Here is a 65,705-nt window from a genome sequence, read left to right as displayed (position 1 = left end):
GCACTTAATAAATGCCTGCCTCCTTTCTTCTTTCCTTGTTTATGGAGGAAATGGGAGGGAACAGAAGGCTCCACTCTTGCTGCCCTTGAGGGGCCCAGTTCTCCTGGGTGTCCTGAGACCTCCCTGGGAGGGCATCACTAGCAATCAATCTGCCACTCGCAAGGCACTTAGTAAGCATCTACAGCATGCCAAGTTCTGTTCTGGGGAGGGAGATTTCCAGTCGAAAGGACCACGGTCCCTGACCTCAAGGACCTTGCATCCTATTGGAGGAGACAGCCTGGCCACAGATGAGCAGAGAAGAACCAGATAAAAGGGGTTTTTGGTGGGGTTCAGGAGTGGCTTCCAGTGGGAGCTGGCACTTGGCATGATCTCTGAAGGATCAGCTGAAGGAAGGGAAGAGTGCCATGAGGAGGTGAGGAAAGAGTGCATTCCAGGCATGGGGCATGGCCAGGGTGAAAGCCTGGAAAGGGGAAACAGAGAGCCATCTTTGAGAAGTAGGAAGGATTGACTGGCTTGTGGAGTGAGTGAAGGTGAGCAGGCTGCTACTCTAGACTGTAGGGTAGGTCGGGGGCAGGTGGTGAAGGGTGTGTTTCATCCTGAAGGTAATAGGGGGCCATGGGAGCTGGTTGTGGAGCTGGTTTACCTGTGCCTTGAGAAAATCTCTCTGGCAGCTGAGTGGAGGAGGAATCATATTGGGGAGGTACTGGAGATATGGTGGGGAGGATGGGAAGCCCTTCCCCCACCCACTTTCAGTTCTCACATCTCCCTCAGTGCCCAATGAGGTCAGAGACCTCAGGATGGATGCCCGGAGCAATGGCTCAGTCACCCTGAAGTGGCTGGCCCCTGATGGCCCCCAGCCTGCCGATTATACCTACTGGATCAGCTGGGGCAGAGAGGATGACCTTCTTGGTGAAGACCACACAACAGAGATGGAGCATATGGTGGACAACCTGGCCCCTGCCACAGTGTACAATTTCACAGTGAGGGCTGAGAAGAATGGTGTCAACAGCTCTGGCCAGAGTGTCCAGGAGGCCACAGGTGAGATGGGGGCTGTGCTTTGGGGCTGGTTCTGTGGGAGGTGGGCCAGGGCCCAGGGTCTTCTGGGTCCACTCTAAGAGGACCTAGATCTCAGCTTTGAGCCCAGAATGAGAGAATCTCAGAGCAGGAAGGGCCCTCAGAGGCCATCTCTTCCAAGCCTTCCCTACAAGAGTCCCCTCTGCAGAGACTGGTGGTCTTTGGGCAACAGGGAAGGGGGAAGAAGGGACCTCTGGCTTGCAGTCTTGATGTTTTGGGCCCAGGCATCATTAGGCTTTACTAGACTCCTCTGCCTTACTGTACCTTTCCATGCCTCTCTGGGCCTTGCTCAGGGCTACTGAGGCTCATTTTCCTGGGCATGTTTACTGGACACCATCCTTCCTCACCAATCCTACAGGCAAGGATTTAGCCTGGCATCCCTGGCCTCCATTATGTTCTTCTCTGACTTGCTCTTCTCACTCCTCAGTGCCCAATGAGGTCAGAGACCTCAGGATGGATGCCCGGAGCAATGGCTCAGTCACCCTGAAGTGGCTGGCCCCTGATGGCCCCCAGCCTGCCGATTACACCTACTGGGTCAGCTGGAACTGGGAGGGTGTCCCCAGAGGGGCAGACAAGGCCACAGCTGAGCAGTATACTGCAGAGCACCTGGAGCCTGGAAGCCCATATGTATTCACAATATGTAGCATGAGCAACGAAGTCAATAGTTCTGCCCAGATGCTGAGGGTGTTCACAGGTGAGGGAGGCTCCCAGCCTGGGAGGGTGGGATCTGGAGAAACAGTACTTTTGGTCCCAGGAATACGGCAGCTTGGAAGCAGTGACCTTTAACTCACTCTGTGGGGCTCCTGATGATTAGGATGGAGGTGGATGGGGACGTGTGGGCAGAGTGCTGTGGCTCTTACCCAGGCGGGCCCTTGTCTACACTTCTCTTGTTGGCCTGCCAGAACCCAATGAGGTCAGAAACCTGGAGGTGGCGAATCAGACCAACAACTCCATTGCATTCAGTTGGATGGTGCCTGAGGGGCCCACTGAGCCCACCTACAAAGTGTCCTGGTTCGAATCTGAAACACACCAGAGGCAGATCTTCACTAGCGGGACTGTCTTCACTAACGGGACCAACTTCACTGCTTACGGCCTCACTCCAGGGACTTGGTACCAGCTCTCGGTGAGGTCTGTGACAGAGGATGGAGCCCAGAGTCCAGAAAGGACAGTCAATGCCTCCACAGGTGAGGCTCAGGGCATTGATCATTCAGCAGCAGACCTGCCCCCTCCTCCTGGGGGAGCAAACTGGAGGACCTGGAAGCCAGGGCCCCTGGGGGTGATGGGGGGGAGGAGGGGGAGGGGATGGCTGGACCTCGGGGCCAACAAGGAGTTCATCATGGACGGTCCTCTCAGCTCCAGACCCCGTCACCATCACCTCCTGCACCAGTGCTGCTGCAGGCTATGGGGTCGTCCTGACCTTGGCCTGCCCTGCGGGGAACCAGGAGAGCTTGGAATATCAGCTGGGTGATCATCAAGGCACACGGCCAGGGCCTTGCAACAGCTCCATGTCCATTGGGGGACTCCAGCCAGGCCAGTCCTACACGGCCATCGTGTGGACTCTCTGGGCAGGGATGTGTGCCGCCTCGGCTCCAGTGACCTGCTATACGGAGAGTAGAGGTAAGTCCAGGAGGGGAGAAGCTGGCACCCAGGGGGGCTTGGAAGGGAGCCTGGGCAGTGGGTGAGGTTGGTGTGGGGGCTGGGGTGGGCTAGTCCTTCTCAGGTCCCTCCATGTTTCCCCCAGCCTCCAACCCAGGGGTCATTGCAGGAGTCATCATTGGAGTCCTTCTCTTTATCCTCCTCGCGGGCCTGCTCATCTTCTTTCATCAACGGCATCGGAGGTGAGGCAAGGCCTGGAACTCTGAGGGCCAGATAGGCTTAACGGTGCATGGGCTGGCCAGCAGGGGCTCTGAGGGCCAGGTGGGCTTCAGGAACTCTCACTTCCTCTTTCTTCCCCACCCTTCCCACAGGAAGCCCATACAGGAGAAGCCTCAAGCCCCAGGTGTGGCCTTCAGGTGAGCCCCTGGTTTGGGGCAGGCCCTCGTGGGATCCCGCTCAGTCACTGACTGTTGGGGTGACTTTGGGCAAGCCCCTCCTTGCGTCTGGACCTCACTGTTCCCTGAAATGGGTGGGGGGAGGTTGAGCAAGGCTGGGCTGCATGGCAGTCCCAGGCAGCAGCCCTTCTCATTCCCTGCCAGCTTCCTGGGAGACATCCCTGCAGAGAATTTGGCAGCCTACGTCTTGGAGAATCAGAAAGACAGTAATTATGGATTTGCAGAAGAGTACCAGGTATGGGGAGCTGGGATAACTGGAGAGCGGCTTTGTACCCCTGTTTTGTACCCCTTTGTACCCCTGTTCACACTATTCACACACGGCTCAAACCTGACCCCTTCTCAGGGGGTATTAGCAATATAGACTGACTAAAGGTGATAGAGAGAGGATGAAAAGGAAGAGGGGGAATGGAGGGAGAGGGGAGACAAAGAGACAGAAGAGAGAGAAAGAGAGGGAGAGAGGGAAACAGAGGAGAGATAGAAGGGGAGGGAGAGAAAGGGAGGGAGAGAGGGAGACAAAGGAGAGAGAGAAAGGGAGGGAGAGAGGGAGACAGAAGAGAGAGAAAGGGAGGGAGAGAAAGGGACAGAGGGAGAGAGAGAAAGTGAGGGAGTGAGACAGAGGAGAGAGAGAAAAGGAGAGAGAGAGGGAGAGAGAAAGGGAGGGAGGGAGATAGAGGAGAGAGAGGGAGACAGAGGAGAGAGAAAAAGGGAGAGAAAGGGACAGAGGGAGAAAGAGGAGAGAGAAAGGGAGGGGGTGAGACAGAGACAGAAGGTGGAGGGAGACAAAGACAGAAACAAAGAGATAGAGAGAAACAGAGGAGAGAGCGACAGAGGAAAGTGACAGAGACACAAAATCGAGAAAGGGGCAGAAAAGAGTGGGGAAGAGTGGTTAAGACTGAGACACACAAAGACAGAGACTGAGATGAGACAAAGATGGAGAGAGACGAAGTTAGAGATGGAGTCTGAGGTCAACAAACCGACAAGTCAGTCACCAAACATTTATTAAGTGCCTACTACGTGCCAGGCATCGTGCTGAGGACTGGGCATACAAAGAAAGGTAGAAACAGTCCTCAGGGGGCTCGCAGTCCAAGAGGAGGGCGCGCCTGCCAACCGCTCCGTACAAACAGAAATCAGAGATGATGCCAGAGAGAAGAAGGCGCAGCCATGGAGGAGGCTGGAAAGGGTGGTGTGGTGGTAGGCACCGCCCCGGGCGCAGGCGGGGGCAGCTTAGGGAGTACTTTCAAAGCCAAATGTGACTCTGTTGGATCCTGGAGGTGATAGGGAGACACTGGAGTTTACTGAGCGGGGTGAGGCGCCACGGTCAGAGCCACGTTTTAAGATCTCTGGGACAGCTGCGTGGAGGATGAAGCGGAGCAGGGAGGGACTTAAGGCAGGGAGGCCCCTCGGCAGGTTATTACAGTTGTCCAGGCGGGAGGCGACCAGAACCCGCAGCAAGGTGATGGAGACGGAGGAGAGAAGAGGGGCGTGTGTGAGCGCTCTTCTGAAGGTGGAATCTACAGGAGCTGACAGCTGAGGGGGGTGAGGAGAGGGAGGAGCAGAGAGGATGAGCTGTGAGCCCAGGGGGCTGGTACAGGGAGTGCGTTCAATAGTAACAGAGAGGTTGGGAAGGGGGAAGGGCTGAAAGATAGTGAGTTCCGTTCGGGACGTGATGAGGTTCAGATGCCCATGGGGGGGGGCATCCACTTTGAGATGTCTGCTAGGCAGTTGGAGATGCAAGAGCAAACCAGCAACAGACCAAGAGAGATAGAGACAGGAACCGAGAGATGGAGACAGAAACAGAGCAAGGTGGGGAGAGGAGGGGGAAGGCAGACAAAGGCCCAGCTGCCATCTCTTCCACTTGCCTTTCTGCTGTGCCCATGGGCCCGTAAAACCCCAGGACCTGGTGGGCAGCGCAGGGGGCGGGGCAGACCCCGGCTGTCGGCAGACTCTGGCACACCTTGCTGTACCGGGGCTCTGACGGTCTCCTCCCTCGCCCTCTCTCTTTGTGACCTCCTCTTAACCAGCAACTGACTCTGGAAGGCACAGGGCAGTTGCAAGCAGCCGCCTTGGCCCCGGAGAACAAGAGCAAGAACCGATTTTCCAACGTGCTGCCTTGTGAGAATAGAGATACCCTACCCCCACCCCGCCCCCAGGGAGAGCCAGAGACCCCATTCCGCTCCCCTGGCTCCTTGGGAGTGATGGAGATACCCCCCCCCGCCCCTGACCCCTACCCCTACCCTTTGCCCCGGGACAGCCAGAGGTCCCATGCTCCTCCTGGCTCCCCGGGACAGATAGAGCCCTCCTATCCATGCCCTTGGCCCCTGACCCTCTGTGGGAGGCAGAGCTGCCCCATCCCCACCTCTCCCTGGGAGAAGCAGATACAGTACTCCCCTCTTCCTCTGCCTTCCCACCCTGAGAGGCCCAAGGACGCTGCTTCCTCCTTCCTTGAGGCACAGACTCTCCCCCTCCCCCCAATCTCTCGTGTCTCTCCTCTGCTGGCCTCTATCTTGAGTCCCTTCTCGGTCTTTCATTACCGGTTTCTTCCTGTTTTTACATTTCCTGGACCCACCTCCTCCTCTCCACTTCAGATGACTGGTCCCCGAGTACCCCTGCAGCCCACCCCAGGGGATCCCAGCTCTGACTACATCAATGCCAGCTTCGTTCCAGTGAGCTGACACGGTGGGGGAGGGGCGAGCAAAACAGGGTAGGGGTGGGTGGCCGGAGGTAGGCTTAAGTCAAAGCTGGGAGATGGGGTGTATGTGACCCCCCCCCACGGACTCTCCTCGCTCCATCCCATTCCAGGGTCTCGTTGGGCCCCGGGAGTACATTGCCACCCAGGGGCCACTCCCCCAGACGATGAGCGATTTCTGGCACCTGGTGTGGGAGCAGCAAAGCCACACTATTGTCATGCTGACCAACTGTGTGGAGTCCGGGCTGGTGAGCTCCAGAGACCTCCCTAGCCCCGCCCCGCCCCGCCCTCAGCTCCGTGCCCATCTCCCTCCCAGACTACGAGTTCTCTGGCGCTCCATCTCTGCCCATCCCTCTTCACCCTGTCCCTATCATTCTCCATTTCGCTGTCTTTGTCTCTCTCCATCCCTCCCCTCCCCTTCCCCTCTCTTTGTCTCTCTTCATTTCTCCCCTTGACACATCTCCACTTATGTGTCTCTCTCCATCTCTTTCCCCTATTCCTCTCCCTCTCTCTTTGTCTCCCTCCGTCTCTCCCCTGCCTCCCTCTGTCTCTTCTCTTTTCCTCTCCCCCTCTCCCTCTGTCTCTGTCTCCGTCCTTCCCTTGCTCCTCCCTTTCTTTGTCGCCCTTCGTCTTTTTCCTTAACCCTCCCTCATTTCTCTTGTCTCCCTCTAACTCTTTCCTGCTTCCCTCTGTCTCTGTCTCCCTCCATCCCTCTCCCTTTCTCTCCTTGTCTCCCTACATCTCTCTCTGCTTCCCCTTTTCTCTATCTCTGTCCTTGGCTCTCTGTCTTTGGTTGAGAAGGAAGCCAGCCCACTGTTGCTGCTGCCAGACCCAGATCTCGGGGGGATACCTTGAAACTTCCCTGGGCTGGGGGAGGGTCCTTGTTATTCCTTCCCCAGACACACCTTAGGCACTCTCAGTAAGTGCTTCCTCTCCTAGGTTAATGGGGTTAGTACAGGGCTGCAGATAAATAGAGGCTCTGCTTGAGCACAGCTCTGGCTATGGGATTCACATATTACCCACCTCTGGGTACTCTTCCTTTCCCAGGTCAAGTGTGAACATTACTGGCCCCTGGATGCCAAACCTTGCAGTCATGGGCACCTTCGGGTGACTCTGAAAGGGGAAAATGTGGCTGAACATTGGACCATTCGAGACTTGCATCTGTTCCATGTACGGACCCAGAGACCCCAATCCTTTCCAGGCCCCCAGCTGTCCCCCTCAGGACCTCTTCTGCTTCTGAAGGCCAACATGGTCACCCATGTTCTCCCCTGAGACTCCCAGGGAGCTATAAGCCTGCCCCAAGACCTCCTCACCTTTCTAGATTCTGTGCCCCTCTCACCCAGAGCACTCAACTTCCCTCGACCAGCTCAGCTACCTTTCAAGGACCCACAGCCACAGTCAGACCGACTCTGTCACCCCTAAGTACCCCATAGCAATTCAATGAGTCCCTATGACCAGCCCCAAGACAGAATCACTGAACTGGAGAGTTGGAAGGGACCTGGAAGCTTTCTAGTCTAACATGAGCTGCGAGCCGATAGCCTCTGGAGGCCCTGTGATTGCTAAATCCCTCCAGGGTTCCATGGCCATCCGTGGTGACCCCCAATATACCCCAAACTAACCAATCACTCCCTGCCATCTAGTTTCTAATAGAAGCTTCACTTTGAACCCTTCCTAGACCTTCCAGGGATGCCCAGACCATCCTAACACCTCTCCCTCTGGGCCCTGGCTCCCTTTCCTAGACCTTTGGGAAGGAGGAAGGGAGTAAGCATTTACTAGGTATCTAATACAGGCCAGGTGCTTTACAAACACTGTCTTAATTGGTCATCCCAACAACCCTGGAAAGTAGGTGCAGTTGGTATGCTCATTTTAAAGCTGAGGAAAATGAAGTAGATGGTGGCTGGGGGACTTGCCCAGAGTCACACATTAAGGAAGGGTCTGAGGCTGGATTTGAACTCGGATCTTCTTAATTCCAGACCCAGAGCTCTAGCCTCTGTCTTCCCAACTGAGCCCAGACAGGCCAGTAGCCCCTTCCAGCCCCCTCAAACATCTTGACCCTGCTTAGCAGAGTCAGACTCAGGTACCTCCTGACTAGCCTGCTCTGCTCCCTCCTCTGGGGTTGACCAAGCCCCAGAGACTGTCCCGCTTCTCCAGAGTCTCCCTCCCCGAACTTCTCCCGTAGCCTCTCCTCCTCACAGCCTCTGAGAGCTCTGCATCAAAGGCGGTTTGGGGCTGTTGGAAGACGAACGGTCCTGGAGTCCAAGAACTTGGATTCCCATTTGGCCTTTGCTTCCTCCCACCCAAGTGACCTAGTCTTGGAGCTCCTTCTGCCCCCGGGCCTCCCAGTTACACTAAATGACCTCAGATTCCTGTCCCTCCCCCCTCCGCATTGGGGTTTCTGACCCTTCTCTTCCCCTAGATGGAGCTGAAGGAAGGCCTGTCTGTGCGCCAGTTCCACTACACTGTGTGGCCAGACCATGGGGTTCCTCGGTCCCCAGACCCACTGCTGGCTTTCCAAGCTTTGCTCCGGAATTGGCTGGACCAGAGCCTGGGGGGGGGCCCTCCGATTGTACACTGCAGGTGAGCCCCTGGCCCTGGCCCCCCCAGGAGCACCCGAGTGCTGTTGGTGACCCCATGAGCCCCTGGGGGAAGGCTTTTCTCCAATCTTGTCCTCTCACCAGTGCGGGTGTAGGTCGCACGGGGACCCTCATCGCCCTGGATGTCCTGCTGAGGCAACTGCAGAAATACCAGCGTGTTGGGGTTCATTCTTTCGTCAGAAAGATGAGGAGGAGCCGCCCGCTGATGGTGCAGACTGAGGTCAGGGTCAGGCCAGGCCAGGCCAGGCCAGGGAGGGGTCAATGGGTACAGAGATCCCAGAATAAGGTTGATGGGAACTGGACGTCAAGTCACATGCCCCAGGTTCAAATTCTGACTCTGTCACTTCCTAGCCAAGTGACCTTAGGCAAGTCACTGGACCTATTTCTCTTTCTGTAAGTTGGGGAGGGTGTGGACTGGAAATATAAGCCTCCCTTCTGTCCTGAAGCTTAAGAGCCTAGTCACCCATCTCCTTTCCCCCACTTCTCCAGGGACAGTACATATTTCTGTACCAAGCCCTCCTGAGGTTTCTGCAGCTGTCCCAGGACAGTGGGGAAGATTGCATAGGCCAAGAAGGTGTCCTGTATGAGAACGTGGAAGCCATCCAGGCCTATGAGCAGGAGATTGGTATGAGATAAGAGCCCACACTTCCTGGGGTTCAGGATTCACCATGCTCCCCCCCCCATGAGACCCAGGATCTCTGAAGAATCAGGAGCTGGGGGTGGGAGCACCTGGGTTCTGGATGGGGAGGGGAAGAGGGTCCAGATGTCCGGGTCCCTCCTTGACATCAAATTATGTAATGGAGATTTGGGGAGATCTCTGAGGGGCTGAGTCCCGCCCTCCCCAGGAGATGAGGAAGGCTCCAAGCTCCTCCTACTGCCTCATCCTCTAATACAACCTGTACATATTGTGCCTTTAATTTATTAAATCAGTACTCCTACCTCTGGCCTGATGCTTGGGGACCAGAATGTCAGATCACCTGGGTAGGATGCAGCAGTATTTCTTTCTCTGGGGATTTGGGGGTGCCTGGGATGGGTTTGGTATGGCTGCACTGCATTGAGAACCTAGGACAGCACCAAGAGGTCCTTGCTCCGAGTGGGAGCGCCTAGGGTCAGACCACAGGAGCACCAGAGGACCTGAGTTCAAATCTGACCTCAGACCAGACACTTGACACTAGCTGTGTGACCCTGGGCACGTCACTTAACCCTAATTGCCTGAAAAAAAGAGGGGAGGACTGGGGCTTAGAAATGCAGAGGCTCTGGCAGAGGCAGCCACCTAGAAAAAGAAATGTCTTTTTATCCATTTGAAGATTGAGTGCAGAGACCTGGGTCCCCCTGCTGGGAGGGAAACACCTTTAGAGCAGAGCCAGTCCCTGTTCACTGGGAATTCATAGCCTACTGATTCATAAATCTTACTGAGATGGAGGAACTAGAGAAAGAGAGGGAGCTACAGCCTGTCTTAGAGAGAGCATGAGACCAAAGGAGAGTCTGAGGGATGGCTGGGGGTGAAGGACTCACCTCATTTCACTGGTCCTTTAGAAATCTCGGGTGAGGAGGCAGTGGCTTAAGATGGGGGTTTACTGGGGCAGCCAGGTGGTGCAGTGGATAAAGCTCCAGCCCTGGAGTCAAGAGGACCTGAGTTCAAATCCAGCCTCAGACACTTGACACGTACTAGCTGTGTGACCCTGGGCAAATTACAATGCTGATCACCTCACCAAAAACAAAAAAAGATGGGGGTTCACAGAAAGGACTCCTGAGGAGGCTGAGTCCCTGAGAGCACAGAGCTGAGGAGAGAGCAAGCCTGGGTCCCTGTGAACCTCTCCCTTTCCCCTCTTCCTTCAGAAAAGACCTGTGGACATGTGGGTGGGCCAGCCCTGGAGAAAGGGGAGCCTGGGCTACACCCTTGATCTCCTTAGCACCCACAAGTACTCTGCCTCTATCATCCATTATCTGACAGCGACTTCCTATTCTTTCCGCCATCTTTGTGCTGATATTTCCTATAACCCTTTCAATCCACGCCCACTTTCATCCTCCATTTCTATTGGTTAGCTCTTTCTCAGCAGCCTTCCAATATTCCAGGGTCCCTACGACCCTTAAAAGTGCTTTCACTTGACCCTAATAAGGCCTTCAGCTCTTGTCCTCTATGTCTCCTTTCTTTCATAGTCAGCCTCCTGGAAAACCTGTCTCCAATGCTCGTGGACAGCTTAGACCGGGCCCATTTCCTATCCTCCCACTCACTGATCAATCCCTTGGAATCTAGCTGTAGACGTCACCATTCAACTCCACCTGCTCTCTCCAAAGTCACCTGTCATCACTTAAAGGTTAAATCAAGTGACCATTTCAGAGTCAAAGTCCTCATTCTTTTTGTCTCTTTGCAGGGTCAAATGTAGGCCATCCACCCTCCCTTCCCCCATCCCTTCCTTCGTTCTTGGAAAAGCTGCCTTCTCTGAGTCTCTGAGTGAGTGCCCACTCACTGTGGATGTACCTCCAGGCTCTGTTCTCAGCCCTCTTCTCTGCACGTGCTCTCTCTCAGTGCCCTTATCAGCTCCCATGTGGCCAGTTGTCATCTGTCTGCAGAGGCCCAGAGCCAGCGCTCGCTCGCGCTCTCTCTCTCTCTCTCTCTCACTCTCTCTCTCTCTCTCTCTCTCTCTCTCTCTCTCTCTCTCTCTCTCTCTCTCCCTCTCCCTCTCTTTTTCTCTCTCTCTCACTCTCCCTCTCTCTCTTTCACTCTCTCTCTCTCTCTCTCTCTCTCTCTCTCCTCTCTCTCACTCTCTCTCTCTCTCTTTCACTCCCTCTCTCTCTCTCTCTCTCTCTCACACACACACACACACACACACACACACACACACACACACACACACAGCAATTGTGCATTACCAGCTGCCTGTTGGACATTTTAAAATGTGTGTCTCATAGGTGCTTCCAGCTCAACATGCTCAAAGCAAAACTCATTGTCTCCCCATGCCTGCAGAGTCACCCCTCTCTCTAACTCCCCTATTGCATTTAAGGACCCCACTATCTTCCCAGTCACCCAGCTTCCCAACCATGGCTTCCCCCCATGCCTCCCCCACCTCTCATCTCTAGCAGCCAAGTCTTGCCACTCACATCCTCCCCCTTTTGTTCTGCTCATGTGGCTGCCACCCTATCTTAGGTCCCCCTTGCTTGTCACTTGGACTATGACCATAGACTCCTAATTGGATGATCCTAGGTTGTAAGCCTGGGAGATGGTGGTGCTTTCTATAGAATAGGGAAATTAGGAAGAGGGGATGGTTTGGGAGGAAAGATAATGAGTTTAGTTTTGGACAGCTTGAGTTTAAGAGGTCTATGGGATTTCCAGTGTGAGCTGTGCAATAAGCCATTTGGAAATAGGGACTGGAGATTAGAGAGAGGTCAGGGCTGGATAAGGAGATCTGAGAGCCACCTGCATGGAGATGATTATTGGCACCATGAGAGCTGGTGAGATTACCAAATGAAATCATACAGCTAGAAAAGGGCCTAGGTCAAAGTCCACGCAGGACCTCCACACAGTTGTCAAAATATTCTTCCTGAAACCCAAGTGGACCATGCCCTGACTCTGCTCACAACCTGAAGGGTTGTCCCATGGCTTCTAGGATGAGTTATGCCTCCTTTGTTTAGTATTTGAAGGTGGTCACCATCTGGCTTCTCCTTGTCTCTCAGAGCTAGTTACACATTGTTCTCTTTCATACAGTCTACATTTTAGCCACCCTGATTTACCTCCCCATAAAGGAGACTCTATTTCCTGTCCCTGTCCCTGTGTCTAGGCTGTCTCCCATTCCCAGAATGTACTCCATCCTCACTTCTGCCTCTAGAATTCCTAGCTTCCTTCAGGGCTCAGCTCATGTACCAGGTTCTACAATGAGTGAACCTCTCCCTCTCCCCTCTTCCTTCAGAAAAGACCTGTGGATATGTTAGCAGTTTGACATAGACAGGGTACTGGACCAGAAGTCAGGAAGACCTGGGTTCATATCCTGCCTCAAATGCTTAACCTGGGCAAGCCAGTTCACCTCTGCCTGTCTATAAAAAGAAGAGGTTGGACGGAATGGTCTCTAACATACCTTTCTGCTCTAAATCTATGATTCTCTGTGATCTTCCCCCCCCCCCCCGCCCAACAAGTAGGATACGGATTCCTTTGGATGATAGCAAATGTCTCCTTAATATCTCTTTATGTTTAATGCCTTGCATGTAGTAGGTGCTCAGTGAATGCTTGTGGGATTGGACTGAGAGAGTAGAGGTCCAAGGTTTGTGACCTCTCAGTCACTAGGGAGCTGGAGGGGAAGGGATGCTTTAAGATGATGGAAGGGACAGGAAACCTGAATTCTCAGAAGGCAGGAAGGCTGGAATGGGGGCATAATTGCTTCAGTTCCATTTCAGTCAGCAGCCATTTTTTAAGTACCTACTATGTGCCAGGCACTGCTCTAGGTGCTAGGAACACAAAGATGAAAATAAACCAGTACCTGCCTTAAGAAGTTGTGTGTGTGTGTGTGTGTGTGTTGGTAGATACACTATATACACAGGTAAGTAAACACAAACACACAATAAAAATCATGGCTACCATTTACATAGCTCTTTGCAAAGTAATGTACATATGTATACATGATTTAATTAAATTTTTTTGCTAAATTTTAAGTTCTGAACTATCTCCCTCCTTCCCTCCCCAACCCACACCAGAGAAGGCTACCATCTGACACAGATTTATAAATATATGTGAAACCATACTGTGCATACTTGTATTTATCATTTCTTTCTCTGGAGGTGGATAACATCTTCCTTCAAAGGCCCTTTGTAGTTGGTTTGGGTATTTATAATACTCAGAGTAACTTAGTGGTTCACAGTTATTCTTTGAACAATATTGCTGTTACTGTATACAATGTTCTTTTGGTTCTTTTCATTTCACTCTTCATTATTTCATTCAAGTCTTTCCATGTTTTTCTAAATCATTGAGCTCATCATTTCTTATAGCACAGTAGTATTCCATCACATTCATATACCAGAACTTGGTCAGCTATTCCCCAGTTGATGGGCATCCCCTCAATTTCCAGTTCTTTGTCACCACAAAGAGAGCTGCTATAAACATTTTGGAACCCATGGGTTCTTTTCCTTTTTCCCTTATCACCTTGGGAAACAGACTGAATATCGGTATTGCTGGGTCAAAGTGTATATATACATATATACATATATACATGTGTACCATGTGCAGTTTAATAACTCTTTGGGGGATAATTCCAGATTGTTATCCAGAATGGTTGGATCAGTTCACAATTCCACCAATAGTGTATCAGTGTCCCAATTTTTCTATATCTCCTCCAACATTTTTCATTTTCCCCTCCTGCCATTTCAGCCAATCTGATAGGTATGGGATGATATCTCAAAGTTGTTTTAATTTCCATTCTCTAATCAATAATGATTTAGAGCTTTTTTTTTAAAATATGACTATATATAGCTTTGATTTCTTCATTGAAAAACAGCCTGTTCATATCTTTTGACCATTTATCAACTGCGGGATAACTCATAGTCTTATAAATTTGACAAAGTCCTCTAGATATTTGAGATATGAGACTTTTATCTGAGAAACTGTCTATTTTCTGCTTTCCTTCTAATCTTGGCTACATTGGTTTTATTTATACAAGCCCCTTCTAATGTAATTTAACCAAACTCGTCTATTTTACAACAGACAATGGTTGTTTATTCACATGTACATCATTTTGTTGGATGCTCACAACAGCCCTGGGAGATAGATGGTAGCACCTGGGCTGGGCTTTGGAGCTAGCGGGGATCTCGGAGGAGGAGGTGAGAACACACCCACCGATCTGGGAAGCCACTTGTGCAAGGCAGGCCCTAGAAAGTTCTGTACGAGGAACAGCTAGAGAAGGAAAGAGGGAGGAAGAAGGGTTATAATACTGCCTGCATCAGGTAGGATTTCAATGAGCAGCGGAGGGACAGGGTCAGGGATGCACTTTAGGAAATGCCGCCGGCGACTGAGTGTAGGCTGGACGGGGAGAGCCTGGAGTCGGGGAGCCCAGGGAGGAGGCCATTGGGTTAACCCTAGCTCTGACTGCGAGGTGATCAGGGGCTGCATCAGCGTGGCGACTGTATCCTCACCGCGCGTTTACCTTGGCCCTGGAGTTGCCTTGGGTAACGGGTTCTAGTTCTTCGAATCCACGCTGCCATAGGCCCGACCGTTGCCAGGGGCGACCACTTCCCAGCTGAGGTCGGCCTTCGGACCCCGCCCTGTGGGCCTCACCACACGCTATCATTGGCTCTTACGTTGCCAGGAGCAACCGCGTCCTCTCCGAAGCTAGAGGAGCCCTTTGGCCCCCACCGCGCGCTCCCATTGGCTGGCAAGTCGGGCACCGAGAGCTTCCATTGACCCGTTGGTTGGAAGGGACGGGTCCGGAGAGGAGAAGCGTCTTTGAGGAGGCAAAAAGGAGCGAGAGACTGGGTTGAGGGCCCCAGGGTGGAGGGGTGGAGCGGGGAATTGGGGGTTCTCGGAGTGCGGGGAACCCTGAGGCAGGGATTGGGGAGGAAGAAGGGGGAGAGGTGTCCAGCATCCCAGGAAGGGAGCGGTCGCATAGAAGGGGAGGGTTCCAGGATCCGACCCCCGGTTTATGAGAATTCTGGCTCAGTATATCGGTTTACGGTCCCCTCTCAACCCTGAAAAGAGAGGGGCGGGACGGGCAGCGGGGATTGAGGGGAATCACAGGCGGGCAGAAGGCAGGGTACTCAGACTCCTGGGTGGCGCTTGGAAATCCTTGATTAGCTCGGGAACTATCCCCCGAAGGGCGATGACTACCGTTACCGGCTCGGGCGAGGGCTTCGGCTCCGTGGCCTGGTGGGGCCTGTCACCAGCGCTGGATCTACAGGCCGAATGTGAGCCCCCGGATCTTTGACTCGGCCCTAAGAGGGCTCTGGGGCTGGGTTGGCTGAGGGTCTGGGAAGAGGAGCAGGGCTAGGAGAGGAAGGCAGGGAAGCCCGACCGAAGAAGGAGGTGTGTGATCCGAAATCCTCCCTGTCCCTATCCCAGGCCCTCCCGATGCCTCCAGCCCCGGGGACCCCCCGGAACTCAACATTCTTCTCCTGGGCTCGGTGGACGCACGGCATATCCTGCGGACCCTGGCCCAGGCTCCGCGCTGGCCCCTTCGGGGGCTCAACGTGAGCGGGGCTCCCCGAGGGGACCGGGGGCTGGGTCCTGGGTCCTGGGACAGGTGGGGGCGGAACACGTCTGCTTTTGGTCTCCGTGTGCCCAGCGCGGAGCATACTTTGTGCACGTAGTAGGTGCTTAAAGACTACTTGGGAGTTGCCAGTTGGGGTGGATGAAGGAGGCCCCCTGGGAGGGGAGAAGGCAGGACTGGCCGCCATCCTTGATCCTGGGCTTTCCCATCTTTTCTCACAACTGATCCCAGTTCTTCGTACTGGAGAACAACCTGGAGGCGGTGGCCCGCCAAATTCTGATCCTCAACCTGGCCTTCGAGCCTCCAGAGAAGATGGGCCTTCAAGGTGAGCCCGGTGGAGGCTGCAGTTCAATATTCCCAACCCAGCCCAGGGCCCAGGCATCCGGATGTTCCCTCAGGCGCGCAGGCGTCCATGTTCTCAGAGAATGCCCCCTTCCAGGACCCAGGCTCCCAGCTCCCAAACCAGCCCCGGTCTGGATTCCGGAAATCCTTGTTCCTAGTCTCCTCGCAGTCCGGGACTCAAGAGTCCGTTTCCAGTCTTTGTCCTCTCGGGCACCCAGAAATCCCTACTCCCAGCCCCCATCCTGTCGGGGGCTCACGCGTCCCTGCTCCTTGACCTTTCCCAGTCCGGGACCCAGCCGTCCCTGCTCCCAGCCGCCCTCTCCCCGCTCCCCGCAGAAAAGAGCGAGACGTTCTTGGAGCTATGGGGGAATGGGCTCGTGCGGACCCAGGTGGCCGAGTACGTTCGAACTCAGTCCCAGCGCATGCGCCGCCTCTTGCCTGAGCCGGATGACTTGGCGGCTCAGCTTCCCCACCTCAGCCTGGAAGCGCTCAAGGTTCGAGGTCGGGGGTGGCGGGGTAGGGTGGGGGGAAAGGGCGGGGACGCGCCAATGGCCCGGGTGGGGGTGCTCAGCTACAGCCCCGGGGCTGTAAGTGGGGGACTCTCCTCTCTCTCTCTTCTTTCTCGTCCAAGCACTAGTCAAATCTGCGATATGCCTTCAAATTCTTTCTCATCTCTACCTCCTCTTAATTTACAAGCCAATACCCTCCTTCAGGCCTCATCTCCTCTCACTCTGACCGAGGAGATGGTCTTCTAACAGGGTTCCCAGACTCAAGTCTCTGCCCTCTCCAGTTCCTCCTCCAGCCGGCTTCCAAAGTGATGGTCCTGAGGCACGCATGTAGCCTTGTCACTCCCTGCTCCACGAGATACAATGGCTTATTGTTACTTCTAAGATCAAAAGAAACTTCTAGTTGACATTCAAAGCCCTTCAGCACGGGGCCTCAACTTACCCTTTCGCTTTAGTTTTCATTATTCGCCCCACTATGGTCCAGTTAGATTAGTTTTCTTGTTTTTCCTCAAATAGATCACTAGCCCTCCTATCCCTACTTGTTTCAAGAAATGGATGGATGGATGGATGGATGAAGAGAAAGTGTTTATGAAGTGCCTTTTTTAGGTCAGGCTCAGGGTTGGGCACTGGGGACCCAGAGGCAAAAGTCCAGCATTAGTCCCTGCCCTGGAAAAGCTTCTATTCAGCTCTACTTGTCCTAATCCTATTTTTTTGCTCTCTGGGTCCCTGCCTCCTGAGCCAATTTCCCATCTGCTTCTAGTCCCGATTCTCTCCTGTTCTCAGTTCCGGGAGCGGGACGCCCTGGAGGCCGTGTTCACCTTCTGGGCAGCCTCCGAAGCCGAGGCCTCCTTCCCCCTGAGCCGCTTGTGGGACTCTCGACTCCGAGGATACCTGGGCTCCCGCTACGATGCCCGGCTGGGGGTCAGCGACTGGGACTTGCATATGAAGCTGCATGACCGAGGGGTGAGCGCTTCTGGACGCTGGGGTCACTGGGAGGCTTGTGGGAAGAAAAGAACTACCATTCCCAGCAGGCAGCAGGGGAATGTCGTTGGAAGGCTGCCTAAGCTTCTCCCCGAGCTTCCTGGGAAATGTAGTTTTAGGCACCTCCGCATTGGGGCATGAGGCCGCTTTAGGTTAGAGATTGGGAGGCTGGCTGGTCGCCTGGCTTCCTGAAGAAGTGGGAAGATCACGGAGATGGGGAGGATTCCTGGGCCCTTGAGCCCTTCCTCCCTTCCTCTGCCTCTCAGGCCCGGGTCATCAACAGCCGAGAGTTTCGTCGCTGGCGGGAAACCAGTGTGGCCTTCGAGATTCGGGATGCTTCGGCCTATCAACTCCCAAACCGGACCCTGGCGTCCGGGCGTCTGATGAGCCATGTGCGTGCTCTAGGCTCGTTCCCATCTCTCAGCGTTGGGGGAACCAGACTTCATCTCCCAATTTCTCACCTGAAGGGGACCCAGTCCCCCTGTCCTCTCCAGCCCTTGGGGATCCAGGAGTCTTGAGCCGCACTCACTATCTCAGGGGACTAGATGACTAACCCTACCCAGTCCACCATCTCAGGGGATCCAAAAGTCCTGGTCTCCGTCCTCTCTCTCTGGGGTCCGAGGGAGTTCTGGTCTCCCCCCCTCAGTCCTCTATTTCAGGGGAGCTGGGCCTTCAGCTTCCCAGCCCTTTATCCTCAGGATCCTAGTAGTTCACATTCCAAGCTTCTGACATTTGAGGACACCCGTGTCCCTACCTCAGTTTCCTTGTGGACCCAGATGTCCAACAGTTGAGCAGTGTCTCTCCTCCAACTTCAGCGTGGAGAGCGCGTGGCTGTGCGAGGCTATTGGGGGGACGTGGCTACCGGCCCCTTCGTGGCCTTTGGCATCGAGTCAGACGATCAGAGTCTCCTGCAGACCCGCAACGGAACCCCCATCAAGGTGCCCGCCCAGGCCGAACCTCCAGGGCTTCTTCCTTTCTCTCCTTCTGTCCTCTCGGCAGACCTAAGGCCTTCTTGACTCTCTATCTCTTGCTTTGTCTCTGCCTCTCTTTCTCTGTCCTTGTCTCCTCCCCCTTCTTGAATGGTTCTATCTCTTACACTCAGAATCTCTGGTTCCATCTCCCTCAGTCTTTCTATCTGTGTCTTCCCCCTCTCAGTGACTCAGTCTCACGCTCAGTGTCGCTGGCACTCTCTCGTTTTGTCTTTGCGATTCTCTCGAGCTCAGGGTCTATGGTCCCAGTATCTCTCCACCTTCCGCCGGGAGGACTTCAGACCCCATCCCCATCTATGTCTCTCTCCTTTTCTCGGAGCCTTCGCTTTCTCCGGCCCCCCCAACCCCCAACAGCGCCACTCCATGGCTCCGCCCGTTTTCTCTAGGCTCCTCCCACATTTACTGCCTGTCCCTCCCACAGTGCGCTGGTGAGATCTCCTTGCACAATGTCACCTCGCTGTTTCGAAGCCTAGTGGCAGCCCGGGAGGAGGTGTCTGGGGCCGAACCTGAGGTCGAGGCGGAGGCCGGGGCCCCGGGTTCTGGTGAGAAAGGACAGGAGGCTCCCCAAACTTTCCTTCTTCCGAGTACTAGCGGTTCCCTCTCCCCCACTTAAAGCTCTTAGAGACCATCTGGATTCCCAGAGGGGAAACTGAGGCCAAGAGGAGGGATAGAACTAGCCCAAGGACACGGGGAGGGTCAGGGTCAACGCCTGGACTAGAGGGAGGGAAGATCAGAGTCCTGTCTATAAGTTTTCCCAAGCCTTTCTCACCCAGGATTGGAGGTTGGGGAGGGGCCGTGTGCGTATGTATGCATGTTCATGGTGTGTACATGTGTGTAACAGGACAGGACAGGAAGGTCAAGGCTGGTTGTGCGAGGGCTTCAAGGAAAGAGAGGTGTAGTGTCCCCGATGCCATTCTCTTCCTCCTCTACTTTTTCCTCCTCTCCTTTCTCTCTGGCACTAAGTGCCTGTCTTTCTCTCCCGGTCTCCTTCGGCTTCAGATCCCGAGAGCTCCAGACCTTTCCGGGTCCACTTCCTGCCCCTGGGGGCCGCCCCGAGCCTGCACCATCGAAATCACTTCCGCAGCCGCTTCCACCTTCTCTACGTGTCCTGCGGGTAACTGAGAGCTGGTTCCCCTGTGCCCCTAGCCCAGGTCGCCTCAGGGATCCAGTAGTCAGCCTTAAGGCCCTAAGCCCTTCCTCCGACCCAAGGCGTCCTGAGTCACCTCTTTCTCTTCCTTCAGGGACTCAGGCGTCCTGAGCCATCAGCCCCTTTCCCTCGTCCTTCCAGAAGGAATCTTTATTCCCTAAACTTCACCCCAGTCAACCCGAGTACTGATTTCCAGCCCTCTCTTTCCTCAGATCCAGGTGTTCTGATTCTTCCAGCCCTCTCCTCCTCTCTGAGGGACTCCGATGTCCCTATTCCGAACCCCTCCTCTCTGAGAGACCTAGGAGCACAGATCCCCAAGCCTCTTCTCCAGGAACCAGGGGGAAGACACACAAACATCCTCATTGTTCCAGTCCCTCCTCCCTCAGGGACATAGAAGCACTGATCCCCCTGCCCTGTCCTCCCGGGGACCCCAGGAGTCCCTGTCCCTCAGACCTCCTCCTCAGTGACCTGGGTTCTGATCTCCAGCCCTTCGTGTCTCAGGGATCCAGGGCCACAGATCTCCCTGCCCTCTTCTCCCTCGGGGAACCTAGGAGCACTGTTCTCTAGCCCTCTTCTCCTGGGGGGTTGGGGAACCAGGCGTCCTGATTCGTCCTTATCCATCTTTCTGCAGGATGGTTCACCAGCTGAGCCCGGAGCTCGGGGCCTGCGTGGCTCCTGGGGGACGCCTGATGGTGGAATTGGCCAGGTGAGCTCTGTCCGCACTCCCAGGGTGCTGAGGGAGTGGGGGCACGGCCTGAGAGCCCTGACTCCTGGTTCCCTGACTCTCTCCCGTCTGTCCTCAGGTACCTTGTGGACTTGCGGCCTAAACAGCTAGAGAGTTTCTCTGGTCGGGTCCGGGAGCTAGCTGAGGCTTCTGGCTTCGTACCAGAGTCCCACGAGGGTCCCACCGAAACCTTCGCCCGCTTCTCCCGCAAGCCCCAGCCGGGCCTGGATAGCCCACCTCCCCAGGGTGCCTGGGGTGTAAGTCAGAAGGCCGAAGCCCTGCCCCTTGATAGCTTGACTCCTCCCTCAGAGATTTTGACCCCGCCTCCTGGGGCCTCTGAGCCAGCCCCCTCTGAAATTCTGAGCCCATCATCAAATGAGGATTCAGAGCCTTCCCCCTCTGAAATTCTGAGCCCTTCATCAAATGACGATGCTCCTGTGCTGACCCCGCCCCTTGAGGATTCGGAGCTCGCACCCTCTGGCGTTCTTAGACCACCCACTAGTCCTGCTATAGCCGGAATTCCGAGCCCGCCCCTTGACACCATGACTCCGCCCTCAGAGATTCTGAGCCTGCCTATGGATGCAGAACCTGACCCCCCTAGAATTCTGACTCCGCCCCCTGGGAACTCCGACACCGCCCTCTCTGGCATTCTGATCCCTGCCCGGGGTACTGATGATCCTGGAATGCCCTCTGGGGAGCCCGGTCACCCATCTTCCCCAAGACTCTGACCCCACCTTCTGTATTCCCGAACCTCCCCCCCCCAACCCGACAATTCTGCGTTTGGCTCCAGATACTCAGGTTCATGCGACCCTGACTTCACCGCCGAATTCTAGCTGAGACCCCTTAGTCCCCGAATTCTCCCTTGCCCCTCCCCCCACCGCCCACGACTATATTGGCCCCAGGATTTGGATCCTGCTCCCCTGGAATTCTGAGGCTCATAGGATTTTGACCTCCCAGGGAGTCAGGACTTGTTAGAATAAAGAGAGTCTGACCCTATCATCAGTCTGTGATCTGAGAGGAGTGCGATACGTCGCCTCCCCCTTAAGAACGGAGGATAGGTCTCAGGACTCCTGGGTCCCCAAGAAAAATGGATCTGGGGCTCAGGACGCCTTGCTTCCAGAGGGAGGAGGGTCTAGGTTTCACGACGTCCCTGAGAGAGGAATGCGCTAGATGAGCAACACGCCTGGGTTTCGGGGACCGAATAGGTTGAGGCTCAAGGTGCCTTGGCCTTGGAGGGGGGAGGGCCTGGGGAATCAAAACCGTGCGTCCCCAAGGGAGAAGGGGCTGGGGACTAGGAAGTCCAGGCCCCAAAGGGGAAGGCTCTAGGGAATGAGAATCCCTGGGTTCCAGAGAGAAGATGCAATGGGGCTCAAGGTTCCTTACGGGGGAGGAAACAGGACAAGAACATTCTGAGTCCCCAAAAGAGGGGGGTCAGATGATCAGGACCTCAGCTTCCCCGAGGGAGGAGGGGCTAGCGTGTCAGGACTCTTGGTTCCCTATGGAGGTGGGACCTGAGAGAGGAAAGGAACGGCCAGACACGGGACATCTGCCTCCCCCTCCGCGCCTCCTTATCTCACCAGCAGACAGTATATTTAGCCTCAGGCTCGGCTTTTATCGCAGTGTTCCCAGAGGAGCCTGAGGAGAGCAGAGGCTAGCGGACCCCAGCCCCCCAAGGTCATCCCGGAGACTCGTCCAGTGCTCTTCCGACATGGCAGAGGAGTGAGTGTTAGTCTCCGTGGCAAGGACGCTTGGGCCCTGGAGGGGCGGGAATCAAGGCCAAGGTCCCTGTGTAGAATTACACTTGTCCTGGTTTGTCCTGGACCTGAGAGGGTAGGGAGGAGGAAGCTGGTTGCCCACCACCTGTGCAGTAACATCCTCCCTCCCTTCTCTCTACAGGAGCAGCGACACGGTGAGAAAAGGAGAGAAGGGAAGGGGGCCTTGGAGCTGGGGGTTAGGGACTCCTGGATCCCTGAAGAGGGAGAGGGATGGGATGAGGACACCGGGGACCTCGAGGACGTGGGGTGGAGGCTTGCAGGCCTGGGCTTCCCTTGGGCGGGGAGCGGGGCCCTGGGGTTCCTAGAAGAGACGACCCTTCGGGCATAGGGCCTCGGAGCCCAGCTGACCCGGGTCTTCTCCAGTTCCCGGCGGGATCGCCACCTGCACCCAGTCCAGCGCCACCCCCAGTTCGACGCCGCTCCTCCGTCAACTACCGCGCCTATGCCACCGAGCCTCATGCCAAGGTGAGAAGCCAGTACCTCTGTGAGGGATGTGAACTCTGGTGATAGTGGTGGAGGGACCCGGGCCCTTGGGGCCCTCGGAGCCCTGCCGTCCCACGGCCGATTCTGTAGGGGCATTGGGGTTCTGGCCTCGCCCCAGGACTCTAGTCCACCCCGTGGGTTTCTGGCTCTGCCCCCAGAACGCCAGTCCCACCCCGTGGGTTTCTGCCCCGCCCCCAAAACACTAGCCCCATCCCGTGGGCCTCTGGCCCCGCCCCGAATTCTAACTGCCCCCTGGGGATTCTGCCCCACCATTGAATTCCAGCTCCCCTCCCCCCAGGTTAGGTTTCTCTCCCCTCCCCATCCTGACCCCAGTCTTTGCCTCTCGCAGAAAAAGTCCAAGATCTCGGCTTCTCGGAAGCTGCAGCTGAAGGTGAGGGGCGGGACCTGGGAAGGAGCGATCGGTCAGTCACTCAAGCCGCGCGTGGGAAGTTCTGGGAGTGCACAAGCCGGACAGCCGGGCGGAGGGCTGCGGGGAGGGAGCTTCCCTAGGCAGTGGCTTTGCTCGCCTCCCAGCTGGGCTCTCCTTCCTTCTCAGACCCTGATGCTGCAGATTGCCAAGCAGGAGTTGGAGCGAGAGGGGGACGATCGGCGTGGGGAGAAGGGCCGCGTGCTCGGGGAGCGTTGTGCTCCGGTGGAGCTGGCCGGGCTCGGGGTCGCCGAGCTGCAGGTATTAGGAGACGCGGGGGTCCTGGCTCCCCCTCCCCGCCTCCATCAGGGACCCAGGGATCTGTCTCAACCCTACTCCCCGCCCAGGGTGCCTGGCATTAAGCCCCCAGAAGATATCCTGTGGGGAACCAGGTGTCCTCCCCTCTTCCCTCAGGAGCTGTGTCGGGAACTTCATGCCAGAGTGGACAAGGTGGATGAAGAGAGATATGATTTGGAGGCAAAAGTTACGAAGAATGTCACCGAGGTAGGGAGCAAAGGGGGACAGGATGATTACCTGTGAGCACGTGGCCTAGGGTCAGGGAACGAGAGTCAGCCAAAGGAGGACTGGGGGTCCGCGCCCCTGGCGTTACAGAGGAAGGAGCTGGACAAGTCCTCGGAAGGGAAGGACCCATCTATCCCTGTGGGACCAAGCCCTTCTCTTCAGAATATCAAGTCATTCAGAGACAGGGTACGAGAGCCAGGAATCTGTTTGATGTCCCAGAGGACCAAAGTGAAGGGCATGCTCAGAGATTATTCGTTCTGAGCCCCAGCGAGCGAAGAGTCCTGCCCATGCCAGGTGGAGAGCAGACATGTCCAGATCTCTAGCCTACTAGCCCTGGATTCTTTCCAAGCCTATAATTTCATGCCAAGCAGCCTGTCCCCTGAGGAAAGGCTTCTAGAGGCCAGGCAGGGCACCTTCCAGCTGCCCCAAAGAGCTTCCCTCAGTACAAGGAGTTTGTCACTTCCTGCTGCCCCCTCGTGGCCAGCCTCCGAAGGGAGACGACCTCAGACCGAGGGTGCCCTGAGCCTTGCATCTTCCCAGTCTCCCCACAGGGCACAGCAGAGCGGAACTCCCCCTGACTGCAGGTTTTCTACCTCCTGCTGTGCCTGTCCTCCGAGGGCAGAGGGGTGCCCTCCATTCCCACACCTGGTCATACCCTTCACATCCCAGTGACTCAGCTCCTGTAGGTTATGACCCAAACTTACTCCCTCCCACCTGATTCCCCATCCCAGCGACCTCCCACCCCGAAGTTCCAACCTAACTCCAGCCAGCCCTTCCACTGTGCCCTCTGGCATGCTTGTTCCTTCGCTTCATCTTCAATCTTTTCCTCTCCCACTCCATCTATCCACTCGTACTGAAACCTGGCTTCTCCCTGAAGACACAGCCTCCCTGGCTGCCCTCTCCAGAACTGGCCGCACCTTCATTCATTCTCCGCGGCTCACTGGTCAAGGTTCCCCTGAGCTGCTTCCAGGTTCTCCCCCTTCCTCCATCCCTCAGTAGCCTCTCCTACTTTGCAGTTCATGCCAGTCATATGTCCCACCCAGTCAAAATCCTGAGAGCTGTCGTGTCCCCTTCCTTCCTCGATGAGTTTGGTCCCTGGCTCACAATATTGCTCTTCTCCCCAACTCCTGCCTTCATCCTAGGGGACTTTAACATACATAGGGACTCTCCATCAAACACCCTGACTGATCAGTTCCTCCACCTATTCATTTCTCAGGAGCCACTCTGCCACCCTGCCTCAGCCACACACAAATGTACCGCCATATTCAAAATTTCTGAAGTCCCTTTATCTGACCATAATCTCTTGGGTTTTCACCTCTCCCTCTGCCTCCCCTTACATAACCGCTCTTCATCCTCACCGTGACCTCCAAGCCCTTGACTCCACAATCCTCTCCCAGGCCATCTCCCCTGCTCCAGCCACTCTCTCTTCTCCCCATTTTAGTCCCTTGGTGAACCAATTCCACTCCACACTGTGTTCCTCTTAGATTGCTAGTCCCCTTACCATTTTTGCCTATTGCGTCCAAGCTTCAACCTTGGATCACTCCCACCATTCACTCCTACACACATGCTGCTGATGAAGGTGGAGAGAATCATGCAACCATTCTGACTGGACCTGTTACAAACTTGCTATACAACCTCCACTGAGCCCTCACTGCTGCCAGGCAATCCTGCTACACCTGCCTTATTAACTCACTCTTCCATTGTCTACAGTGATTCTTCTAAATCTTCTTATTCCTCCTCAAACCTCCTATGGTTCCCCCTCCCCCTGCTCTCTCAGCTGAGATCCTGCCTCCTATTTTACTGGAAAGTTGGAGGCCATTCACCATGAGCTTCCTCTTCTCCTCCCCTCTTCCCTATCTCCTATCACTCGGGCATCTTCTGCCCCTCTCTCCTCCTTCCCCCATCTCACACGAAGGGGTGCTCTTACTCCTGACCAAGGCTGACCCCTCTACCTGCCCAGGTGATTTCTTTCCACCCCATCTCCTCCAATGGACTGACCCCTCTGTCATCCCTTTCTTTCACTTTCTTCTTTCTCTCTCTCCTAGCTCATTCCCTACTGCCTACAAACGTGCCCATGTCTCCTCCTACTGAATAAACCCTCCCTTGATCTTTCATCCCCTGCTGACTATGGTCTTATATCTCTTCTGCCCTTTGTAGCTAAACTCCCAGAGTCTCTGAGAATTCTCCAACCTCTCTTAATTCTAGTGCCCTCCTTCTGTTAATTATTTCCTTATTTATCCTGTATATAGCTTACTTTGTATAAATTTGTTTGCATATTGTCTCTGCCATTAGATTTGTGAGCTCCTTGGAGGCAGGAACTGTGTTTTGCCTCTTTTTGTATGCCCAGTGCTTAGCCCAGTGTCTGACACACAGTAGATGCTTAATAAATGTTTATTGACTGACTGACTAATACTAAGAATGAGATTGCTTTCCCATGAATGGTAGGGAGGGTCAGTCAGTCAACAAACATTCTTTAAGGGCCTGCTAGTTGCCAGGCACTGTGCTAAGCACTAGAGATACAAAGAAGGATGAACAGTTATGGACAGACAATGTCTAGGCAGGAGAAATGGGAAGCAGTCTCAGAGGGAAGGCCCAGAGATAAAGGAGGACCAGGAAAGGCTTTCCAGGAGAAGGCAGGACTTTGGGTAGGACCTAAAGGAAGCTGGGAGGCAGAGGTGAGGAAGGATAGTCAGGGAAAATGTGTATGTGAGGAAAATGTGGGAGGCTGGATTCACCTCAACTAGTATTTATAAAAATAATATTATTAACAACAAAAGAATGTTTATAGGGCTTACAAACTATGTCTCTCGTAACAAGTCTGCCAAGAGGCTGTGGGAGGGTTATCTTCTTTAGACAGATGGGGAAACTGAGGCTCAGTAAGATGGAGTGACTTGTTTTTCCAGGCTTACAAGATTGAGAGCTGGGAGAGCCCTTAGACATTATCTAGTCCAACCCCTTGAGTTTTACAGATGAGGAAACTGAGGCTCAGAGAGGGACAGGAAGTTGTTTCCGGTCAGGAAGCTAGTGTCAAAGCAGTGACTTGAATGTGGGTCCTCTGATTCGGCATGGGGCTCTGCCCACAATTCTGGCTGTATTGTTGGGGGCACACAGGGGAGGGGCGTACAACTGAGGGTGAGGAATCCACGTCTGCTCCCCTCCTGCCTCACTCCCCAGATTGCTGATCTGAATCAGAAAATCTTTGACCTGAGGGGGAAGTTCAAGCGCCCAGCCCTGCGGAGGGTGCGGATCTCAGCAGATGCCATGATGCAGGCCCTGCTGGGGGCCCGAGCCAAAGAGTCCCTGGACCTCAGGGCTCACCTCAAGCAGGTGAAGAAGGATGACACAGAGAAGGTGAGACTGGCTGGGACATTCCCTCCCTCACTCAGTCAAGCATCCGCCACCCACCTCCTTACTACAGGCCGGGCACTGTGCTGAGGGCCTGGGACACAAAGACAGAGTCTCTGATCTCTGGGGCTTACCCTGGAGCCCAGAGCCCCTGCATGTAGCCATGTAGCTGAGCCCTGAAGGAAAGAAGGGAGCAGTCAGCTCAAAGGCAGGGAGATGGGGGATAGGAGCTGGGAGCTGGGGTGCCATCAACCAGGAAGAAACCAAGGTGCTGGAAGTGAGCCCTCAGCAAAGCAGAGTGGACAAATGAACTGAGGGGTGGGGTGTGGGGAGGAGGAAGCCATCCAGGGCCTCATGCAGGGCCTGGGAAGCAGCTTCCTGACTGGGGCCTCCTCCCTGCAGGAAAGCCGAGAAGTAGGAGACTGGAGAAAGAACATTGACGCCCTGAGCGGGATGGAAGGGCGGAAGAAGAAGTTTGAAGGCTGATGGGGTCAAACAGTGGTCTGCCCCCCAACAAACCTGGGCCCATGCCCAGCCTTGAATAAAGCTCTGTCTGAGTCAGGTTATGGAGTTTGTGTCTGGGGAAGTCACCCTGGGAACCCCCGGTGGAGAAAGGCAACCTGAGTGGAGTCTGGGCAGAAAGCACTGTGTGCTCCCAGGCAGGTTGGAGCCCTCTCTGAGCCACAATATCCTTACCTGTAAAGCAAGCATGGGGAAACCCCATGATCTCAAAGCCCCTTGTAACTCTGATGGTCTACATTGTACCATCTTGACTCTGTCCTGAGCTGTCTTGTGGCCTTGGTGGAGGACTGTACCCAGGGATCTGGCGAGCCTTCCAGCAGGGTGATTCTGCTGTTTCCTATTACATCTTCAACAAGGAACTTGCCCAGTCTGGAGCTCTTTCCCTGTCTAAGGGAGGGGGTCAGGTGTCTATGGGAGGGTGTCTCGATCAATCAGACAATCAGCAGGGAGGGCATGACCCTGAGCTAAGCCATGGGAAGGCAAACCCAAAGTGAGGCCATTCCCGCCCTCAGCGAGGCTACATTCTTCTAGAATCCAGGAGGGCCTCTAAATAAATACCAGACGTACATAAAATAAATACCCAGGGATGGGCTGGGTGGGTCGGGACAGACTGAACAGAGCTGGAAGATCCTAAGAAGCAACAATGAGGAGGGACAGCATTGCACGCAAAGGCTTGGAGGTGGGAAAGTCTGTGCATAGAGGACTGGGATGAAGGCTAACCTGCATAGAGCCTAGAGCTCACAGGGGAGTGCCAACCAAACTGTGGATGCCGTAAAGGCCACATGTGGCCACAGGAGCCACTGAAGCTTCAATGGAGGTCACCCTACACTCTGTTAGTCTCAATGATAGCTGTGCAGGCAGGAGTGACCTTGGAGGCCTCTGTGATCCTGGCATGGGGTGGGGGGCAGAGGCAGAGCCCCTGATCTGAAGTCAGAGGAGGGTCTGGGTTCCAGCCTCAGCTTTGCCTTTTCCTTCCTGGGGAGCCTTTGGCAGGTGCCTCCTCGTATTACAGAGTATTACTGTTATAGCCAGTGATCTTTAAGGGCCTTTCCAGCTCTGTCAGTCAATAGTTTTATTTAGGACCCATCAAAGCTCTGGTGGAGCATCAGTTACCGGGGAGATGAGGGATTCCAGGGACCTGGCCAGGCCAGCCTGGAGCCAGATAGATCAGGGTCATGGGGGGCATGGCTTCAGGCTGAGAACTGGCCTGGATCTGATCTGCCTGTATCCATCATGCCAGGACACCCTCCCCACCCCACCCGCACACCTGTCATCTCCATTTAGGTCCTGATGTCACCAAAGGGAAATGTTGATGGGAGACAAAGCAGAGGGGGGTGGGGAAGAGGAGACAATGAGAGAAACAAACATTAGTGGCCAGTGATAGAAATGGAGAGATCTCAGAGACACTCGTAGAGATAGAGACAATAAAAAACCAGATAGGAGGAAAAAGTAAATTCATGATCTATGACAACTAGTTGAAGGAACCGGGAATGTTTGGCATGGAAAGGTTTGTAGCAGAAAGAGCTTTGTTCACCTCTTTGAAGGCTATCTTGGGGAAGAGGAATGGGCAGAACCAGGCATGATGGGTGGACTTGCATTAGGTGTCAGGAAAAAGTCAGTTGCAGTGATCCAAAGTGAAATGGATTTCCTCCTTGGCTTCCAGTAGAGACTGAATGATGAATTGCTGCATTTATGGGAGAAGGTAGTCAGTCGTCAGGTATGAGTTGGATTAGATGGTCGTGGAGGACTCATTCAACTTTTAAAAGTCTATGAGACAAAGCAATTTAGGGACCACAGAAAAGAGAAGGAAATAGACTGAAAGAAAAAAGAGAGACAGAGAGGGAGAAAGAGACACAGAGGCAGAAGGAGACAGGGTGTGAACGACAGAACAGAAACAGGTGGGGGAGAGAGTGCAGAGATGGATGGGTTAGCCAAGAAGCATTTTCAAGCAATTACTTTGTGCCAGACTGGTGCTAATCAATGGGGATAAAATCAAAAGGCAAAACGCAGTGGGTTTCCCCCAGGAGCTTACAGTCTCACAGATGAGACAAGAGGTGCACCACTAGGTATACACAAGTGATAACATCAGTGGAGGGTAAGCTGGGACGGAAGGCACCAGCAGTTGGGGAGGAGACATGAGGGCTTCCTGCACAAGGTGGGATTGGAGTGGATGCTTGAAGGAAGGTGGGGAGACTGGGAACTGGAGCTGAGGAGGGCCAGCATTCCAGGCACGGGGGACACCTAGGGCAATCAAATGTGCTGTCCAAGGAATAGTAAGAAGGTCAGTTTCTTCAGTTCATATCGTATATGGAGGGGAGTAAAATGGAAGAAGATGGAAAGGGATGTGTGTGTGTGGGAGACTAAAGGTGTCAATGAATGGCTTTAAAAGTCAAACAGGATTGTTTTATATTTGATCCTGAAGGTAATAGGGAGCCACTAGAGGGAAAAGGAGACAGAGAGACAGAAACAGGGTGAGACAGAGAAGACACCTGCACTTTAGACAACTGACTTTGTTAGCTGAGTAGAGGATGGATTGGGGTGAGAAATGGGCCTGTGGGGATGTGTGACTGGAGAGAAGGAAACCGAGAGGAGAGAAAAAGAAAGAAAGAAAGAAAAAGAAAGAAAGAAAGAAAGAAAGAAAGAAAGAAAGAAAGAAAGAAAGAAAGAAAGAAAGAAAGAAAGAAAGAAAGAAAAAGGAAGGAGGGAAGAAGGAAGGAAAGGAAGAAAGAAAAGAAGAGTCTGGGTCTATGGGGACACAAAGAGACTGAAAAACCCAAAGAAAGAAATACAAGGGAAAAAAGGAAAGGAGTCTGAAAACAATAGAAGAGGGGTAAACCCTCTCCTCCTCCCCTATCACCCAGGAAGGCTAGAAAAACAAGCAACAGAAAGACAGACAGAAAGGATCCAGGGACACAACAGACAGGAGGGGAGACAGAGAGAAAAGGAGTCAGAAATGGAGGGTGATGCCAAAGTTGAAGGGAGGAGGAGGAGGAGGAGGAGCCCATAACTAGCTCTGCCTCAGAGACCCCGGGATATCTTTGGAGGCTTCTCCCCTCCCCCAGGCTGTGGCTATAAAGCTTCTCTGTCCCTGACTCACAGCAACTGTTCCAGCCTCAATCAAACCCTCGTGCTTTACCGAAGCCTCAGCCCCAGGTAATGAAGCCTTCCCACCCCCCATGCCATCATTGCTGACCCCCTCACCCAAGCCAGCCACTATGCTGGGAGATCTATGCAAATAGAGAGAAAGAAGGGGAGGCTGAGACCCAGGGAGGGAGATGTACAAAGAAAGGGAAAGAAGGAGACGTTGCATCAGGGCAGATTTCTGCTCAATAAAAGCTGTCTCCGAGAGTGGGAAGGACTGGGGGGGGGAGGGGGAGGAGCGAGTTCCCTATGCTGGATGAGCTTCAGGCTGAATGATCCATTGCTTGAGATATCCCAGATGCTATTTGTTATTCTTGTTCAGGTATAGGTTGGAATAATTGGCCTCTGAGGTCCCTTCCAGCTCTGAGATTCTGTGGGTGGGAGACAGAGGAGAGAAAGGGAGAGAGATGGGGAGAGAGTGAGTAAGAGAGACAGGCACAGAGACAGACAGAGGCAGAGACAGAGACAGAGACAGGCAAACAGTGAGAGACGGAGCTAGACAGTCCTAGACAGATGCAGTCATAAACGGTGAGAGACAGGGAATCAGATGAAACAATTTACAGTAAGGGTTGGGGTTTGTGTATGTGTTGAGAGGAAACCTGCGGATCTGCCCATTCCAAGAGGAATGGGTGAGGGTGAAGGGGTGGGGTGGGCAGGAGGAAGACTGGTTGCCAGGAACCTTCTTTTTTAGTACTATTGACTTGACTATGACCTTGAAAAATTCCATTCCCTCTCTAGGACTCAGTTTCTCTATCTATCCCCTACTGGAGTAGGGGAAGCCAGAATTCATTCAACTCCTAAGAATATGAGACTGGGGTGGGTTGGTGGTTGGTCTGAAAGAATAGTCTTAAGGTCAGGGGTTTGTTGAAGGGAGACAAGGGCAGTTCTGAGTCAGGGCCTGCGGGCAACTCGATCCTTATTCGGACATATCCCTAGCCTTGGCCCTGGCCCGAGACCCCCAGAAATAGCTTCTGACAGGCTAGGAGAGGGAACTGGGGGTGGCTATTGTCTGTCCCAAGAATGCCTAGAGATAATCTCCCCGATCAGGTTCCTTCCCATCCCCCAGTGCCCCGAGACCAAAGGACAGGTGGTGGAGATGGTGGGGGAGGGGCCTCTAACGCTGCCACCCCCACCCCACTCCATCACTTTAGTGGCCCCAGAGATCCCCAGCTCCCATCCTTCAGGGACACAAACGTTCTGGTCCTTCTCACATCTCTTCTCACTCTCTCTCTAGGTTACTCCAACAATGTCAGACACAGAGGAGCAGGATTATGAGGAGTAAGTTTGGGGAGGGGGCAGCTGGCAGAGAGTAAGGGGATGGGGAAAGGGTCCATCTTGGTGTCTGGATCTAACTTCTTCCTCTCTCCTGTCCCAATCTGCAGGGAACAGCAGGAAGGTGAGTCGAGGTACTCGGGGTCCAGAGGGAACAGAAGATTCGGACCGCTGAGTCCTGAGGGTGTGACCAATGGGGCTTGGACACCTGGGTCCTGTACTCTGCGATTTCCCTGAACTCACGAATGGCACTGAAGGCTCCCAAGGCGCCCATAGGGCTTAAGGCCAGGGGAGAGGGTCTTGAGAGCCGAGAGAAGGAAACACTGTTAACTCTTTCAGTACCACGATGCTGTCCACCTCCCCCTCTCAAAGACAATCCTTTTCCTTTTTCTCTACCCGGTCTGCCCCCCTCCCTCAGAAGAGGAGGCCGCCGAGGAGGAGGAGGAGGGTGAGCTCAACGGGACTGGGGAAGAGGGATGCTTGGGTCTCTGAATTAGGGGTGGTGACCGGAACCCAGGTTTTTGTTGCTGCGTGAAGCCCGAAGGCCGAAAGGTGCTTAGAGATCCTTGAGTCCAAGGATACCTAGTTTACATTTGGGGGCTGGGTGGTGGCAGCGAGGATTCCGCAGCCCAGAGAGGCAAAAGGGCCTCCAAGGTCACACAGGGGTGGGACTTCTCCCCTGGGCACCGGATTCTCCCCTTTAACAGCCTCTCCTCTCTCTCCCTCCCCCTGCACCGCTGGCGGGGCCGTTCCCCCTCCCCCAATTCCTCGCTTCTCCCTCTCCCCTACCCCAGCCCCCGAGGAGTCGGAGCCGGTCGCAGAGCGAGGTATGGTGGTCGCTTAGCTTCCGTCTCCGGGAACCGGGGTGGGGGGGAAATCCCATCCAGGCCGCGGCCCCTTTAAGCGCCCCTTAGGCGCCCTCTAAGCAATAACCATGCCCCCCTTAAAGGGGCCGCACCCACTCCTCCCTTTCCCACACCTGTCCTCTTCTTTCCTCGATATACATTCAAAGGTTTGGGGTCGGGTGACAGGTGGGAGGGGACTTGGGTCCCTAAGAAAGCTGAAGGCTGGGAGACCCTAGATGCCTGAAGTGCTGGGGGTGAGTGGAGACTGGGAGATATCTGAATTCCTAATGGGGCACCTGGGTCCCTGAGGGCATGGGGGCCAGGACTAATGGGTCCTTGAGGAATGGGTTTTGGAGGGGATATCTGGGTCCCTGAGCAGGAAGGACCTGGGAGACAGGAAACATGGTTTCCTGGAGGGGTGGGGAACCCCTCCCCCCAACAAGTTGTGAATGTATATGATCGCTGTGTGATCCCAGCTCTGCTCCCCTACCCCTTTTACCTTCCTCCCTGAGGGCAAGAGGACTCGGTACCCAGAAACCTGGACCCTTCCCAAACCTCCTGGGGCCTAGGATCAAGGGAGGCATTAGTCTCCCAACCCAATTTCTCCTCTCTAATTATCTTTTTCTGTTTTCAACTCCCTCCTTACAGAAGAGGAGCGACCCAAACCCAGGTGAGCATCTGTCCTAAGTGTGAATGGCAGAATGCTTGGGCACCCAGAAAGACTCCCCAAACCGTGAAGAATACCAACGATGGAAAGACATTGAAGGGTCTTTGTGACTAATTCTCTCCCATTTCACAGATGGGAGAGGTGGGGCTCAGAAAGAGAGGTCACGCAGAGGACCTTGACCCAGTGAATACAGGAAGGGTGCTTAAGAAATTTCTGGTTAATTATTGCATTGTAGATAGAGGGAAAACGAGGCCCAGGAAAGAATATGGGACTTGGCCAAGTTAATATAGTGAACCTTCCTCTGAAACCCCCGCTATAGTCCTTCCCCAAGTCTCAAGGAAGGTTCCAAATGGCACTCAGGGGCTCACTCTCCTAATGACACCAAGGGTGGGCAGATTCTTGGAGCCTTGTGAAAGATACAGCTCTGTCTCTTATCTGCTCAAGGTTTGGTGGAAGAGTGGAGAAGGGAGCAAGGGGATCCTAGCACTAATTTTGAGGCATCCTCCAACCCCACCTGTATTTCTCTCCCCTGTCCCAGCAGGCCTGTGGTGCCTCCACTGATCCCTCCAAAGATCCCCGAGGGAGAGAGAGTTGATTTCGATGTGAGTGAAGGGAGGGGACCCATGGCTCTAGGGGCTTCCAGTGTGCCTGGCTTTAAGTTTGCACCTCCAGTCTAAGTCTGAGCTTCTTGTCTACTCTGCTGGGGGGAGGGATCTCAAGCAGGTGCTGGTTAGCACCAGCCCTTTCACCCCGGAGGCCTGCCCCTTGAAGCCCTAAGCCTCAAAGTGGGAAATCCAGGCACTGAGCCTGGTCTCCCAGAGGCCACCGGAAGACTGCACATTCAAAACTTGTAAGTGGCTGCTGGGTTGGAATGGTGGAAGCCTGGGAGGCAGTGCTAAAAGACCCGACATAATGACCTCAGAAACAAGGCCCCCTCCAAGCTCCTTGGCCCCAAATGTCACCCCTAGGACATCCACCGAAAACGCATGGAGAAGGACCTGCTGGAGCTGCAGACACTCATCGACGTGCACTTTGAGCAGAGGAAGAAGGAGGAGGAGGAGCTCGTGGGGCTGAAGGATCGGATAGTGAGTGTTGGGTGCCCCCCCATGGGGACAGTCACCGGCCTCATGGATAGGGAAGGGGACCTGCCCAAGCTCCTACCAGGCCCCGAGGACCTCCGAGGAGGTTGGCCCAGGCCCAGGTCTGCGATTCCACCTCCAGCCCTGTGACTGGAGAGATCACAGGTTCATAGACATAGAGCTTGTAGCTCCTGGGACCTGAGATCATGAGCTCCACCAAGGCCCAGGGAGGTCCAGTGACTTTGTGCAGAAGTCCAGGTCACTCTGTAAGCTGGGACTTCTAGAGAGCATGGAATGCCTTCCTTATTTAGAAGCACCTAGGAGGCTTAGACACTTACTGGCTCTGTAATGTTAGGTAAGTCACCCCACCTCTCTCTGCCTCAGTTTTCTCGTCTGTAAAATGGGGATAATAATAGCACCTCCCTCCAGGGATTGTTTTATCAGGATCCAATGAGATAATAATTGTAAAGTGCTTTGCCAACCTTAACGTACTATAGAAATATTGTTCTAATATTCTTATTATTAGGAGGGGGAAATTGAGACCCCAAGAGATAGAGGAAGGGATGTCCCTAAAATCATATGAATCTGGGTCAGAGCTAGAAATCAGAGCTTCTGATGTCCTCTCCGTCCTCTCAATCTTGCTTCCTGACTCTCCTAGGAGTTATGCGGTGCCATGGGGAAGTGGGGGTGCTGGGGAGGACCACTGGGGGGCTATCCTCTCATCTCACTCCCCCTTCCCTCCAGGAACGCCGAAGAGCAGAGAGAGCAGAGCAACAGCGGTTCCGGACTGAGAAGGAGAGAGAGCGCCAAGCCAAGCTGGCGGTGGGGCTCCCCTCCCCCTCCCCAGCCCCTCTTCTTGGGGCCCCTTGTTTTCTGCTTTGTGTGCCCTCTGGCCCTGACCCTTCCTGAGCCCAGCTTCCCTCATCTTTCTCTAAGGGTCCTTCCTGTTATTTCATTCCTTGAGCTCTGACTTTGCCCAGAGGTCATTTATTTACAAAGTCTGCTACCCAGGCAAAGCTTACAGGTTCAGGCCTGGGGTGAGCCTATCTGGGCCTCAGTTTCTTCATGAATGAATGAGCCAGAAGGTGCTCACTTTGTACCAAGCCCCGGGCCAAACCCTGAGGACACGAATACAGTCTCACCAGTGCCTGCCCCCAGGAGTTTACATTCTGATAGGGCAAGCTGCAAAGCCCCAGCTGGGACCCCAGACCCAGAGTGGCCTCGAAGAGTCTGTGAAAAATCTCAGGAATATGAAAAACAGGTTCCCCCCTCCCCACCCCAATATGTCCCCTGGAATTGGTGCAATCTCTTTCTGCAACCTCTCCCATCCCGCCCCCCCCCCAGGAGGAGAAGATGAGGAAGGAGGAGGAAGAGGCCAAGAAGCGGGCTGAAGACGATGCCAAAAAAAAGAAGGTCCTGTCCAATATGGGGGCCCACTTTGGGGGCTACCTGGTCAAGGTGAGGCTGGCTGGGCCTCTAAGGAGGTGGGGGTTCAGGGCTGAGGATCCAGGAGTGGGGTTCCTCAGTTATCCTCTCTCCCCAACAGGCTGAGCAGAAGCGTGGGAAACGCCAGACAGGGCGGGAGATGAAACAGAGGATTCTGTCTGAGCGGAAGAAACCCCTGAATATCGACCACATGGGGGAGGAACAGCTCAGGTGGGGGTAGAAATGGAGGGGAGGGAGAGAGGGAGGGAGGGAGACAGGAGAGAGACAGAGACAGACAGATAAACACACACACACACACACACACACACAAACACAGAAGTTCTGAGACAGAGGCAGGGATGAGGAGGCACAGAGAGAGATAAAAGAAAGGGATATAGAAACATGGAGAAAATTATAATAGAAGATGAGTCAGATTTAGAGACAGAAAAGCAGATCGAGGGGCTTGGGGGGACTGAGGTCAGTCAGTCGACAAGCATATGCTCTGTGCCAGGCACTGTGGAGAAAATGAATACAAAGAACGAAACACCCCTCTTCAAAATGGGCTGATGCTGTAACAAGACCAGACGTGGTTTTCTGGGCACGTAATGAACAAATGCAGAGGAATGACGCCGCGGTGCCACCAGGGGGCGCCCGAGGCTCGCCAGTTACGCTAACGCTCCGCGGGGTACATTGCCCAACCTTTCCCAGCCTAGTGCCTTCAGCTGTCAAATGGAGACCCTGGGAGCGCTGAGCTCCCAGGTCGGTCTGCAGCTCGGGGCGGTGCCGGGTGGAGGAGGCCTGGGAAGGCCAAGCAGAACCTCTGTTTCGTCCTGGAGGCAATAGGGGGCCTCTGAGTAGGGGTCGACGAGGGCCCATCTCCACTTTAAGAGAATCACTATGCCAAGAGAGGCAGAAACACAGGGAGGTGGAGCCAGAGAGATGAGCAGATATGAAGAGCTAGCTAGAGCGGCTCTGTGCAGAAACGGGCCGAGACAGAAAAGGAGAGACCCCGAAAGACAGATAGGACAGAGGGGAGGGAGGGGAGGTCAGCGGTCGTGACAGATCCCGGACAGAAGTTACGGAGATCGCGCCAGGACTTAGGGGTGCACTGCGCCTGGGGCTCGGGAGTTGGGAGGGGGGAACCTGTGGGGTTGGATTGGGAGGGGTGTTTGCGAGTGGGTAGGGGTCCGTGGGACCCATGGTCCTCGGCCCCCCTCGCGCAGGGAGAAGGCCCGTGAGCTGTCCGACTGGATTCACCAGCTGGAGTCGGAGAAGTTTGACCTCACAGAGAAACTTAGGCAGCAGAAGTATGAGGTGAGGGCAGGGGGAGCCTGAGGGAGGTGGGTTGGGGTGGTCATCCTTTATTCCTCTGAAATGACCTCTCTGTCCTTCTCTATCCGCAGATCAATGTTCTCTACAACCGAATCAGCCACGCCCAGAAGTTGTAAGTCGGCCTCAGCCCCTCCCTCTCCCCTGTTTGTCCACAGCAATCACCTCCTTCTTCCAATACCTGAGCTACCCCCCACATCCTATTGTTTCTCTCTCCATATCTCTGCCTGCCTCCCTCCCTCCTCTCTCTCTCTCTCTCTCTCTCTCTCTTCAGTAGAGTCTGTAGCCTTTTTCTCTCTCTGTACTTGTGTTTCCTTCTCTCTTCCTCAACCAGTGAGCTTCATTTCAACTTTGATCAGGATCCTAGAACTTACTATTAAAGGGATAGTGAGTGGACATCTAGAAAAGGAGGCTGTGATATCAGAGAATCCAGCAAGGCTGGTCATGCCAGACTAACCTCATTCCCTTTTTTGACAGGACTACAAGCCTGGCAGATCAGGGAAATGCTGTAGTGAGCTCTTCCAGTGGAAGAGATGGGGAGATGGAGGCTAGAAAGTAGAGACATCAGAACTGGTTGAGGGGCCAGATCAAAGAACAGTCAGTAACGTCTCTGCGTCATCTTTGAAAGAAGTCTCCAGTGGGGCGCCCCAGGGATCTATGCTTACTTTGCCTCGTGCACATAACCTCCCCCATGCTCACTGGGATAAAGGCCTAGATTGCATCCTTCTCAAAGGCTGGCAAGTATAGCTGCCATATCAGATGGCAGAATCCAGAAGATCTCAAAATCATGGGAAGAAATATCTTACACTTTGATCCATGATGGTGGGGTCATGGGCTCATAGACGCCAAGTTGGAAGGTGCCTCAGAGGCCACTGAGTTCAAGGTCATTGTTTTACACATGAGAAACAGCTCTCCAAGGAGGGAAGTCACACAGATAGCCCTCACGGGGGTTAGCTGAGGGCATGAAGAGTGTGCATTGTACACAGTGACAAGCCACTGGATGGCCAGCCCAGAGGGCTGATCTTCCAGTGCATCCATAGTGGGTTAACTGCTGGGCTGCCTCCAGGGGTCCTGATCGACATCTGGCCACTGGCCCCAGATGGCTCTGGAGGAGAAGGTGAGGCTGGTGACCTTGCACAGCCCTGCCTTACCATAATCCGATTCACTCTCAAGTCAGGGTATTACCTTCCTGACATCATGGTCCTCTTCGAGAGCCAAGGATAAACCACCGACACCGCACACACAGAGTGGATCAACCACGGCCTGACTGGAGTATGGGGCCCAGGCTACACAGCCTTTGGGACCTTGGGCAGGGCTGCTCTCTGAAATCAAGGAAGGGACAGCGAGGTGGCGCAGTACATACACTCACTAGCCGTGTCACTTAACCCCAAATGCCTCACCAAAAAGCAAAACACGAAAAACCAGAAATCAAGGCCCACCTCTTCAGGCAGGGTATTCTTTTGGGCATGCAGAAGTAGTGATGTAGTAGGTCAAGAAGAAAATATGGCTTCAAAGGTGACCTCATATACTTACTAGCTGGGTGACCTTGGCAGTTCAACTCTGGGTCCCAGCTTATTCAGTTAGTAAGATGAGGAGGTTGGGTGGACTTTGTGACCCGCTCCAAAGCTCTTGGGCTTTCTGGCTGAGAGCCATGGAATCGTCCAATGTCCAGTGAGCTGGAGGTGACAGATCCCCAAAGGGCAATAGAGGAGGGTACAGTTGGCTGCAGTGGGTCCCAGCACAATATTGAGGAAGGCTTGAACATCACGGTTGGGCCGAAGGATGACACCATACAGACCTAACTCTGGGAGAAGGAAGTGGTCTGGTCGTGAGGAGGAGCAAGGGCTGGTCACGTGCCCTGCTGGGACCCAAAGGTCCCCGGGAGGATGGCATAGAGTCTAGATGAGTCACACAAGATGAGAAGGTGTGGGAGGCCAGTGTACCGTTGAAAGCCTGTGAGCTCACTCATTCGCTGCAGAATCCGAGTCAGTATTTTGTGCTTAGGGTGAACAAAATCAAAACCCTTGACAAATACATGTTAGGGGAGACATGGATAGATAGTCATTGATCTGAGAAAGATTTGGGGGTGTTAACGGACCTCAAGCTTAGTATGAGGCAACAATGTAGCGTAGAGGCCAAAAAAAGGAAATTCAGTTGAAATGCATTAAGAGACATGTGTGCCCAGAACCAAGGAATGACCTAGAACCATAGCTCCCAGAGAAGAGAGTGGCCTGGCCACAGAGAGGGTAAAAGGGTGCCAGGGTCAGGCCACTGTGGGATGGGCCTGGTAAATTCTGGGCACTGCAGGCTAGCATGGACGCGGGTTGGGGGGAAGCCAGGCTGGGAAAGGCAACCAAGATGCCTCCTGTCTTCTGCCCAGGACAGCTGGAGGAATCGGGGACATTTAGGGTAGAAAAGAGAAGACTGGGGGTGGGGCTAGGATATGGTGGCTGGCTTCTCCTGTCTGAAGGACTACCAATAGGAGAGGGAGTGACCTTGTGCCTTCTGGGCCCATGGAGCAGAACCACGACCTGGGAGAGGGGGAGGGGAGGTTCCACTTCGTTTGGAGGTTGGGAAGAGCTTTTTAATGATGGAAGCAGTCCCAGTGTGGAACGCGCTGTTTACTCTGAGAAGTAGTGGGCTTCCCCTCCTTGGAGTCTTCAAGTGGAGGCGAGACGGCTGCTTGTCAAATGTGTTGGGGGGAGGGTGGCTCCTTGCTCAGGCACGGATGAACCCGCTGACTCTGAGGTCCCTGCCAGCTCTGAGAGGCTGTAGACATGTGTGATTTTGGCAACTCAACCTTCTCATTTGGGGTTTTTTTCCAGCTCTCTCTGTCTCTCTCTCTTCCCCTCTTCTTCCCTCTCTTCCCGCGTCTTTCTCACTCCCTCTCTCCTGCTGCCTCTCTCTCCCACCTTTCTCTCTGTCCATCTGTCTCTCTCTCCCTGTCTCTCTCTCTTCCCCTCTTCTTCCCTCTCTCCCCGCCTCTTTCTCACTCCCTCTCTCCTGCTGCCTCTCTCTCCCCCACCTTTCACTCTCTGTCTCTGTCTCTGTCTCAGGCCAAGTCTATCAGCCCCCCTCATTATCTGTCTTCCTTGGTATGTCTGCCTCACACTCAGTCTCCCCATCTATTTCTCCTTGAGTCTCTCTCTCTCTCTCTCTCTGGCTCTATGTCACTCCCCACTTCAATTTTCCCTTTCCCCTCCTTCCTTTTCTTCCTCCCCACCCCATCCTATATGCCAGTCTAGATCCTTGCCTTCTCTTGCTCACAAATAGGACTCAAGCCCCACCAAATGCATTGACCATGATATGATAATTAAGCAAGAAATAGGCCTCAAAGGACTGTACCACCCTACACATAGTGACGGCTCATGTTGATTCAATTAACCCCAAAAATATCAGCTGTCCTGGAGCACCCATGAACCACTGCTCTGGGGGTTGTGAGGCTGGACTTGCAGACCTTGGGAGGTGGGCTTCCTGGGACCTCGTCCATCCATGGGTCTAACTCCCATCCATCTCCCTGCGCAGCCGGAAGGGGGCCGGCAAAGGCCGGGTTGGTGGCCGCTGGAAGTGAGCCTTCCGTCTGACGACAAGGGACCTGAAGAGAGGATCACGGCGGCCCCTCCCATCTTGCCCAGTTGGTCATGGCCCCTGAGATACCCCCAGTTCTGTGACCCTGCAAACACGCCCTGCCCTCACCCATACCTCCAGCTTCTTGCCTGAAATTCTGGAATAAATAGTCCTGGGCAGTCAGCCGAGGCCCAGTCTGTGGTTCTTTGGGGAGGAAGGAATATCTAACATTGCTGCTGAGGCTCAGGGACAGGGCGCTCCTGGTTGATTGGCCTTGTCTGGTCCTGTCCTCCAGACTGCGAGGCGGGTGACTTAGAGCATTTCCCATCATAGAATGAACGGTGGTTTGGGAGTTGGAAAGCCTGAGTTACTGCCTTCAGAGAGCATCCATTCAAATGGGAGCGACAATATGTATATAGAGAAGAATATAAACATAATTGCAGACTGATGCTGGCCCGGGGGTCCAACCTGGGGCTCATGCAGTCACTGGGCTTAGCAGGTTGGCCTCCAAAGAGGCTGCGTTGCCTGTCTTTCCCATTATCTCAGCCAACAGGCATTTAATAAGCCAGTTATTAAGCACCTACTATGTGCAGGTACTGTGCTAAGCGCTGGCTTATTTCTAGCTCTATATGCCCCTAACCCAGACCCCCAGAGAAAACCACTTCTAGCTTAGTTCTAACACATCCAGAAAAGGAGTAGACAAGTATGCAATGTACAATAGAGATAGATAGGACAGCTATTTTTTCCCTCTACACAAAAGAAATGCTTAAACACAAAAGACTCAAGCTCACATTGACAAAAGGTCAGGAGACAATGAGTGGCCTTTATCAGCCCAGAGCTGGGCCAGCCAGTCCTCTCTTCATGGCAGTCTTCTGAGGAAAGGCTGTGGTTGTAGAAGGCATCTCTTGCTGCCAGTCTGCTCTCGACGAGGGCGCCAGCACCTCCCAACCGGGGAAACTCACTAGGCTGAAGGTGATCATCTCAGAATTGCTGGTCGGTCAAGCCCCTATTCTTGGGGACAGAATCCTCAGCAGAATCACTAGCCATGGGCCAGAGGCCCAGGCTCAGACCGGCTAAGGCCGTGCTTGTGTGTATACCACGTGTGAGCGGCTGCAGGGGAGGGGCCTTTTCCAAGGCCACTCAGTGGATGGCACTTCCTGCTCAGTGGTCAGTAAGGAGATTGCTTCACCATGTCCTTCAGTCGTGGGTCCTGAAGACTAGGGGAGCTCAGCTCAACTTGCCAGAATGGCCCCTGCTAGGCACCAGCTATGTGCCAAAAGGATGCTGGATCATTTTGGGTGGGAGTCTAATGAGTGCAGTGGCAGCCGCAGAGGGGCACTCCGGTGAGAAAAGTGAGGCAGCTGGTGGTGCAGCAGATCGCAAACTGGACCTGGAGACAGGAAGACCTAAGTTCAAATCTGACTTCAGACTAGCTGTGTGACCCTGGGTAAGTCACTTCACTGCTGCCTGCCTCAGTTTTCCTCATCTGGAGTACTATGGGGATAACATGAGACAACATTCTCAAAGCACTTTATAACTAAACCTTAAAGCACTAGACAAAGGTGCTGATGCCCATGAAAGTTACTGGCATGATGAGGAGGGCCATGGGTGATAGATGGATTCCCCCCTCCCCCGGAAGAGGATATGTGGTCAGTTCAAAGCAATTGATGAGGCTGTGGAGTAGGGAGTGAAGTTGAGCTGAGAGAGAGAGAGATGAAGAAGGAAAACATTGGAGCGTGCAGAGCAGAATTATGTGGGAAAAGACTAGAAAGATAGGAAGGGCCAGGTTGTGAAGGCCTCCAAAGGCCAAATACAAGAATTTATACCTGATCCTAGCAGTAATAGGGAGCCACTGGGAAATCACTTTGGTATTTCTGTGGGGGTGGATTGGATTGAGGAGAGAAGAGGCAGGGAGACCAATTAGAATCAATCCTTAATCCCTACTAGGTGCCAGGCACTTCGCTAAGTCCCGGGATACAAAAAGAGGCAAAAGCCCCTTCCCTCAAGGAGCTTACAATCTAATGGGGAAGACAACAAGCAAACAGACTACATCTAGGGTAAATAGGAGATAATTAAGAAAGGGAAGGTAGTAGACTTAAGAGAGGTTGGAAAAGGCTTCCTGTAGCAGATGGAATTTTATTTGGGACTTGAAGCAAAGAAGGCAGTGAGTGCAGTTGAGGAGGGAGAGCCCGCAGGCATGAGGGACAGCCAGAGAAAATTCTCGGAGCCAAGAGATGGATGGTCTTGTCTGAGGAACATCCAGGGGGCTGGAGTCTCTGGATCCTGGAGTGTATGTCAGGGAGTAAGGTGCAAGACTAGAAAGTCTGGGGTGGGGGGACTAGGCTTGAATGTCAAATAGAGGATTTTGCATTTGAACTTGAAGGCAATAGGGAGTTACTGGGGTGGTGGCTGAATGGAGGATGGAGTGGAGAGAGACTGGAGGCAGGCAGACCTCTCCCCACCCCCAGCAGATACTGCAATAATCAAGGTGGGAGGTGATGAGGCAGGGTACCGACCAGGGTGCCAGAAGAGAGAATGGCACATATTCCAGAGATGCTGCAGAGGTGAGATCGACAGGCCTTGGCACCATACTGGATATGGGAGGTAAGAAAGAGAGAGAGAGAAATCCAGGATGTCCTAGGTTTTGAGCCTGAGGAACTGGGAGGACGGTAGTGCCCTCTACAGTAATAGGAAAGGTAGGAGGTAGGGAGAGCTTAGGGAGAAACATAATGAATTCTGTCGAGTTTCAGATGTCTACTGAGTTGTCTGAAAGGCAGTTGGAGATGGGAAATCAGATGTCAGGAGAGAGCTTGGGGCAGGATAGGTAGATTTGAGAATCATTAGCGTAAACATGGTAATTAAATCCACGGCAACTGAAGAGATTAACAAGCAAAGTAGTATAGAACAGGGCTTCTTAAACTTTTCCCACTCTCAACCCCTTTTTACCTGAGAAATTTTTTGTGACCCTGGGACTTACAGGTATATAAAAATAGGTATACAAATCAAACATCTACTGATAATAAATCATAAATTAATTTTAAAACAATTCTTTGGTATAACATAATTTTACCATTTATTAAAGATGAAAGCAAATTTACATACTATTGAGATGGGTGTGCTTGTTAACTTTTACATAAAGAATTAAATCTCAGAGGACTATCTGAAGCTGTAGATGCTGTGAGCATCTTCAATAGTTTTCAGAGTTGATCGAATTGTTGATTTTATAATCATCAATGCTGAGAACGCCACATAGTACAAAATGGCAGAAGTATGCTTAGAGCCATTTCAGAAAGCGCTGGAAATTCTGTCCTAATCCCCAGCCAAAATCTGTTTAACGATTCTGTAGGTACAGTAAAACCACTGCAATTCATAACACACAACAGAATCTGAGCTGTCGTGTTTGTGACCCCACTTGTTGGAGGCGCATGACCTGAAGGCATGTTCAGTGCAAAGCGGGCATGCCGGGTGCTCAGATCCAAGGCTGCAGTGAAGTTGTGAGATGTGACACAGGCAAGCACTGCCAGAAACACCTCGGACTCATTATGCGTTGGATTGTGAATTAATTTTGGTCGTTGTATTCAGAAACCTTTTACCGTTGCCAAATTTTTTGAGACTCCTACATTCAGCATCAAGACCCACAGTTTAAAAAGCGCTGGAAGGAGAAGGGAAGAGGGCCCAGGACAGAGCCCAGGACAGAGCCCTGAGGGATACCGATGGTTAGAGGGCCTGACCTGGAGGAGGATCCAGCCAAGAAGATGTAGGAGGAGGGGTCAGGGAGGGAGGAGGAACACCAGGAGAGGGGGATCCTGAAAACCTAGAAAGAAGAGAGGATATTGACGAGGAGAGAGGGGTCACCAGTAACCAAGAGGCTGAAGAGAAGTCAAGGAGAATGAGGATTGAGAAAAGGCCTTTGGGTTTGGCAATTAAGAGACCAAGGCCACAAGCCAGATTAAGAGGAGGCACCTATTGTAGATGCCTTTTCAAGGAGTTCAGCCCCAAAGGGCAGAAGGGGTGGTGCAGTGGATAGAGCTGGGCCTGGAGTCAGGAAAACCTGAGTTCAAATGCAGCCTCAGACACTTATTAGCTGTGTGACCTTGGGCAAGTCATTTAACTTCTGTTTGCTTCAGTCTCCCAGATCTAAAATGGGGATAACAACAGCACCTAACTTCCAGGGTTGTTATGAGGATTAAATGAGAAAATATTTGTAAAAGTGCTTAGCACAGTGCCTGGCACACAGTAGGAACTATATAAATGCTAGTTATTATTATTATCATTAAGATAGGTAGGATGATAGTGGGGAAGAAAGGAGCCTAAGTGAGAGTTTTTTAGGATGGGGGAGGCTGGGGCATATCTGAAGGCAGTAGGGAATAAGCGAGTAGTCAGAGAGACCCTGAAGATAAGTGAGGGAGTGGGGATGAGGAAGGGGCAGTCTGCTGGAGAAGATGGGATGGATAGGAATCACTGGAGCAGGTAGGGGGCTTGGCCTTGGTAAGGAAGAAAGGCTTTATGTGAGACAGAGGTGAAGGAGGAGAGAGGCAGAAGGTACCTGAGTGATAGGAGATGGGGAAGAGGGGAGAAGAGGAAATTCACTGCAAATGGGCTAATTTTTTATGTAAAAATATGAGACAAGGATTTTAGCTGAGCAAGTGGGAGAAGAGGGAGCCACGGGAGGTGTGAGGAGGGATGAGAAGGTTTGGAAGAGCTGTTGTGTAGAGTGGGTGAGTAAGCCGATGAAGGAGGCATAATAGGATTGCCTGGCAGCAGTGAGGGCCCCATAGAGGTTGTGTGATATAAATCTGCAGAGGACCCAGCCAGAATGGTTTCATTGTTTTCTTCTTCTTTATTCAGCAGCACATGTGTGAGAATGAAGAAAGTGAATGGCTGAGGCTTGGTGGGGCACAATCAGCAAAATGCTAAGGGTGACTCAAGAGAAAGGGAGAGTATAGAGTTGAATTGCTTCACCAAAGGGTCAAGATGGGGAGAAGAGAAGAAAGGGACTAGTGTAGAGGAGATGGCCTGAGAGAGAACTAAGTGGTACACGGGAAAAGGGAGAGAGAGAGACAGACAGAGAGAGAGACAGAGAGAGACAGAGAGAGAGAGAGAGACAGAGAGAGAGAGAGAGAGAGAGAGAGAGAGAGAGAGAGAGAGAGAGAGAGGAGAAAGAAAGAGAGAGAGAGAGAGAGAGGAGGGGGGAGATAGAGAGACAGAGACAGGGAGAAAGAGAGGCAGAGAGAGACAGACAGAGAGACAAAAAGGCAATAAATTATGGTCAGATAAGGTTATTTCTGAATTTTTGAAGGTGGAGGTAGTGCATTTATAGGTAATGGCAAGCTCAAAGGTATGACTGTCTTTGTGGGTGGCTGAGGTGGGGTGGAGGAGGAGATCATGAGAAGTGAGAGGGTTGAGAAAGTGAGTGGTTAGTTTTCAGCAGAATCAATATGTATGCTGAAGTCCCTTAGTATGAAAGCAGGAATCAGGGAGTTGAGAAAAATTGTCAGGTACCAAACTCATTGAGGAAGGACAGTCACCTGGAGATCTGTAGACAACAGCTGCTGGGATTTTGATTGGGTAGTAGAGATGAATTGCGAGAACCTTAAAGAATGAGATTTTACTGAGTGATTTTATTAGAAGTGGAATTGGGGAGGAAAGGCTATCCCAACTCCCCCACCTTGACCAGTGAGTCAAGGAGAATGAGAGAAGGGGCAATGAGTACTTAAAAGAGTGGTCAGGGAAGCTGTGTCCTCAGAGGAAAGCCAGGTTTCAGTAAGAGCTAGTAGAGGGAAGGAGTGGGAGAGGAGAAGTTTTAAGATGAAGTATGTTATTTATGGAACGGGCATTCCAGAGGGCACAGTGGAAGGCTAGGCAGAATTTGGTTGGAACTTTGGGATGGGAGGGTTGAGGGGGATGGCAATAATCAGGTAGTGAGGGATGGGGATTGGATGATGACCTACTGGGACTCAGGGTATGAAAAGGTGTGAGAATATTCATTGATTGGAAGTTACCAGTCCCCTGGGGCAAAGTGAAGTATGAGATGGGAGACACACGGTCAGATGGTCCCGAGGGCCTGGTCCCCTCCAATCTTTCCGGTCTTCTTTTACTTGGCCTTCTTGCTATTCCTGGCACAGGCTCCCTTCAGCACTCAGCTCAGTTTCTTTTTCCTCCTTTTTTTTTTAATTTTATGAATAAGGCAGCTTCTTCATCAATACAGTAGGGTTTATCCCAATACTTCTTGTTGGAAGCTGCCCCGTCTGGCAAGCCTGTGGAGATCTCTGTTTCTGTCTCCATCCCAGTCCTTCACCCTCTCGAGGTCCTCCAGGGCTTGCAGCCCCCCTTTGGGCAATGCTCTCAGCCTCTGCTGGGTGACTAGATGCAGTCCCACTGTGAGGTGCCCACCTAAGGTCTCGGTAGTGATCCCACGCCCGCCTCGCCCCAGAAGCACGGATGGTGGGCACCAACTCCTCAGGGTCGGAGTACGTTGCTGTATCTGCTGTGCGGGGGGGCCCTGGGCTGGTGCCGTCTGATCGGCGGTGCCTCAGGGCACCGGGCAGGCCGCTCTCGGGTTCGAGCCCTGTCTCTCTTCCACTTACCCCGTTCCCAGCACCTTTGTACTCCGAGCTTTGCGGCTCGTCTCCTCCGTTAGACATGACGGCAGCAGCGCAGGACTGCCCGCCTTTGGCGCAGTGCTTGTGGGCTGACTGATGGAGAGAAGGGGGCGCCTGACCACAGACCACCGGCCTTGCACCATACTGGAGAGGGGCTGGCGGGGTGGGGGAGGGAGGGGGAGGAGTCCAGGCTGACCCCAGCTTGGGATGCTGGGGGGCTGGGCAGCTGGGGTGCTGTCTACGGGGAGGGGCATTCAGGGAAAGAACGGGTTTGAAACTCGGGGATGTCTAAGGCAGAGGAAGCAGAGACGATTGTCAGGCCTGCCCCTCCCCCCGGCCTCAGTTTCCTCCTCTGTTCTTTCAGCTCCAGGGCAGGCTACAGGCCCTCCCCCGTGTGCCGCAGATGCCCCCTCCCCAGGTTGCGAGCCGTCCAACCAGGCAGGCTGCGAGGGGCACAGAGCCAGCATCTCCCAGCACAAGCCGCCCAGACTCCGTTTCCCGGCGTGCCGCGGGACGCGCTGACGTTATGGCACCCAGGCTCCGACCTCTTCTCGGGCCTGGGACTGCGCTTCCCGGCGTGCCCCGGGACCGAGGCGCCGCACGCGCAGGCGCGGGACCACAGTTTCCGAGTTCGCCGCGGCGGCGGTTTTTCCGGAGGGACTACACTTCCCGGCGTGCCTCGGGCGTGAGGTGCGCAGAGCGCGGGCGCGGACTACGGTTCCCGGCGGGGCCCGCGGCGGGCGGGGCTCGGCGGCGGCGGCGGCGGCGGCGGCGGCGGCGGCGGCGGTAGCGGCGCCTTCCCGGCGGCCCCCGCGCCGGGGATCGGGGGATCGGGGAATCGGGGGCTCGCGGAGGGTCGGGCGCGGCGGCGGCCGGGGATACCCGCGCGGGCTCCGCGCTCGGGCCACGCCGGGCCGGGATGTCGGGCTCGGCGGCGGAGGCGGGCGCGGGGGCGGGCGCGGCCCGGGAGCGGCGGCAGGAGCAGCTGCGGCAGTGGGCGCGGGCGGCGGGGGCCGGGGAGCCGGCGGGCGGCGGGGGCCGGGCCCGGGCCCGCACCGTGCGCTTCGAGCGCGCCGCCGAGTTCCTGGCCGCGTGCGCCGGCGGCGACCTGGAGGAGGCGCGGGCCATGGTGCGCGGGGGGCCCGGCCCGGGGCTGCTGGACAGCACGAACGCGGACGGCATCAGCGCCCTGCACCAGGTGCGCGCGGCGGGGGGCCTCCGGCAGGGTCCCCTCTCCCACCCCTCCCCCTTCCCCTCCCCCTCCCAGCCCGCGGACGCCCCCCCCCAACAGAGGCCCTTCCCGCCAGCGGCCCCACCTTAGTCCTTCCCTCCAGGACTCCTTATTTGGCAGTCTGTGCACCGGCGTTCTGAAGCCCCTACTGTGTGCCAGGCCCGCGGATAAACGCGGGGATCCCTAGGAAGACAGGAAACCCGGCCTTGGCGGCCCTCCCCGGGTGACCCTGCCTCCCCCAGTCCCACTTGTGTGACCCTCCGCTTCCCCATTTGTCAGGAGAGGGGCCTGCCCCGTGCTGTGGCTCCTGGGGATAGGCTGGTCCGGGTCCTCCAGGCTCCTCCACCCCCTCCCCTGGAGGCTCAGAGATGACCTCCCCCCAGGCCAGCCCCCGAGGGCCCTCCCAGGCTTGTCCCGGGACCTCTGCACCTGCCTCCTGCCCCCTGTATTGCCGGTTTTCCTGGCCAGGGTGTCTTTAATCTGGGCCCAGAGTCAGAGCCTCCCCTCCAGGTCTCAAGCCCTGGGGCCCTGGTCCAGCTTCCTGGCCCCCTTCTTGAGGGCTCCCCTTGGGGCCTGCCTCTACCTTCCCTTCTCCCTGCTGCCTCCTGTACCCCAGCATTCCCCCGGGCAGTGGGGCCCATTCCCCAGGTCCCTCTATGCACGTGGAGACAATTCCCCCCAATCCTCTGTTCTTTCTGCAAACAGGCCCCCAAGTTTTCCTCCCTACACTTCCCCTCCCCGGCCTCACCCGGCATTACAGCTGTCAGGGCGTGGTGGGAGCTGGAAGGTTTTTTGTCAGAGCCCCTCACTTTGACAGGTTGTGGTACGGCAGCATCAGAAATCACCCATTCTCCCCCCGAGCTGGTCCCAGGCCTCAGGTCTCCCCTGCTGAGCTGCTGCAGGCCCTGTCCAGGCTGAGGACCCCCCCCCCAGTCACCGAGCTCCAGGCTGCCCCCCTTCCAGGGTGTGTCTCTCCTGACCAGCTGGCTGGAGGGCGCAGAGAAGAGCTCAAAGCCAGGCCTCGTGCCTGCACGGTCAGCCACTGTGTTGTAGGGTCCTGGGGGCCTCCAGACGAATGGCTCTGGGGACATTTGTCTCTTGGGTCGCTGTGTGACCTGGGCTGTCCATGCCTTCCTGCTCTGTGATCTCTAAGCACCTTCCTAGCACTGTCCCACCCAGCCTCCCTCCCCTTCCCCTACCCCCAGGCAGAAACATCAGATGCCTTGTTACTCTCCCCAGACCATTCTCCAGCACTCTGGGGGCAGGGCTTAGACTTCGGGGTGCCCCCTAGACTCCTGAGAGCCCAGCATCAGTTGCCTGGGTCTGAGTGGGGGGGGAGGAGGGATCAGGGCCTGGAGAATGGGATGCCTGGTCCCCAGGTACTGGCTGGCTCAGCTCACTCCCAGCCCTTCCTTAACTCTCACCAGCTCCTTGTAGGGGAAGCCCCCTTGTCACTCCCCCCCTTCCCCCGAGTCTCCATGGCATCGGGGAGGAAATAAACGGAGCCTGGAGCTCAGACCGTTCCCAGAGCTGGGGGTGGGCCCGGCCCCCCTTCCCTGCCTGAGTTTCCATGACTTCATCCTCCTGGCCCTGGGTGCCTTCCCTCCTCTCCAGGCCCCTGGCGTTGGGGGGGGGCAGGCTTGGGGTGGGGAGTGCTTCGTTGTCTTCCAGTCCCTTCGGGCACCTGGGTGTTTGGGCCTCTGCGGTTTGGTCTTTGGGAGTCCAGGCACCCGGGCCTGGAGGGGGAGAAGGAAGATGGGGAGAAGAGTCAGAGCCAGCAGGGCTGAGGGTCTAGGGTGGAGACATCGACGGGCCCTCTGGAGGCACAGGGAGCAGTCTCACACCCCACACTATTTTTAACCTCGGTGCTCCCTGGGGGGAAAGGGGCCAGGACCCAGACATCTGGGGCCTGGAGGAAGCCGAGGTCAAAGGGCCTGAGCCTCTTTTCCCCAGGGAAGAGAAGGTAGTACCCAGCCAGGGGGTCAAGGGTCAGAAGCTCCATCCCCTACCCCCAGCCTTGACCCAACCCCTCTTCCTCTCTCCTTCCTCTGCCAGGCTTGCATTGATGAGAACCTGGAGGTGGTCCGCTTCCTAGTGGAGGAGGGGGCCTCAGTCAACCAAGCTGACAATGAGGGCTGGACTCCCTTGCATGTGGCTGCCTCCTGCGGATACCTGGACATTGCCCAGTAAGACCCTGAGTCCTGGAGGGAGGGAGTCGTCCTGGGAAGAAGGCTATCACTGGAGCTAGCTGGGGTCGCAGGCATCCCTTCCCCATAGAGGGCCCTTGGGCAGCCTGTGCCCGACCTGGGCCAGCCTCAGCTGACCTGGGAGGCCTCTTCTCTGCGTTCTGCCCCGCCTCATCAAGGGCCGGGTATCTCCTTGTCTCCTGGTCTACCTCTTCTGGGCTGTTTACTGGGAGAAGGGTGCTGGGATGGACTCAGAGGCCATGGGGCTGCTGGTCATGCACCCCTGCTCAGAGCAGTGTATTCAAATATATAAAGTGCAGAGAAAGAAGGAAATTAGGTGGGAAGTTAGCAACTTGACAAACCGTTTGCAGACCCTGTGTTAGGAACCCCCAGGCCAGCATGTCTGAGGCTTCTTTTAGTTCTGAAAGTTTGTTGCCTTTGACCCCTCTGCTCCCCCATCTCTACCCTGCTTGGTCTCCAGGGCCCTGCACGGTCATCTGTACCCGCTCCGGCCTTTACTTCAGATCCAGAGGCTTTGCCCACCAGGTCCAGGCCCTCCTCTGAAGGGACCTCCTTGTAACTTCGATGGCAAGGAGCTGCCCGGCTTCTGTTGAGGCCTCTGAGGAGGGGCCAGCGTGACCCTTCAAGGCCTCCCATTCCTCTGCCTAAACTGGCCCCCTCGGGGCTGCCCCAGTGTCTTTCCCTCCTCCTCAGCCAGCCCTTCCTGGGCAGATGCAGGCTCTTCCCCCTCCTGGCTGCCCCCAGGTGCTCTCCAGACAGGAGTTGCCCCCTCAATGCCCACACAAGCACTGCGCTTTTTCTGCCCCATTCCTCTCCCTCACCCCGCCAGCACAGGCCCACTGTGATCCCGGGGGCACTCTCCTGGAGACCTGTCAGGTTGGCATGGAGCTTATGTGCTCTTCCACAGGGGGCCTTGAGCTCTGTTCAGAGCTTCCTCCTCGTCCTAGACACTTCACTTTTTTCTCTCTCCATCCTTCCCACAAGAATGGCACGAGGTGGTTTTCCAAGTACTTTGCTCTGCCAGCCTTGTTGCCCCATCCAGAGAGGACTTCGGGTCCTCACGCCAGCCTGACCATGCCAGGGCCGCCACAGCTGCTTTGCAGGGGCCAGTGTCTTTTCCGCAGGGCGTGCTGGGCCTCCTGGGGCCTCTTGGAGCCCGGCTTGCTGGGGTGCAGACGGTCTCAGCCCTTTCTTGATCAATGGAACGACACTTGCTCGGTGGGCTGGGTGGAGCCTTGGTCATCCCATGTGCTCGGTCCTGAGGACCACTGACCACTCTCTCCCTAGCTCCTCAATGATCGTGGCCTTCAGCTCTCCATCAGTGTTGGAGTGTTTTCTGTCCTTTCCTGTCCAAAAGTCATTTCTTTTTGGCAGAAAAAACATTAGCAGAATGAGGGATGGGGAGAAAGAAGGCCAAGGTCTCTTGGTTGCCTGTTTTATGGACTGGAAGCTCTGGATTTTGGCTGTGACATTTGTAAGAGTTTTTATCTTGGCATTTCTTTTAGAAGGCAGCAGATTTGAACTTGACTTCAGGCCTGGTGTTCTATCTGCTGTGCCGCCCAGCTGCCCTCATGGCTGTGGGGCCTGTGCAGAATTCCTTAGTGGGTGCCTTTTCCTTTAGCTCTTTATATATAGATATATTTTTGACTACGTAAAAGGGCCATTTTTTGCCTCATTTCTTACCTAGGTTTAACCACTGAATGGGGGTAGCCTCAGCCAGTCTGAGGCCTGGGAAAGATCTTAGCTTAAAAAGGCCGAGGTCCCTCACTGCATCCTGGGCCATCTCCAGCCGTCCTGATGTGTGTCTGGTCTCTGGGCCCAGATGACTCTGGAGGAGAAACTGAGGCTGGTGACGGCACAGCCTCCCTCTCTTCCACCCAGCTCACTTGCACGTCATGGCAGCGCCTCCCTGCTGTCACGGTCCTCTTCGAGAACAGAGGACGAACGGCAGCGGCAGCGGCCCCACTCACCCTGGCCCTGCTCTTGGGTCGGGCATTCATTAAGTGCCTACTGTGTGCCAGGATCTCATTCGGTCCTCATCCTAGTCCGTTTTCCCCATTTTATACATGAGGAAACTGAGGTGGGCATAGGGGAAGCACTGTGCCAGCCCAGGCCGCATGAGCGAGCGTCTGAGGCCAGAGTTGAACCTGGGCCTCCTGGACTCCAGCCCGAGCAGTTTTGCCCTTAGAATATAGTCAGCTGTTGCTTGTGGCCTTTGGGTGGATTGCTGGGAGGCTTTTGCCTTGGCCAGTCTGCCCTTGCTTCTGTCTGCTGGACCAGCTTGGCTGGTCATCCCCCTTGGTCCCTTCGCCTGGCCTCTATCTTTCTAGGGTCACAGCTTCAGAGCTTGACGGTGCCTCCTTCTGTGCCAGGCTGCAGGGGGGCTGGCCCTTCCTGCCAGGGATCAGCGCTTCCACCCCAGCAGCCAGTTCCTCCTCTCGTGCCTCAAAGAGAATTTCCCTGTGTTGGTGTCTTCAGTTTAGAAGGATGAAAGGATCATTAGGCAGTTGTGGGCAGAAAGCTCTAGCGGGCAGGTGTCTGGTTAGCCGGTCTCTGAGGGCTCCTGGCACGTGCCTCTGTGCCAGGCTGGTGATTGGTCATCACTGTCCTCTTTCTGTCTGGGCGGTCAAAGCCCTTCTGCTGACCTTCCCTTCCTGGTCCTCATGTCCCTCCCGTGCCAGAGGCCAGGCTGGATGCAGTCAGTGTGCCTTCACCCAGCTCTTTGCCCATTGAGTTCAGCCTGCTGGTATACAGAAAAGACCCCATCAGTGACCACTTCGCCAGGACTGGCGAGTGGCTACCATTGTGTGACCCCAGATGTGCTCTCGCTCCTTGATGCTCCTCAGCAGCCCCTCACCTTTGTCACTGAGCCCGGTGTCTGGCTCAGTGTATCCACCAGCCCCAGGCCCTTTCTGAAGGAGCTGCTCTCTGGCCATGTGGACGGGGATTCTGCCCTCTCCTTGGACCCCTTAGGCACTCTGGGGAAGCCCATAGACGCTTGCTCCAAAATCATGTGTTGAAAAGAGATTTATCATATTGGACGTTGGTGGGAATAAAGATACTCTGTAAAGAAGACAGCGTACAGGCAAAATAAAGTAGCGGCCTCAGAACGTTCATGGCCAATACAATTTTGATTAAAGACAGAGCTCTGGTTTTTAATAGCTTAGTCATTAAAGTAGTTTAAACCTGCACAGCAGTCATTTCGAATATCATTATTTCACGTTCCCTAATTAAACTGTACACAAGGCAGCCTTGGGAGCCAGAAGCCTGGGAGGCGAGTTGGCAGTCTGGTGCAGGGAGGCAGGCTCCCCTCAGCCTTTGAGTTGTGTTCTCTTCTCTCCCTCCTGCTTTTCCTCTTCCCCGCCTGGCCATGCCTGCTCGGTCGCCTTTGCCGGATCCCCCCCCAGGTCGTGGCCTGGGTCCCACAGGGCTCCATTGTGGGCCGCCTTCTCTTCTCCCTCCGTACCACAGTTCCCTCAGTGATCCCATCAGCTCTCAAGGACTGAATGACCATCTCTGTGCTGACGACTCAAACCTACCTGCCCTGCCCCAGTCTTTCTCCTGACTCTAATCCCCAATTGCCCTTTAAACTCTTAGACTCGACACATTCAAAACAAAATTCAGTATTTTGTCCCCAGGATTCTCTGCTGCCACCTTCCCCCGTCCTCCCAGTCCCCCCAGCTCACGACCTAGGGGTCATCCTTTATCCTGTATGGTGCCGAGGCCTGTTGATTTCACCTTCGTGACATGTAGGCCCTTGTCACTCAAGCCTGGACTCCTGTACCAGCTGCTGGGGGTCTGCCTGCCTCAATTCCTCACTCTAGCCCATTCTTCACTTTGCTGCCAAAAGACTATGTGACCCCCCCACCCCCCAGGGGCTCCTGTGGCCCCTAGGGTCAGATACAGAATGCTCTGCTTGGCCTTCAAGGTCCCTCAGAAGCCATTGCCTCCTCCGGCCTCTCCAGTCTTCTAACACTGCACTCCCCCACTCCCCTTCTCCCCCTCCAGCCCACAGGCCCAGGCCTGGACCGCTTCTCACCTTCCCTAGCCCTCTGAATCCGAGGGCCTTCCGTCTGTTCGTTATTTTATTATTATTCAGTGGTTTTATTATGTTACTGTTTATTATCCGGATTTTACATCATTAGACCATGAGCTCCTTGAGGCCTAGGCCAGTGCCTGGCCCACAGTCTTTGGGCATTTCCCAAGTGCTTGCTGACCGCTTCTGGAGCTGGTGCTGTTCCTTCCTGCAGCTCTGGAGAACGGTCTTTTTTCCTGCCTCCACACCCTCAGGGGCCAGGACATGATGGCACGGAGTTGGCTCTCCCAGCTCTGCCCTCCTCCCACCTTGCCTCTAGGTACCTGCTGAGCCACGGGGCCAACATCGCCGCCGTGAACAGTGATGGGGACCTGCCCTTGGACCTGGCCGAGGCCGACGCCATGGAGAGTCTGCTGAGGGCAGAGATTGCCCGCCGAGGTGGGCGGCGGGCCGCGGGGAGCGCCGGCGGGCCCCTGCCTTCTCCCAGCGCTGACCCCGGGCTCGTTTCTTCTCCCCAAAGGTGTGGATGTGCAGGCTGCAAAGCGGGCTGAAGAGGAGCTCCTGCTGCGTGACACGCGGTGTTGGCTGAATGGGGGTGCCATGCCAGAGGCCCGCCACCCCCGCACAGGCGCCTCGGCCTTGCACGTGGCTGCCGCCAAGGGCTACATGGAGGTGATGAGGTACGGTAAGGGTGCTCCTCTGCCCTCGGAAGCCGGGTGGGTGGGTGACGAGGAGACCGGAGCCGGCTTGGCGGGGCACGTAGGGGCTGGGCCAGCCTCCCCTCCTGGGTCACGAGGTGCCACCAGGCTTCACAAATGCCTTTGACAGCTTCCGGAGCTGGAATGGTGGGGAAGTTAGAAGGGCCCCTGGTATCTGCGCTTGGGCCTGGGGCAAGCGGCTCCTTTTCGCCAGTGACCTGGGTCAAGGCTAGGACGGCCTGTAGATGAAGACCACAGATTTTCACACTGGGCTCCAGAGCCACCCACTTGAATGACAGTCCCACAAGAGTAGCTTGACGGGCACGATTAACGTGCTGTATCTGATCCAGTCCAGTTAATTGGCAATAAAGATAAAGGTTGCATGACTGCTTTCTGAAGAAGAGCTGTAGGTCTTAGTGGACCGCAAGCTCCCCGTGAGCCTTCTGGGATATGTGGCAGTCAGACAAACAGCCAGAACAGGCTTAGGCTGGATGAAGAAAAGGCCCATTGTCCAGGCTTAGGAAGGGGGCCGGTCCTGCTGTGCCCTGCCCTGGACAGGTGACCTCGGGGCACCATTTCTAAGAACACTGACACTGGAGAATCCAGAGGAGAAGCCTCAGAAAGAGTTGAAGGCATTGGGACTGAGGAAATCTAGGTGGGGCTTGAGAGGTGTCTGCAGGTAAAGGAGGCTTCCCCGAGCTTGGGTCCCAGCTACCAGAAGCAGGAGCCAGGGCGGGAAGGGGCCGGGAGGCCTCGGTAAGGCTGGTGTCCGGATCACTTAAGTAGCCCTGAGGCCTGGCCCGGCGCACGAGGGGCCGCACTCCCCCTCCTGCAGGTCTTGCGTCCACTGGGTGGATGCGAGGCGCAGGGGTGCCTGGTCAGGTGAGGATTGGACCCGAGGCCCCTTCTGCTGGCGATGCCGCTCCAGTGAATCTGTGGAAGGACAGCGTGGGGGCCGGGAGCTTTGCCTCGCTGAGCCCCACTTTCCTTCTCTGTAAGATCAGGTGGTTGGACGACACCAGTGAGCCTTTATCCGCTTTCTGTGACCTTGGGTTTTTCAGAATTATCACTACATTTCAGTACAGGCAGTTATCCTGCGTGTGCTATCTCGTGCCTTTAAAAGCGTGCTTCTGAGAAGGGGCCCTTGGACTGACCCCCCTGGGATCTGTGACACAAGAAAGATGGACAAAGCCCCGGACTTGGGGCAGGGGGTCCTGTGGCCTCCACCAGATTTGGTTCTTGGCTTTGACGCCGACCAGTGAGCGGCATGGTCTCCGTTTTCTTATGTCAGACCTCCTATCTCTCTCCCTGACTGCAGGCTGCTCCTCCAGGCCGGCTATGACCCTGAGCTGCGTGACGGGGATGGCTGGACGCCCTTACATGCAGCTGCCCACTGGGGCGTGGAGGATGCCTGCCGCCTGCTGGCCGAGCACGGGGGAGGCATGGACTCCTTAACCCATGCGGTGAGGGGCCCGAGCCATGCCAGGGGAAGGGGGAGCAACAGCTTCTTCCGGCCTGAATCCTGGGGGAAGGCCTGAATGGGCAGGGCCTGGTTGGACGCCCCCCCCATTGCCGTTTGGTGGTCCGACCTTGGACAGGCCCTTCTCTGGAAGCTTCACTTTCTGTATCTGTAAAATGGACGGCTCATTAGGCCGTGAGCTCGTCTCTAAGGACCCTCTTCCCCTCCCCTGATCCATGACCCTGAACAAAGGATTATTTAGTCAGCCCGTCATTAAGCATTTATTAGGTACCTTCTGTGTTCTAGGCATTGGGGATACACGTGAGAGAATGAATAACCCTTACTCGTTTGGAACTTGTAATGGGGAGACAACAGGGGAAGGGAAGAGCACGAGTATTTATTAAGCACCTGCTGTATTCCAGGCACTGTGCTAAGCACTTTACGATTATTACCTCATTTGATTGTCACAACCCTGGAAGGGAGGAACTATCGTGATCCCCATTTTATAGATGAGGAAACTGAGGCAGACAGAGGGGAAGTGACTTGCCCAGGGCCAGCCAGCTGGTGTCTGAGGCCAGATTTGAACTCAGGTCCTCCTGATTCCAGGCCCAGCACTCTGTGCATTTTGCCACCTAGCATACCCCAAGGGAGGGTGTGTGTATGGGTGTGTGTGTGTGTGTGTGCGCGCCAGGTGCTTGAGCTGTGTCTTGAAGGCAGAGGTAAGGAGGGTTTGTGCTCCAGGAAAGGGAACACCAGGCCTTGTGTGAGGGAGAGAGAAAGACCATCTGGCTAGCCTGTGAGTTTCTGAGGAGGTTGCACAGCCAGATTGGGGCCAGGCCAGAGAGGGCTGTCCAGCAAAACAGAAGAGCTTTGATTGGATTCTAGAGGCAGTGAGAGCCACTGCGGGCAGTGGAGTGGGGGAATGATGCAGTCAGATTGCTGGTATGAGCTCAGTGCCCAAGGGGCTCCCCCGTCTTCCCTCTTCTCTTCCCATCCCTGCTGCCCTGAGATGTGCCCAGGGCCCTCCAGCTTTGGTCTGGTCCTCCTTCTCTCCTAGAGAAGAAAGAGCCACGTTCGCTGATTGTGCCCACCTCTCCTCACCTCTTGGCTCAGAGGTGCTGCTACTCTCTCTCAGATCTGGGGCTCTCAGGCCTCGTCTCTGCAGCCTTTGATGCCGGTGACCCCTCCCCTCCTCCAGGGTTTCACTGACTGATGCTGCCTTTTCTTCTCATCCTGCCCCTGGGCTCTCTCTTCTCCTCTTTGTGCTGTCTTGTTTGGGCTCCATTATCATCCCTGTGCAGCTGACTTCCGGCTCTGGTCAGCCCTCACCTTTGTCCTTGGATAGACTGTTTTCCATCTTGTCTCCCCCCCATCCCCCTCTTTTCTTGTGCCTTCCCTTCCCTTCCCTTTTTCTGACCCTCAGAACAGAACAAGCCACCCCTCTGACCTCAGTTTGCCTCTCTCAGCTTCCTCAATACTCTGAAGAAGTAATGGTCATGAAGGGGGATTTATTTTTCTCCCTCTGTTAGAGTGTTAGCACCACACCATCATTTTACATTTCCTAGGCTTTTCTGGACTCTTGTGCTGGTAAATCAAAATCGCTGTTCACCTCTGGTCTTTTTGTCAGAAATGTTTCGATGGCCTCTGCTCCATTAAAGATCCGTTTTTATCCTTCTGTGGGCAGCTTGGTGGTAGAATGGATAGAGCTGCTGGCCCAAGTTCCAATCCAGCCTCAGACAGTTCTTAGCGCTGTGACCCTGGATAAGTCATTTTATCTCAGTCTTGGTTTCCTCGCCTGTACAATGGGGTTAAGAACATCAACCCCCTCCCCATTGTGGTTGTGAGGATTCATCGAGGTGGTGTTTATGAAGCCCTGTAGGAACGCCCACTCTTACTATTGTATGGCCGTTGCCACCCTGAGCTGTAAGCCTTGGTTGCAAACCTCTCTCGCTTTCTGGAATACTGAATTCCAAGCTCTGTTCTCCTTGCTGGTCATGGCTGCTGGTCTTGAGGGATCCTGAGCACAGTGCTTCTTTCTTGAAAGATGGGCTGAGGCCTTTCTGAGAGGTCGCCCAGCTTTGCTGTCGGACCACGTGCGCGCTCTTTTCCTCCGTCTGCGTCCTTGTTTTCAGGGAGTCCCTTTCACACGTGACGTTTGCTCCTTCTTGTCTCTGGCTGCCTTTCTTGGTATTTGTGTAGTCCTGGCTCTGGCACAAAGGTTGGCCCCCGCAGGCTTCTGATGGAGCGGGCGCTGCTCGGCCTCGACCTGGGTCACCTCTGACCTGCCCTCTGGTCTCTGAGGTCGTCTGGGCCCTCTCCGGTCTCTGGGAAGTGTGAGGTCAACACGAGCTGTGGCCGGCATCAGAGTGCGGCTCTCGGGTCCCGTTTCCGCAGGCTTTCTCCCGGGCGGCCACTGGCTTCTTGTGGGATTTCTCGATCATCATCCAGTCTGGCAGAATTTCCCATTTTTGCTGGAGTAGGCGCGGGGGAGCTTGGTGGTAGACTTACATTCAGGTCGCCATCTTGGCTGGGAGTCCTCTCCGATGGCCTCCTCTGGTCTCCCTGGTCACTTTGTCAAGTGTGTCTGAGGCCACTGGAGGCGCTGCAGGACGCAGAGCTCTGGAGTCAGGAAGGCCGGGGTTCCTCCCTGCGGGACCCTGGGCAGGGCCCTTCCCCTCTGTTTGCCTCAGTTTCCTCAGCTGTCACCTCCCCCACAGGTGATTGTGAAGATCAAATAAGATAACATTTGTAAGAAGTGCTTAGGGTGGTGTCTGGGACACAGTAGGTGCTGTATAAATGCTTACTTTCTCCCTGTGGGCCCCCCCCCCACATTTATGTTTCCCCTCCATAGAGGTCAGGAGTGGATGGGGCAGTTTTGCTTTATCTTTGTACCCTAGTGCCTCAGCATGCAGTAGGTGTTAAGTAAATTCATGTTGGCGGGAGGGAGGAAGGAAGGAAGGAATATGTAGACTGGTGAATGCCTTGTGTCCTAGGGCAGATGAAGGCTGGGGCTTGGCCTCCACAGCCCCGGGCTCACCACCACCTTCCTTCCTCCTGTCCACTCCAGGGGCAGCGTCCTTGTGATCTGGCAGATGAAGAAGTCCTGAGCCTTCTGGAGGAGCTGGCCCGAAAGCAGGAAGATGTGAGGCCCCCAGGGTCTCACCCTACCCTTCACTTTTCCCCTCAGGGACCCCCCACCTCACCGTCCCCTGGGCCTCGGCCCCTTGGGGGATCCGCCACCTCACCCTCCCCTGGAACCCTGATTATCAGGTGTCCCCCCCCCCGCCCACCTCACCCTCCCCTGGGCCTTAGCCCCCTGAAGGACCCCCCTGCCTCACCCTCCCCTGGGCCTTGGGCCCCCTGGGGGACCTCCCGCCTCACCCTCCCCTGGAGCCCTGATTCTCAGGCCCCTGGGCCTGCTTGACTGTGGCTCCCCATGCTCCACCCCACCATCTTCCGGGGCCCCCGGTGTCTCAGGACTTGGCCGTCCCCGACATCTTCCTGCCCTTCTTTCTCCCCAGCTTCGGAACCAGAAAGAAGCCCTGGCCCAGGGCCGCGGGTCAGAGGCCGGCTCCGAGCCGCAGCTGCCAAGCAGCAGCAAACATAGGAGGTAGGGGTGGGTCTGGGCAGGGCCGGGCAGGGCCTCCCCCGGCCCCTCACCCCAGCATGGGCTTCCTTCCGTGTGTCCTCCCAGGAGCTCTGTGTGCCGTCTGAGCAGCCGGGAGAAGATCTCCCTCCAAGATCTCTCCAAGGAGCGGCGGCCGGGGGGCACCAGGGCCCCCCCACTCCGTGACGAGGAGGATGGCGAGGAGGAACCTCCAGGTGAGGAGGCCCTGGAGCCTGGGGGAGGGGGAAGGGGGGGAGAGGAGACCTGCTGACCTCTGACTGCCCCTCTCCCCCAGAGCCCAGTGCCTTGAATGGAGTATCTTCCCCACAGAGCTTGGACCCTCCCAGCCCCAAGGTGAGTCAGTGAGGTGGGCCTGGGGGACCCCCACCCCCAGATGCCAGGCTGTGGAGTGCCTGTGCTATAAGCCAGGTGCCCAAGGCCGTGGAAGATGAGGGGGCCTGGGGGGCTGGGGGGCAGTTCATCCCTGTTGATCTGCAGCGTGGGCCAGGGTCTGAGTCCCATCTCATTCCCTGTCACTTGGAGCCAGGGTTGGGGGGACCTGGGCTGGGTTTGGAGATGACCTGTCTCAAGGAGAATCTTCCTCTACCCGTGCGGGATGGCAGGATGACCCTTAGGGGGAGCTGCATCCCCATCCCCACCCTCTTTCTTCCATAGACCAAGGAGCTCCGTCTGGCCCGCGTGCCCCCAACGCTGTCCCGGAAGATGAACGAGACCCCCGAAGCGTGAGTATCTGGGGCGCCCTTGGGGAGCACAGGCCTGGCCCAGGCTGGCATCCCGGTCCAGGGCCACCAACTCCCTGGGAGCCTGGGCAAAGAGGGGGTGATGAGCCATGGGGGATGAGGAGTGAGGCGCGGCCGTAGTCATCTCCCCTCCCAAATCCCAGGATCGAGGAGCCCCCGACGCCACCGCCAGCCACGCCAAACGCCCCCGGGCCAGCCTCTTTGGCCCTCACCGACTCCCGGGACCGAAGGAGGTAAAGGAGGCGGGGGAGGGGCGCTGCCCGGGGTGGGGGGTGCCAGCAGAGCTGTGCCAGCCCCCGTCTGGCCTGCTCCCTCCTCCTCCCCTTTTTCAGATCGTACCAGATGCCTGTGAGGGATGAGGAGTCAGAGTCTCAGCGCAAGGCGCGATCCCGGCTCATGCGCCAGTCACGGAGATCGACTCAGGTGAGGCTTCTCTGCGTGGGTGGGTGCTGGAGCCCGCAGCGCTGCTGGGGTCCCATCGCTTCATTTGTCCCTGTTCCCCAGGGGGGTGACGCTGACTGACCTGAAAGAGGCAGAAAAGAGCGTCGGGCGGGGCCCTGAGCCCGAGAAGGGTGAGACGCGCTTGGAGAGCCTGGTGAGCCGGGTGGGGGCACAGGATGATGTCGGGGGTGGGGGACTCGGGGCTCGCTCCCCCCTTGGCTGACGCCCTCTGCCGTCCTGCAGGACTCTGCTCGGCGGCCCCGAGTGCCTGGGCTGGAGAAGTTGGACATGGCTGTCCAAAGAGGTACATGAAGGTGGGGAGCGGAGGGGGGGGTGGGGCGCTGGGCAGGGCGTGGGCAGGAGGGCAGGCAGGGTGTTCTGCGTCTGACCCCATCTCACTCCAGCAGAGGAGCCCGAGGGGGAAGGCCGCAGCCAGCAGGCGGCTCTGGACCTCCGGAGGGTCCGTAAGGAACGGCGGGGGCTGGCTGAGGTGAGGGGCCGGAGGCTGCGTTTGGGATCTCGGGGCCTGGGTGGGTGACCTCAAGGGAGCCCTCGGCTTCCCCGTCGGTTGGGACGAACCTGTCGCATGCGTTAACGTCTTTGCGTGTCTGCGTCCTGGTTTGGGGACCTCACTGTGGGGGGGGGTGACAGAGGGCGGTGTGGTGCCCTCCTCACCTCCCACCTGCCTCGGTTCCAGGGTGAGGAGGCTGAGCCTGCAGACCCTGCGAGTGAGGAGAGCCCGGCCCCCAGGTACAGCTGTGGCTGCTTGTCCCCCCACCATAAACCGGGGTCTCGGAGGGAGGGTGGGTAGAGTGGAGCGGGCCTGGCCCTCAGACTGACTGGGTCTCCTGGGTCCCCAGCATGGTGGATGGTTCCAAGGGACTCCGGCCACGGGCAGACCCTGGGGACCCCCACCCGGACAACAGCAATTTCCGCAAGGTGAGCCTCACTGGTCCATGGGTCAGGGGCTCAGGTTTGAGGGGGCCCCTCTCTGAATCTCAGTTCCCCCGTCTGTCAGTTGAGGCTGGGGTTAGACCAGGAGCTCTTGGGGCTCTTGCCAGCTCTGAGTCCTGGGCACCTCTGCCCCCTGACCCTTGCCCTCTGCACCCTAGCTGTACCTGAGCCTGCAGGGTGAGAATGAGCGGCTCAGGGAGACCCTGCAGGAGACCACCCTGGGGCTGTCCCAGCTGAAGGTGGAACTGGAGCGTGCCACGCAGGTCAGCGGCTGGGGGCTGAGGGCTTTCCTCCCCAGCTCTCTCCCCTCCCCATGCCCCCTGCCCCCTGCCTGCTCCCGTCCCCTCTGCTCCCCTGCTCTCCCCTCCCTCACTCCCTTCTGCTTCCCCCCACAGAGACAAGAGCAGTACGCAGATAGGCCAGCTATGCTGGAGCTGGAGAGATTTGTGAGTGGGAGGAAAGCTGGGGGGAGGGTCTGGAGCTTGACCCTCTGGGTAACCCTGGGTCTGCAGCTTCCTGGTCTAATAGTGGAGGAGCGGGGTGGGGGTGGAGGTGGGGGGTAGGCGCTCAGAGCCCGAAAGGAACGTGTCCTGAAGGCGCCGGCCCCTGCCATTTCTCTGCTGGCCCCCTCCCTAGGAGCGGCGGGCCCTAGAAAGGAAGGCAGCCCAGCTGGAGGAGGAACTGAAGGTGAGGAGAGTGGCTGTGATGGGGCTGGAGTTGGGGTCTGGCCCACCTTCCTTTCGGTTGACCCCTGCTTCACTCCGCCTCTCCCTCAGGCCCTATCTGACCTGCGGGCCGACAACCAGCGCTTGAAGGACGAGAATGCGGCGCTCATCCGTGTCATCAGCAAACTCTCCAAGTGACCCCCCTGCTCCTCTGCTCTCCCCTCACCCCTATTTATGCAGCTGCTTCTGCCACAGATGATTCCTTTGTGTGAAACTTGGGGACCCTGGGGGGGACGACAGGAGTCCCCTCCCCCCATCACTCCCCTAACAAAGCCATAATCGCCCCCCACACTCCCCAGCACCCCGGGGCCCTCAGGGCCCAGCTGCTGGGATTGAAGGGAGCAGGGGCGGGGGGCCACGGGACGGCGGGGCTGCATGGGGGGTGCTGGGGACTGCCAAGGATGGGGCCAGAGAGGGGGCGGTGGTGGAGGACAGAACGTAGCTGAAGGTGGGCGAGAGCAGTGGTTTAAAGAATCTGGGGGCCGCAGCTGACAAGAGGCCGTGGCGGCGCAGGCCCAGGGGAGCCGGAGAAGGAAGATGCAGACTTTGGGGACCAGGGCACCAGAGAGAGAGCCTCCCCCCATCTCCCCGCTCCTGCTTCTTCACCTCACGTGTGATGCCACCCCCTCCTCCCCTCCCCCCTCCAGGGAGCAAAGAATGTGCCAATGGTCCCCACCTCCTTAGGCTGCTGGCCGGAGCTGCTGGGACATGTATATAGGGGCGTGGGTTTTTTTCTGGGGGCCCCACGCCCACCTCTGATGTGCAATAGGGGAAGGAGGCTTCTATTTTTGTGGCCGGGGTTGCCCCCGCCGCCTGGGGTGGGGGGGGGGAGGGCACCCATGCTGGGAGAAAGTATTTTCCTGAGACCTGCCGTGGCCACGGGGCACCGCGAATAAAGGGTGTGACTTTGCTGTCGGCATCAGGGTCTGTGTGTGGGGGCACCCCAGAGACTGGGACTGACCCTCATCTTCCAGGTGAGGGAAGGAGGCCCTTGCCAACACGCTTGGTTTGGTCAGCCGGGAGGGAAGAGCTTGCTCCGGATGAATCAGCATTTATTGTGTACTCGCTGCGTTCTCCGCATTGTAGATACACGGGAAGGCAAGGGCAGCCGCTGTCCTGAAGGGCTCACCATCTAACAGGGGTGCCTGTTGGACATAACGTCGGAGGAGGACTGGGGCGTTGAGGGGGATGGGGAAGGCTTCTTAGACGTACAAGGTGGAATTTAGCTGGGGCTTGAAGGAGGGATCGGGAAAATGGCCAGACCTTGGGAAGATCACAGCTGAGGGGAGGGAGGCAGGCACTCTCCTCCCCCCCACACCCCGTGGGAAGGGATGAGGGCTGATCCCCTTCAGGGAGGTTCAGTTAGATTGACCATGCGCTGTCGGAGGGAGTTGAGGATGGCTGGGAGGGTAGTCGTGCCCCGAGCAGTAACGGGGAAATCCAGAAGAGGAGGGTTTGAGGAGAAAGGTTCCCGAGGCACTCCATCTTAAATACCTAAGGAGGAGCCGGGGGTCACCAAGGTCATTGGGTGTGACTTGGCCTGACTTCCCGGAAAGGAGGCAGAAGGAGTAGGGTCACGAACACCTAGCGAGGACGATCTCAGGGAGAGAGTGAGCCAGCAGGGTCAAGAAAGATACTCATTGAGAAGAGCTTTGGGGATTAGCTTTGAAGAGGTGAAAGCCGAGTGCAGGACCATGGTCAGTGTGCACGTAGAGGTCTCTGCTGTTATCTTTAGCATGGAGAAGGAGACGGGGCGTTGAAGGCTCTTTTTGGGGGGGGCAGTAGGAAGGGGGTGGGGTGTCCCATGAATGGAAATAGGAGAATCCGGCGTGGAAGCCCGACGGGACCTCAGTGGCCATCTAGTTTAGCCCCTAGGTCAGGAGGAAAGGTCCCAGGGAGGTGAGGCGCACCGAAGGTCACGCAGTAAATGGGGCCCGAGAGCTCAGTAAGGTGGGCACCTCGTTCAGTCCTCAGGTCAGGGTGGGGTGGGGGTGGCGCCTCGTGTGCCTGTGACAGCGGGGTCCGCTGGGGGGGGTCCTAGGCCTGAGTGCTGCTGCTCTTTGGTGTGAGGCCTGGGCCCCCAGTTTCTGCCCCTTTCAGGTGCACAGCACGTCGGGGCTTGAGGAGCCCAGGCCTCATGATTGGCCCCAGGGAGTGCTAGGGGATGCTGCGCCCTCAACCCTTGGAGATGCCTGGGAATTATTCGCTCAAACACTTCCTAAGCTGGGCGGGGCGGGGCATTGAGAGGGAGACAGTGTAGACCCAAAGCAGGCCATCAGGGGGTGCGGGGGTGGATGTGGTGGG

At 55.6% G+C, this 65,705-nt stretch overlaps 4 protein-coding genes and 2 long non-coding RNA genes across 15 annotated transcripts in view; 5 read left to right on the top strand and 1 right to left on the bottom strand.

The window, feature by feature from the left end:
• The window catches only part of PTPRH (protein tyrosine phosphatase receptor type H), a 14,791-nt gene extending 5,448 nt beyond the window's left edge, over positions 1-9,343 (top strand). The window contains exons 5-17 of the mRNA XM_078146044.1: positions 772-1,038; positions 1,502-1,768; positions 1,977-2,258; positions 2,428-2,691; positions 2,816-2,912; positions 3,042-3,086; positions 3,270-3,360; positions 5,147-5,788; positions 5,925-6,059; positions 6,859-6,981; positions 8,228-8,388; positions 8,490-8,625; positions 8,895-9,343. Coding sequence (XP_078002170.1) covers positions 772-1,038; positions 1,502-1,768; positions 1,977-2,258; positions 2,428-2,691; positions 2,816-2,912; positions 3,042-3,086; positions 3,270-3,360; positions 5,147-5,788; positions 5,925-6,059; positions 6,859-6,981; positions 8,228-8,388; positions 8,490-8,625; positions 8,895-9,041 — 2,657 coding nt within the window. The 3' untranslated portion in view covers positions 9,042-9,343. The remainder of the gene's footprint in view (positions 1-771; positions 1,039-1,501; positions 1,769-1,976; positions 2,259-2,427; positions 2,692-2,815; positions 2,913-3,041; positions 3,087-3,269; positions 3,361-5,146; positions 5,789-5,924; positions 6,060-6,858; positions 6,982-8,227; positions 8,389-8,489; positions 8,626-8,894) is intronic.
• A 5,838-nt stretch (positions 9,344-15,181) lies between these two features.
• Positions 15,182-27,395, top strand: TNNI3 (troponin I3, cardiac type). Of its 6 annotated transcripts, XM_078146040.1 has the most exons (19): positions 15,191-15,290; positions 15,445-15,572; positions 15,824-15,917; positions 16,271-16,428; positions 17,224-17,403; positions 17,688-17,813; positions 18,237-18,359; positions 18,832-18,952; positions 19,410-19,524; positions 20,189-20,263; positions 20,361-20,538; positions 21,902-22,062; positions 22,178-22,190; positions 22,420-22,521; positions 22,889-22,930; positions 23,096-23,227; positions 23,381-23,470; positions 26,663-26,839; positions 27,236-27,395. In XM_078146040.1, the coding sequence occupies exons 1-19, from the start codon at positions 15,206-15,208 to the stop codon at positions 27,317-27,319; spliced, it is 2,184 nt and encodes a 727-aa protein (XP_078002166.1). In that variant the 5' UTR covers positions 15,191-15,205; the 3' UTR covers positions 27,320-27,395. The 6 variants fall into 6 exon arrangements, 5 of the variants coding, with proteins under 5 accessions (XP_078002166.1, XP_078002167.1, XP_078002168.1 ...); XM_078146041.1 differs by lacking the exon at positions 27,236-27,395 and having other exon boundaries at positions 21,902-22,000; positions 26,663-26,780; XR_013482670.1 differs by lacking the exons at positions 22,178-22,190; positions 22,420-22,521; positions 22,889-22,930; ... (2 more) ...; positions 26,663-26,839; positions 27,236-27,395 and having other exon boundaries at positions 15,182-15,290; positions 20,361-21,079; positions 21,865-21,941.
• Positions 27,396-30,354: 2,959 nt separating this feature from the next.
• On the top strand, positions 30,355-31,967 carry LOC144454294 (uncharacterized). Its single transcript, XR_013482669.1, has 3 exons — positions 30,355-30,508; positions 31,731-31,774; positions 31,879-31,967. It is a non-coding gene; the product is annotated as an uncharacterized LOC144454294 (long non-coding RNA).
• Positions 31,968-32,170: 203 nt separating this feature from the next.
• TNNT1 (troponin T1, slow skeletal type) lies at positions 32,171-40,863 on the top strand. Of its 4 annotated transcripts, none has more exons than XM_078146038.1 (11): positions 32,171-32,216; positions 32,563-32,595; positions 33,262-33,283; positions 33,822-33,882; positions 34,249-34,365; positions 35,104-35,181; positions 35,704-35,817; positions 35,906-36,015; positions 37,008-37,098; positions 37,188-37,228; positions 40,639-40,863. In XM_078146038.1, the coding sequence occupies exons 5-11, from the start codon at positions 34,267-34,269 to the stop codon at positions 40,682-40,684; spliced, it is 579 nt and encodes a 192-aa protein (XP_078002164.1). In that variant the 5' UTR covers positions 32,171-32,216; positions 32,563-32,595; positions 33,262-33,283; positions 33,822-33,882; positions 34,249-34,266; the 3' UTR covers positions 40,685-40,863. The 4 variants fall into 4 exon arrangements, with proteins under 4 accessions (XP_078002164.1, XP_020859890.2, XP_020859893.2 ...); XM_021004231.2 differs by having other exon boundaries at positions 32,172-32,216; positions 33,819-33,882; XM_021004234.2 differs by lacking the exon at positions 32,563-32,595 and having other exon boundaries at positions 32,191-32,216.
• Positions 40,864-41,404: 541 nt separating this feature from the next.
• LOC144454293 (uncharacterized) lies at positions 41,405-47,959 on the bottom strand. The gene is made up of 2 exons (XR_013482668.1): positions 46,209-47,959; positions 41,405-42,070 (listed from the first exon to the last, which is right to left on the bottom strand). It is a non-coding gene; the product is annotated as an uncharacterized LOC144454293 (long non-coding RNA).
• A 227-nt stretch (positions 47,960-48,186) lies between these two features.
• PPP1R12C (protein phosphatase 1 regulatory subunit 12C) lies at positions 48,187-64,312 on the top strand. 2 transcript variants are annotated; one of them, XM_078146037.1, is made up of 21 exons: positions 48,187-48,480; positions 50,569-50,699; positions 55,076-55,194; positions 55,277-55,436; positions 56,773-56,917; positions 59,981-60,055; positions 60,435-60,523; positions 60,608-60,735; positions 60,816-60,874; positions 61,196-61,263; positions 61,425-61,514; positions 61,614-61,705; positions 61,788-61,876; positions 61,966-62,026; positions 62,130-62,212; positions 62,420-62,472; positions 62,583-62,661; positions 62,835-62,939; positions 63,072-63,122; positions 63,313-63,363; positions 63,453-64,312. In XM_078146037.1, exons 1-21 carry the CDS (start codon positions 48,202-48,204, stop codon positions 63,537-63,539), a joined length of 2,094 nt encoding a protein of 697 aa, XP_078002163.1. In that variant the 5' UTR covers positions 48,187-48,201; the 3' UTR covers positions 63,540-64,312. The 2 variants fall into 2 exon arrangements, with proteins under 2 accessions (XP_078002163.1, XP_078002162.1); XM_078146036.1 differs by having other exon boundaries at positions 62,127-62,212.
• The last annotated feature ends 1,393 nt before the right edge of the window (positions 64,313-65,705 follow it).

The sequence above is a fragment of the Phascolarctos cinereus genome, unplaced genomic scaffold, assembly GCF_003287225.1.
Source record: "Phascolarctos cinereus isolate Bilbo 61053 unplaced genomic scaffold, phaCin_HiC Scaffold_726;HRSCAF=1367, whole genome shotgun sequence".
Taxonomy (NCBI): Eukaryota; Metazoa; Chordata; class Mammalia; order Diprotodontia; family Phascolarctidae; genus Phascolarctos; species Phascolarctos cinereus.
Note: the sequence above shows the minus strand (reverse complement) of the source record. Positions and strands in the feature narration are given on the sequence as shown.

Excerpts from the sequence above, each read along its gene's own strand:
- TNNI3 (XM_078146040.1), top strand. The coding sequence starts at position 15,206 with ATGACTACCGTTACCGGCTCGGGCGAGGGCTTCGGCTCCGTGGCCTGG. Across the intron at positions 15,918-16,270 it reads AGAGAAGATGGGCCTTCAAG|AAAAGAGCGAGACGTTCTTG; the intron begins GTGAGCCCGGTG and ends CGCTCCCCGCAG. Across the intron at positions 22,522-22,888 it reads CCACCGAGCCTCATGCCAAG|AAAAAGTCCAAGATCTCGGC; the intron begins GTGAGAAGCCAG and ends TGCCTCTCGCAG.
- PPP1R12C (XM_078146036.1), top strand. The coding sequence starts at position 48,202 with ATGTCGGGCTCGGCGGCGGAGGCGGGCGCGGGGGCGGGCGCGGCCCGG. Across the intron at positions 48,481-50,568 it reads GCATCAGCGCCCTGCACCAG|GCTTGCATTGATGAGAACCT; the intron begins GTGCGCGCGGCG and ends TTCCTCTGCCAG. Across the intron at positions 61,264-61,424 it reads ATGAACGAGACCCCCGAAGC|GATCGAGGAGCCCCCGACGC; the intron begins GTGAGTATCTGG and ends CCCAAATCCCAG.
- TNNT1 (XM_078146038.1), top strand. The coding sequence starts at position 34,267 with ATGGAGAAGGACCTGCTGGAGCTGCAGACACTCATCGACGTGCACTTT. Across the intron at positions 36,016-37,007 it reads ATGGGGGAGGAACAGCTCAG|GGAGAAGGCCCGTGAGCTGT; the intron begins GTGGGGGTAGAA and ends CCCCTCGCGCAG. Across the intron at positions 37,229-40,638 it reads ATCAGCCACGCCCAGAAGTT|CCGGAAGGGGGCCGGCAAAG; the intron begins GTAAGTCGGCCT and ends CTCCCTGCGCAG.